Genomic DNA, 72,083 nt, shown 5'->3' with positions numbered 1-72,083 from the left:
AAGGCCTTCGGAGTGAAAGTGTGAGCCTTGCCAGGCGGTCAGCTTTGGGACAAGGATATGTCTTACTAATCTCCCGGTTACAATTCACCCAAATCTAGCTACGTTGCGTGTCTTTGAACATCTCCAACTCCATGACCAGGGAGAAAGGGGCACGCTCAGATCTTTTGGAGCTTGTTGTCTGGCAAGGCTGAGATTTGGCAAAGCTGAGAGGCGTTTATCACTCTGGCAGCGAGAAGGAGGAAATGACCTGAATTATATGGGAGCTGTCTGGAAAGTCAGGGCAGGGTTGAAAGATGGGGTTTTGAGAACTGGGACAAGAAGGATGAAGGAAATTTCCTGGGCCAGGGGGACTGGGACTGAGAAGAGAAAAAATTGAATGATTTTCAGCAAAGAAAGTGGGACCGGGGTCCGGACATGTAACTTTATATGATTTGTTGAACAGGGAGAGTCAGGCCAGAGAAAGTGTAAGCACTAAAGAGTGAAGTTTGGGGCAGGAACAGGAACATTAAGAAAATGGTCTGAACATCATGTAAATACAGTACACTCACCCCAGGGAGGGCTCTGAGAAAGGCTAATAAACTTTCTGTGAGGACATCTCCAATTTGAAACAGCCTCCCACAAATTAAATAACAATTTTGCATTTAATGCATCCAATATCTACCCTTTCTTATATTTTGTGAAGCCAGAGAATCTTTACAGTCTGACCTTTTGCTTTTATCAGCAAACACATACTGAGGCCACAGTCATTGTCAGCCTCGGTGTCTTGTCCATGCCTGTACATCTTTGCACAAGGTCGTCTGTCGAGAAGAGCAAGGCCAGGCAGGTTTGTGAAATCCGTTCTTCCTTTTGCATTGTATTTCAGCAACTCCAGCTGTTCTGCTTTGCTAAGGTGCAGGCGTCAGTGTGGAGCCAAATTCGTGGCCTTTTGATGGCTGTCAAAGGGCATAATAACAGCTTGAAGTTTCTGCCAGGCAGAAGACATCAGAATTAAAACTTAGCTTAACAAAAATGCGTTTAACTGAACTGCATTACTGCGTGCTCTTAAGCAGGCTAGATCAGTTTTCTCTGTAAAATAGCTGAGGGATGTTTGTTTTCATGCGCTCCTGCTGTACAGCTATACGCTTCAGAGCAGGTTTTCCCTCTATTTTTATCTTCCGTGATAACTGGGCAGAAACGTCAGGTCATTTTTCCCTTGTCCTCTGGATGATCATAGGGGTGCGTCAGAGATTTAAACTAGTTAATGGAAATCTTTTCCAAGTAGGCTCTGCTAATACAAATTTAGAAAAATATTATGAGTGCAACAATCCAGTTGGCCATAGATATGTCAAATTAAGCCATTATAAATATGAAAGTTACTAAACAGGCACCAGAAAGAGAACCGGAGGGACCAGAAGGGGGGATCTTTTTAATTTTTTTTTTTAAAAGAGCTTTTATAAATGACCCTGATACTTTTAATGCAGAACAGAAATCTCGACTGTTCCTTCTAACACTAAAGATACTGTATTCTTTGGGTTAGAATAGATTAGTATTCCTTTGTTTTTTAAAGAAACATTGCATGCTGTAGCCTCAAGCTCACATAAATGACAGCGATGGAAAAGTCATCTTAAAAAGATGAGAGAGAATGCAAAGAGGGATTTTTGTCGAAAGGAATGAATACTTTTAACAGTTTCATGTTGCGTTGTCTGCCTTTGATGCCTCCTAAAATATTTTTTTTTAATCAAATAAATGGCCATTCTTGATAAGTTTCTGTTTTTTCTTGAATAAACTCCATTCACACAATGGCCTTAGTAGATAAACATCAGAGCTTTAGAAAACCTGGATTTAGAATCACAGAATCATAGAACAGTTTGGGTTGGAAGGGACCTTCAAAGACCATCTAGTCCAACCCCCCTGCCATGAGCAGGGACACCTTCAACTAGATCAGGTTGCTCAGAGCCCCGTCCAGCCTGGCCTGGGATGTCTCCAGGGATGGGGCATCTACCACCTCTCTGGGCAACCTGGGCCAGTGTTTCACCACCCTCATGGTAAAAATTTCTTCCTCACGTCTAGCCTGAATTTCTAGATATAAAAATAAGAGTAGCTAACTTATCATTTATAACTTGCCTAATCAAGCATTTTCATATCTATATCACTTGTCATACAAAGGATATATCCTAAGCTTTTATCAGGACAACTGAAAAAAGTATTTCTATATATTTATAATAACAAAAGATATTTTTCTGATGAGACACAAATTTTGCTCTAGTTGTCTATTCCTAGTCTGTTGTATGCTGTGAAAATACTTTCAATAATACAGCTCGTTTCTGGTCTTCAATTACACTGTATTTATCATGTATCTCGTGAGGTATTACGGTTGTTGATGTGTCACGACACTGCAGAGTGGTTACCTGCATTTCAGCATGGGAATAGAATTGCCTCATGCATGATGTAGGTGACACACAACAGTTGTCGGAGCTCAGATGTCATGTGCAACCGGCTGCTGGGGGCCTGAAAACACCCATCCACAGTAGTCTCAGTACTTTCGTAGGGATCCATTCCTTAACTGCATGGAGCATCTTCTACTGTATTGGGCATAAATTAGAGCTTGTTCCCATAACTTCAACACCTGCTTTGGTAGAAGGTAGGAGAGTGACAACCTTTTCTCCTTACCGTCTTTTCCTTTTCTGCCCTCAGAGAGTTATTCAGGCTCGTGTGAGAGTCTGAGGTATTCTGCCCATGCAGTCATGGATAATACAAATAATGAACGGCTCAGTATTAACAGGACAGGTAAGACCATTTACTCGGCAGGCAGTCCAGGTGGGGTGATCACTGCAGGTCGCTTACCACTCAGTGGCCAAATCTTGCTCATGTTTCTCAGTGTAGGTGGGAAGCCCATGCATGAACACCAGTAAATACGATGCTTTCCAGTGCTTTTTCTTATAGTATAAAAAAGTCCCTTGGTTTGTTCAGCCTGGAGAGACTAAGAGGGGACCTCATGGTGGCTACAGCTTCCTCACAAGGGCAGGAGGAGGGGCAGGGCTGAGCTCTTCTCTCTGGTGACCAGTGACAGAACCCGAGGGAACGTTGGGAAGATGTGCCAGGGGAGGTTTAGGTTGGACATTAGGAAAAGGTTCTTCCCCCAGAGGGTGCTGGAGCACTGGAACAGGCTCCCCAGGGAGGTGTCCCGGCCCCAAGCCTGACAGTGTTCAAGAAGAGACTGGACAAGGCCTCAGACACATGGTGTGAACTGTGGGGTTGTCACATGCAGGGACAGGAGCTGGGCTCAATGATCCTTGTGGGTCCCTTCCAACTCAGGACATTCTATGGTTCAATGATTCTATAAGCAAAACTACAAGATGAATCAGCTCGGCGGGGGTCCACATAATCAAATAATAAAAAACTCTTCGTTACAGTAGCACACAGTAGAAAATCAGATATATGTTTATCATGAGCCCCAACGGTGTTCACTGGTTGGCAGTATACGGCTGAGCCGCTGGTGACTTTTCGCAACACAGCAGGTCGTCCCTCAGTGGCATGGCTTGGGCAGCGCCAGGTTGGGTGTTTTTCTGTCTGATGATGTGTTCCTGTACCCGCACCGCTGTGGTGGGACCTACTGCGCCTTCCAGAGCCCAGAAGGAAGGGGAAGCTCAGGCAAGCGAGGAAGCGGCTGGTGCGTGGCAGTGGCGGGAGCTGTGAGCTGGGGAAGCGGAGGAGTGGGGAGGCACTTCGGCTGTCAGGACAGAGAGGAAACACAGCTGCCTGACACGGCCTGGGATGGAAAACCTGGGAAGGGTTTTACAACATCGCGTTCTTGCTGCCGTGGCATCACAGACTCTGTGTGGTCGTGTGTGCAGGGGGACCTGAAGACTTAAAGCAAGGAGCCCACTGTCAACACGTCATCAAAGAGGGAGAATAAATGCTGTCTTTCCCAGTAGAGCTGGGTCTGAGAGGGAGAGAAGCTCTGGCCTGTTGGGACGCCCTGGGGCATGCCGGGCCTCATGTCAGGTGTTCGGCAGCTTGGGTAACTTTAATTTAAATGCCACTTGTTAGAAACTGGAGTCGCAAATGACTGGAACATCTGCTTGATGCAGCGCAGCCAGGTGAGGCGTCCGTGCTTCAGGGGCCGTTGGAGCCCTGTCCTAAGCCAAGGAGACGGGAGAAAGGGGGGCAGCGGCTCCTCTTAAAAATGTGAGGTTTGCTGCAGAGCCTCTCCAGGCATCAAGACAGGCCTGATTTTCTCCAAAGAGCTTGCACTGTGCAGGCACTCGTGGAGCTGTGAGAAGGCAGAGGTGATCATGGCCTGATAACCTGAGGAGAGGTTGTTGAAGATGCCACACAGGCACATGCTAAGAGACTCCGGGCACTCCAGCTTATTTTTGGAAAGATAAAAGGGTTGGATTTGTTGGGGTTTTGTGTTGGTTTGGGGTTTTTTTAAGCGACAGTCTTTTAGAGTTGCTTGGCGTTTACCATCTGTAGGGGAAGCTCATTCAGAACCACTGTGAGACTGGCTTATCTTCAGACCGGAGGGGTGTCTGGTTTCTGAACACTGCTGTACTTTTTTCATAAGGCAGATTGATGAGGGCACAAGAGAGCTTTGCAGCCTGAACTTTGGAGTTCATTGACCTCCAGCAGGTTAAATTTGAGAGCATGATAATGCAGCCTCCCCTTGCCCTGCCAAAAAATAAGAAAAAGCAAGGGAAAATTGCATCAAAATGCCCAATAAAGAGAGTAAAGGAATTCAGGGCTGAAAGCTGAACTGCAAATGGTAATATGCAATCTCTTGCTTAAAATATATTTTCTCCCTCAGGAGTCAAATGTGGTCACATGAAGCTAGAGGGTAAATTGAAAGTGATCATAAAGGTTACATGCAGTGACCACGTGGGTAAACATGGTAGTAGGGAAGAATTAACACAGCTTTGCTACAAGAAATCCTCCCATAGGGTCAAGAAATACATGGGGGCATCTGTCAGGCTGGGGTGCTGGTGGCACCAGGAAAGGTTCAAGGATGGCTTCTGTGTCTGGCACCACAGTGTGGGCTAGGATGCTTCTTCTGGAAAAGAGATAACTAAGATGGGATATGATGGTGCCGTGGCTTAACCCGAGCTAGCAGTATAACCGTGAAAGCTGCTTGCTCACTCCCCCTTCTCTCAACCCCGTATAGCGAAAAGAACTGAAAGGGAAGAGAGAAACTTGTGGAATGAGATAAACACGGTTTAATAAAAGAACAAAATAACATTAATATACTACTACTATATATAAAATGGAAAATAGAATCTAAAATAAAATATACCCAATGCAATTCCTCATGAACCCTATTCACACCGAGCGGCCAATCCCAGGCAGCAGCACCTGGTCCCAAACAGCCGGTCCCAGAGAGAGAAAAAGGCAGAAAGGCCCAGAGGACTCTGCAAAGTGGCAGGATGGCAAAAGGCTGAACTAGAACAGGTCTGTTCCTGTTCATCCCGACTCTGTCCCTGGCCAGAAGATCCCAACTCTCCTTAAATATGAAGCATGACATTAATGGGATGGAATACTCTTGTTGATCAGTCTGGATGTCAGTCAAGCTCTGCCCCATCCATGCCCCCCTTCCTCACTGCCTCACACCTGTGGGCTGAATGCTCTGAGACCTGGGCTTCTCAGACAACAACAGTTAGAAACTTTAACTCTGTCCCAGGGTGTTATCTTCTTGTTCTCGAACTAAATGCAAGCAATGGCCGTGCTAGCAATGAAAATACAAAGGTTTCTAACTGCATGAAGGAAAATTAACTCATTTTTAGCCAAACCAACACAGATGGTCACTGAATCATGGACAGCTTAAGAGATGGAGGGACTGACTACTAGTGGAAAAAAAAAAGTATGGGGGCACTAAGTGAAGCAAGCAAGTAATGGATCAATAGCAAATGAGTGATTTGTTTGCCTTGTGTTAAAGCCTTGGACTTTTGTAACAGGGTGATGCAGATGCTAAATGTTCAGCTCAGTTAAGAAGAGACTGTACAAGTTTGTGGAGGAGAAGCCTGTGTGCAGCTATTAAATACATCGGACAACCTCTGGCTCAGGAAATGCCTGAGGCACAAAGTGTTGGAGGCTGGCGGGCTATGCTGGGAAAATACGCTTGCTCTGTTCTTGTGCTTCTCTCTAGGCATCTGGGTTTTGGCTAATGTCAGACAGACTGTTCAGCTACATGGACCTTTTGTCAGCAGCTCTGTTCATATTTTGATATTTGTCTCAGCTGATCCCTGACATGAGCACACCCTCACTTTTTCCTTGCAATGCTGTTAGTCAGAGTTGCTCAAGGTCCTCCGAATTAAATATATTTTGGCACCCACTTTTCTAAAATACTTGTGTTCTGGTATGCAAAACCCAAACTTATTGGAAGCTAATATCCTCATTTACTGACTCTCATAGGAGTAGGCACTTGAAATTTTGCGAAGCGCTTGGTACTCTGCATATTTATGCCCTATTACTGCAGGCCTGCAACAAAAGCATCTCTGTATTCAGAAGAAAGACCAGGGGAAGGAGAGCATTTTGTGTGCCTTCAGACCCCTGCAAGTTGGTAAGCTAGTCCTGGAGACACACTGCTTTTTCAGGGCCCTCTCACTCCTCTCATCTACAGGAGGAATTTGGGAAATCGAGAAACATCTTGATTTCTTTAAGATGGCTGTGCTGCATCTCTGTAATCAACATCAGAATTTGCCTGTATCCTCTGCTCAGCCAAAGAAGTTCAAGCATCTCTGCTTGTCTTTATTAATTTTTATAAGGGCCTGCCACTTGTGACAATTTCAGACACAAGAGACTGTATAAGGGCAGTTCACTGCTCAGTCAAGTGATCAGCTGTATCTAAACAACTGGCTCTGATGCTTGACATCAAAATTTAATCTCATTTATATGCCTGGAAGCCAGAGCATAACCAGTGAACAAAGACTTGGTACAAAGTGTACAGTCACTAAGTGGCAGTGTGTGGGGGTGTGATTCCCAGGCTTGTCTGGAGGAGGCAGAAATGCTGTCCCAATCGGCCATGCGAGGTCCCTCCTCTGCTTCTTCAAACCCTTTGCCTGGTCTGGCCCTGGGCCCACGCAAATACCCAAACACAGGGAGGAATATAAACTCGCAAGGGTCTCAGCTTTCATAATATGACTAAGTTGTTTTGATTTAAAAGTGCTTGTCTTGCCAAGATTGGAAAAAATGAGTCCATTCTCTTCACGGCTGGATGTCAAAGTACACCCAGGTTTTCAGACAAATGCCCCATATGCTCTCACTTAAATGAATGACTGGACCAAGACTTGAGTGTTGCAGAACGTAACTCTTACTTGAATATTGTTTTTAGGGAAACCCGGAGAAAAATAGGAAAAGTAATACCATTATCAACCTAAGTTAAAGTAGAGCTAAAAAGATGCGGAATCATGTATTTTTTTACCATTCCCTTCTGAGGCCAGCAGACATGTTTGGTTGTTCAGGGTGTTGTTCTGTAGGGCCCAGAGCACAGCAATGCCCGGAAGCAAAGAGAGAGGAGAGAATGATGGAACTATGAGAGGGACAGGTCCTTGCTCTGCGCATGTCTGAAGTCACCTATGTTAAATCAAAAAATTGGAAAAAAATGGTGCATACAGGTGCTGACCTTGGAGTACTGAGACACTGTTTGAAATGCTCCTGGACTTTGCTTAATTTTTTCCACAGAATTTGTTCACAGAGCTGCAATACTTCATGCGTTCAAGAGCTTTGCTCGATTTCCCCTTTCATGCACAATACATGGATAAAAGGTAGAAACAACACTACCGATGTCTAAACATATTCTGGATCTTCTCTAGGGTCTTTGGTAGCTACTCCTTGCTGCATGATCTCAGCCTGTCTTTGTTTGGTTGTTTGTTTGTTTGTTTGTTTATAAGATGTTCTTCCTGGAATACACTTACAGCTTAATATAGACTAATATTGAGAAAAATCAGAGCAGTATAGATCAGCAGCTTGCAGGAAGACTTGTCACTGCAAAAGAATCCACACATTTGCGAATTTCTGGCACATTTGCAGGCCTACATTCATTCCTTGTCAGAGCCAGAGTTTCAGGAAAAGTGTTAGACCAAAGGATCAATTTAGTCGTCAAAACACAGGTATTGGCTGCCATTAGAGATTCACAAGGGTATCCGAGACAGGATGGCAGGAATGAGACAGTTCCCAAGGAAGACTTCTCCCCTTCTGTATCCACAGAGGGAAGCCAGGCAGATGCCACCAGGCATCTCAAACGACTTTTGCTGTCCTTACTTAGGCAAACATGCTTCCGAAAGTTATAGGGAAGATTTTAGTGGTTAAGGTCAGATAGGCTTTTCACTGGGCCACAAACACACAAAAAATAAACCACAAGTGATTGACTATGCAGGCAAGTACAGAAATGACTGTCATGTGAGGGTATGATCATATTGTAATGCTGGCTGCCGCAATTTTTATGCAAATATTTGTTCTTGGAGAAAGGACAATTCAGACTTCCTTTTAAAAACTGAAATGTTTCTAAAGTTAAAAAAAAAAAAAGAAAAAAAGTCAGACATCTTAGGTCTTGCTGCCTGGGCTTTGCTGAAGGTCTCTAGGCCCTTCTCAGGAATCTGAGGGATGAAGTCATCTCAAACTGCAGCACTGGCTCCATCCCCAGCTGAAGGGGAAGGGATGTTGGGTCACAGTCTAGGAATTGCAGAGGACATCCTAACACCTAAAACAGCTGTGAGGATGTGGCTCTGCTCTGCTTTCGGTTCTGCCATTTAGACGCTGAAGAAACAGCACCTCATGTTGGGCCGGGGTCATGGGACCTGGTTGCACTGTCCAAGGGCACTGCTAGGGATGGGGTGTCCAGCAAGACCTGTGGGGCTTGGCTGACTTCTGTCCTTGAGCCCCCGAGACAGAGAGTCCTAAGTCACCCCCGAACTGGGGACCTCTGCACGGCCAACTCCAGGAGGGCTGTGTCCCCGTCGTCCTCCCTGTCCTCCTCCACACATCCGAGGTGTGAGCACCAAGCAGAGGCAGGGAGGGATGAAGACTTGAAGCCCAGCCGAGCTTTTTGAAGCAGGCACCATGGCACAAACTCCAGGGCTGCCAGCAGCTGCACAACATCTGCTTGCAGAATACCTGGAAGCTTTCAGATGTTGCAAGTGTTGTCCTGGGTTTCTTTTCCTGCATTATGTTCTACAAGGTAATGACAATTCGCACTGCTGTGCATTTTTCAGCACTAAATAATTTGCTATTAAATAGTCTATTTGTTGTGGTTTTTTTGTTCTCTAGGTGTTTTTGCTTTGTTTCTTCCCTTTTTTTTTCCCCCTCATCTTTCCTGCTTCTGCAGTGACTTTCACACCTTATCTTCTTCTTTTTGATTTAAAATAAGCATATTTTCTCTCCACCTAGCAGATGCCCTGAAGGTCTCTCAGAAATCCTTCATTTTCTACTTTTCCTTCAGAAGGCCACGCTAGCAAGATTTTACCATAGATCATTAACTGCATGTAAAAAAGAGGAGCTAGAACTTTATTTGACATAATTTCAGACTATTAAAAGCTGAAAGCTATCCCCCAAATGTTTTGGGTTTGTTATTTTTCCAGTAGCTACAACAGTTGATAGATCCTTTGCAAATAAATGTTGGTTTGTGAGAAAAATCTGGCAACTGATGACAGCGTGAATTTAATTTATTTTTCTGTAAAACAGTCATCCTGGATCATTACCCAAGGTGAATGATTCATGTGAAAATGATAAATGTTTATGCTGGTGTTTGTAATACTCATTAAAGGCAATATCAGCTCTTGTTGCTAAGCAACAGTGCTATTTAAATAAAAAGTATGGATGCCTTTTCTATCCTTATAACATGCAGAAAAATTATCCTGTTTTATTTTGTAAGAAGAAGGTGTTAATGGGCTTATTCTGCAGAGAAAATTTCCCGTCTCTCTTTCTTCATCCTTTGTAATAAGATTAAATTCTCTTAAAGAACAAAGTGATCTAATTTCTGTTTCACTTAAGTAGTAGATATTGTCCTAGATAAAACCACGTATAATCACAACAGTGTTAGATTAAAAGCTATGGCTCCTATAACAGTCCATTCTCATATTGGGCAGTTTAAATCACTAGGAAAAACCATGTCAGCCATGACAAGATACCTTATATTTAAAATGTCAAATTATACAAGCGCCAAATACAATAAATACAAGAAGTATTCTGGGTGTACGGTTCCTAAGTGTTCCTGTCAATCTTGAAAATTAGATTCTACTGTTTATATGTCTCCTATCTCGCAAAGTCGGTCTGAGGGCCTTCTGGTGCCTGCATCTTGCTGAGAAAGCCAGAACCTCTAAGAGCAAGGGAGATTTCTTCCACAGACCTGCTGTCTGGAGACAGTGGACCTTGAGCAGGTCTTTGCAGTCTGAAGAACCTTTCCTTGGCTGAAGATGTGTTGACATGCAGTGGTTCATTTGATTTCTTCATTTCTTGAAGAAAAGGAGTGCGTGGGTTTTGTCAGATTCCTCAAGACAAGGTTCAGGTGAGAACCTGGGAGTTTCAGTTCCAAATCAAGGAGGAGTTTGTTTTTCTGTATGATGAATAACTTCATGTTTTTCTAGCATCACACAAAGTTTCACAATTGCGGGGGCTTGGACTTCATTGCTCACCCAGTGTGAAAGTTGTATATTCAGTACATGTATTTATCTTCATTGTATTTTCTGAGTAGTGACATTAGCTGATGTCACAGCTCTTGATTTTCCTGGAATGCTGTTGTGTTTCCTCATTGCCTGACCAGATTCAAAATACAGAGGACTCTCTCATACTGAGACATGTAGTTATTTCTTGGCCTAATATTATTGATAACATCTGTCTCAGTATTGTAATCGAGCTCTCTGCTGTGCTTGGCAGGCAAGATATGTGGTGCTTCGGGATCAAAAATATTGCTGGGTTTGTTCTTGAAAAAGATTTTTTTTTAGATGAAACTATTCAATTCCCAGTGAATTGTGAAATGAGATCAGTTTCACTGACACAGAACCAAAATATTTTCAAAACAACTCCAAAACTTTTTTTAAATGCTGGGTTTTTCATTTTATGTTGGATAAAACCTGGTTTACGTTCCTGTCCTACCCAGTCTGACCTCCCTCCTGACCAACCTGACCAGCCTCCTTCCAAAAATGTCTTCATTCACTGTTCGAACAAAAATATTTAAAAACAATTAAATGAAATGATAGCAGCTTCCAAATAAAACATTTGGAGTTCATAAACACGTATCATTTTACTAGGTTTAGCATGATTCATTTGGACGTATAGCTCTTCTCTGCAAACACTTTTAAAATTGTTTTCTCCTAGCTCAGGATAAAACAAAATTTGAAACCTGCAGTGTTCTAGGGGAAAATGGCATTTGCAGATTTGTGTTGACTCTTTCCAGGAGACATGGCTTTCTGTGCTCAATCACTCACCATTCTTTTTGTATGGATGGCAAACTATAACCCACACCTCACGCATTCAAGTACCGAGAGATTCATTAACGTGTCTTAAAGAAAGGTCAAGTGCTCATTGGCCTGATTAGTCAGAAGCAACAATAGGAAATGGGATCAAAACTCTGTAAGATTTTACAGGTTCCTGCAGAATGGGATCTCTTCCTGGTGAGGAGAAAAAAAAAAATCAACAAACAAAACCGCAGTTACTTGACAACTCTGCTTCCACACTTTTAATATCTTTTCAGCTTTCCCTGTGACCCTGATCCCCTGGTAGGCCAGCAGTGAGCTGCCAGTCTCACTTTACACTTCCTCACCATCCTGGCTTATCCTGGAATTTGCTAATATAACCAGCTCATTTAATATAAATGTCCCAGAATGAAAAAAAAAAAAAAAAAAAAAGACAATCTGATAAGACTGAGAGAATGAGCAGCTGAAACCCGACTCTCCGGCAGACGGACTTTCCTCCTGCGTGGGGTTCAGCCAACACGCGGGACAGCTGTGCTGCCGCTTGCTTGAGCACGGGCTCCATCTGCGGGAAAAGGACCAGCATCCTCGCTGAGGAGATGTTACGTTCTTGTATGCGGCAGAGGGGAAACCTCCAGGTTTCTCCTTCTCCAAATGTACTGTGAATCGCTGTTCTGCTGAAATGCATAGCCCGCAAAACCCACACAGAAAAATCAGGTTTCTGAATCCATGTTCCAGTAGCGAGCTGATGGGTGAGGGTTTGCTTTTTCTGATGTTAAGTTACTACAGATTTAGGGCTTGCCTGGAACCAGTGCTCATACAGGTTGTCTGAGCTTTTCACGTATGAGAGCAGACTGGGAACGCTCCTGTAAGTGGCTTTGGGTGTGCACGTGCATCTGTGAGTGTATGCACGCTGCTCCCCATCTGTCCGCATTCCCACCCTGTTTTGATTTTGGTTTTTGGGGGTTTTTTTTAAGTTTGCTGTTTCCATACATGCAAAGCACGGGCATTTGGCATTGTACCTGAGAGAAGGAACATGTCCCCTTGCCATGACCAAGTCTGTCCAATGTCACTCAGCAGCAGCAGCAGCTGGTGTTCCTGGATGATTTTACAGTGGGAGAGCAGCTGAATGTTGATGCTCCTGGAAATGCCTAACAGGGTGAACATTTTCTCACAGCTCTTGCTCATGACAATCCAGCAGGCAGTTCCATATTACTTTTTTCACCTCACGTAATTTGTCTGCGAGCTGTCATCTTCTTAGTTTATATATGGCTAAGTGCAATCCCTCTGTTCAGCAAGGGAGAAACGAGGCTCACTGATAGCTGGGGTCTGTTCTGCTGATACAAAAACAAAGGTGTTTTATTTCTGAAGGCACAGACCCCCCACTCCATAGCTGTGTTCTGTTATTTCTGACATCAGCTAGTGAAGAGTCCCATGCCTTATCATGGTGGATAGCCTTAATGGGATTTGTCTTTTTTCTTTACGAGATCCAAGCTCAGTTGCTTGTTAATAAAAGAGAGAGAAGGTTTTGTTCAAGGTCCCTGCACATGGACCTGCATTTTGCAATCTGGGCTTTGCAGGATAACCAACTGGCTTGCAAAAATTATTCTTTTGAGCCTTAGAGGCCCATACTAGTGATCTCTTCACATGGGAATCCTCCTATAGCTTGGCAAATAGCTTAGCATGAGCCCAAGGTCCAGCGACTCCAAGTGAAACATGAAACACTGGTGTAAATTTGCTCTGTCTCAGTCTGTGTGATTTTTTTGCAGAGGAACAGCACACCTATCAAGTCAGTAAATGTCCTTATACCCATAGGCAGCAAAATCCAGAGCTAGCATGGCTGAATACACACGCAGTGTTCAGTTTTTAAAACACATCTTCTCCTACCAGTGCTGTGCCAGCTGAGTAGAACAAGCCATTAAAAGCCCAGGTGGACTCCCTGCCCCTTTTCTAGGAGGCTTTGCTGCTCCTCCCCCTCATGCAGTTCTCTACTGAAGAGCTGGTGATGCTCTGTGTGGCCTCCTGCCAGCCGCTGGTTGGTCAGGGAGCAGGACGCCACATGTACATGGAGGAGCCAAGGTGGTCTTTGGCTTTGGAGAGCGTGCAAAGGGGTGCAGCAAGTGTTGCTTTTCCATCCAGATATTTCTCTAGGCATACTGGTGACTTGCCCAGGAGGCGTGTATCGAACTGAGGCTTCCCAGGCCTTTGTTTCAAGAGGATTTTTCTTCCTGTGAGTAGGTAATGTATTTCTACTAAAAATAAAAATCATAGAATCATAGAGTAGTTTGGGTTGGAAGAGACCTTCAAAGACCATCTAGTCGAACCCCCCTGCAATGAGCAGGGACACCTTCAACTAGATCAGGTTGCTCAGAGCCCCGTCCAGCCTGGCCTGGGATGTCTCCAGGGATGGGGCATCTACCACCGCTCTGGGCAACCTGGGCCAGTGTTTCACCACCATCATTGTAAAAAATTTCTCCCTCATGTCTGCCCTGAATCTCCCCTCCTTTAGTTTAAAACCATTACCCCTCATTCTATTGTAACAGGCCCTGATAAAAAGTCTGTCCCCATCTTTCTTAGAGGCCCCTTTTAAATCTGGTAAGTAACCACATTTAAGGCACAAAAGTAGTAGCTTTTTACCTGAAGTATTAGCAGGAAACTCTTGTGCTTTGGCAACAATCCTTTTAACTCCATGGGTTATTACAGCTGACCAAAAGGTGCTGCCTGATTATTAGCCATATGCAATTCCCTCTGACTTCAATAGGAAAGTCTTTCTTTGCTGTAGTAGGTCAGTTTCTGAATTATACTGTGCATTTTTTTCTGGTTCTTGTTTTCTTAAGAGACTCAGCGCAGAAGAGGTAGGAAATACTTTTAGTGCTGTCCCTCTGTAAAGATACCTGCTTGCTTACAGTTGTAAAACATCAAGGCAAGAACCACTAGCAGTGTCACTGCACCATTTCCCCCCTAGTGTTACCGAAGTAAACATTTCCATAATAGGCATCAGGAAAGCTCCCTAGGGAAGAAAAGCATGTACTGTAAAGCAGGAAGGTTTCCTTTGCTTGCTTGTAGCACTGTTAACATCATGTCCTTGCCCTGCTCTGATTAATTGCTCTGCTTTTATCATCATTAGCACATTTACCATTAGGCTGGCCAGCTGTCAAGCCAAGCTCAATCACAGTAGAGAAGTGCAAACTGCCTTTGTGATTTTACGTTTCTAACTGATCATCCCAAGAAGATAGAAGGCCCAAATCTCCCAGCTTTGTTTATTCTGGGCAGAAAAAAACTCCTTCCCGCACAACTAATGGTACTGGCTTAATTAACCTAACTTGCATAGGGTGTTGCACAACAGCAGAATTGAATCAATTTTTTTTTTTGAGAACAAATTTTATGCAATTTAGATAGCAGAATTGCTTATGCACCCAGTATTCAATTACATCTGGCTCTAGAGGAGAAAACGCCTATTGGACAAATTGGATGTCACTTTGCCTACTTCTGAAATGTGCCCATAGTTATTGATACGCAACAGGAGGTCGGGGTGCAGGGGAGAGGGGAGCTGGTTTTCTCAGAAGTCTTTTCATCACTACTTGTCACTGCATTCTTATGATGGAGAGAGCAGACACAACTGTCATTTGGGGAAAACAAACAAATGAACGAAAAAGAAAAAAACCTCCTCTTTTTTTGGTGGTCAGGAATGAAATCTGTGTCTTAATTGAGATGGTCATGCTGTGATTTGAGAAAGTCTAAATTTACAGCATTAAGTTCCCGACTCAGTACTGTGCAGCACCTTGGCAGGCATGTTCTTTCTTTTACCTTCTGGACCACCGTACCTGGTGCTGCTTCACTGTGTTGTTTCTATGACTTTTCTCACTGCCATTAATGACCTAATTCTTCTTTTCAGGCAAAATGACTGGACAATCCATAGGATATTGTGATATATTGAGGTTAGATTTTTTTTTCATATAAATAAACACGTGCATGTACACTGGGACCCCAGTCCGGATTTCATGAGGAACCCCTTGGTCATCAGGTAACCTGATCTGCTTGCAGACTGCAAAGCCTGAACTTTGATTTAGAAATAATATCAACGAAGGGTGCTTCTTTGTGGAAAATTACCTATTCCCCTATCATCTGTAGTGAAGCTCATATCTGAACTACCTAGCGTTCAAATGTCTGTTTAGAGCAGTGGGTTGATGGGGACAGGGAGGAAGGCCACAGCACATCTACTCTTACAACACTGCTGTCTTGCTGTCTGCTAGTTTCTCTCTTCCTCAACTAAAAGGTGAGCTCTATAGGGAAAAATCAGTTTCTGACCACTGTACACAAAAGAAGAATAGAAGTTCAATGCCAGAACAGCAATTACAGTCTAGGTCTAATCATTTTGACTTTTAGAGAATTAATGTAAGTAGATTGAAACAGCCTAAAAGGTGTAGTACTGTCGACGTAGCATTTCACTGTCCCAAAGTAGCTGGTATACAGGTGGCTGGATTTTTACAGTTGTTGAAAGGTGGTAAGATTTGCTGAGGTCATTGTAACAGGGACAACTGATGATCTCTCTGACACTTAGAGATGGCTGATATGGTTTTTACCAGGTAAGCCACACAGGAGCATTTTCTGGGTTAAATAAGCCAGAGTTGGTTGTGCCCAGCTTGTCACCACCAAAAGTCACTTTTTTTCCTTTTTGATACATGCCAGCGTTATGATCTTCTAGATTTGGGTATTTTAGTACTTTATCTTCCTCCAAAAACAATAGCCAAGCATTAGTGGTGGATTTGCGGTGTGCACATGGGGAAACTTGTATGAGATGCTTCTGTTTTTCTGTTCTCATGGTCAGAGTAAAAGCCTGGCTCGGAGCTCAGCTTCCTACCAGTGGATTACTGTACTCTGTGGTCCTCTTTAAATAAAACATTTAAATATATTGTGATTGCATAAATGCTCTCCAGAAATATCTAATCTCTCCTCTGTCATATTTCTCTCTTCTGCTCCAATTTCTCCTTTAAACAGCAGTATGCAATTCACTGGTATTAATCTGTGGACTTTACACTGCAGAAGAGGACAAAAGATGCGACTGCTCACAAGTGAATATAGTCATCCCCTTTCCCAGATACCACCTAAGTTAATTTATCTAACTTGCAGATGAAAACATGGAAAGGTTAGACCATAAGTGAGAATCAGTACTCTTTTATGAAGTGGAAAAAAACATTTAATTACAGCACACTTTTACTCTGTGGGTTGTAGCATTCTCAGGGCTTTGGGTTAAAATAACGTTATTGCTTGCTTTAGTACAACAGCAACATTGCCAGCTTTAGTTTTGCGGAGGAAATTTCTATGTCACTGTCGATGCTGAGATAGTAGGTACAGTCCAAGTCTAAGACTAATAGGCTAGAGCAAGTGTGACTGCAGGGAAAAAACATACTGAAGTAGAGGAGGAAAGGTTGCAGAGAGGAGCCAAAGTGCTAACGTTTCTATGATTAATAATCACCTGCTGCCTGTTCCACTTCACCAAATGCTACTGAACATAATGATGTACCTTCAGCATAATGAATTTCCCCTAGCTCATCTGAAAATCTCCTTATCTGGGTATTTTGGCTGTCCTCCACTTTGGCTGAGTAGAACTGTTTCGTCATTGCAAAACCACTTAGGAATTTGAGTTGAACAAGACAAAAGGAAAAAACAGAAATCTGAAAGAACAAATGGCAGCTCAGTTTGAAAGAGACTTCTTGTAAGAAAGGGGCCCAGGCTGGCAGAAGCTAAAATGCCACAAGGTCTTAAGTTTCTTTGTAAAATATTGACAATATTTTTTTTCAGAAATACACATTTTCTTTTGTAAAGAAATGCTCTATAAAAATGTTGGGGGGTTTCTCCTTAACAAATGTGGCCTCAAAATCTTAATCATTGGCTTTATATTTTCATTTTAAATTTCTCCCTTGATGAAAACAATCGCATTTGAATGTGTGCAGTAGAACCAGAACTTCAATAAACTCATGTGTTTCTGTAAATATTTTCCTGGAACCAGTAAGCCTGTCTTAGGAACCTGCGTATATTTTTCTACACTGTATCTTCACTTGTAAAATTAATTTTATACAAGCCCGCATCAAATACTGGATTCATATTTAGTACAAGTTTAATATTATCCTGGAGATTTAGAATGAGGATGATGTTGTATTACATTATGTTACATTTAGGTCAGCTTTAAAAGCCCTGCAAAGTCTCCTTGTGCCATGCTATGTATGCACAGCAAGAAAGCTGTATATTAAAATAAATAAATCTAAAAATCTAAAATGGTATCCGGGCACAGAGAAGCAAAGAGAGTAAAACTCACCAGCAGAACTGGGGTGAAAACCTAGGACACTGTTTGCCAGTGTCCCTTTCCATCTATAACTTTGTTTGTCCTGTACTAGCTTGGCCATCTACCGACTGAACTGAGGAGACTTCAGGCTTTATTTGTGATTTCTTCAACCAGTTAATGATTCGCACTGTCAACAAGCTTGAGCTTTTTGTTAACACGCAAATACCAACCTTACTAGAAAGTTAAAAATGGAATGATATTTTTTTTAAAAAAAGACTCATCAGATGATTGGCACCAAACGACTTTCAAATACGAATGGAAGTACATCCTAAACAAGTAGTAACCAAAGACAGTGAAAACCAGAAAAGACATCCTTGTGTTTTTTTCAGGAAAAGATAATACCCTCCACCCATTTATATCAACAATTTTCTGCTTTCTTTCAGCTGATACAAATTTGAAGTGAGAGAAATTTCTGAGTTTAAGGAGGATAGCCAAGAAGGTAGATAGCATCATGTATACCAGGGGCTTACGAGTTTTCACATGCTTTCTTGTGTCATATCCAGAAGGTATTGGATAAGCTGTATCACTGAACATGGTGAAAACTGTACACATGGCAAAAAGAAGCCGTGTTTATTTTGAATATGGTAATTTTAAATGGATGCAACGCTGAAACAGAGATACTGCCTCTGAAAACTGCCCAGCTCTTTATATGTAGTGAAGTATTCAAGAAGATGCACTATAGTAGACTTAAATATTAGTATTTCACTTCACCATAAAATACATTTTCTAAAACTGGGTGTGCTGATCATCCCAAGTGTCTATTTTAAATCACTGACTGTCAATGTATTTTTCATTCTGGCTCTACTTTTAGAAGTGGCTTCCAGCTCTGTGGTGTTGACATCTGGGAATCTTTATAACAATATCTATAAATACCCAGAATCAATAATGTGGTTCTTTTGGGTAATGTTCTTATCTAGAAAGATACGTAAGGAGTATTTTTCACAATGTGTTTAGTGCATGTTTCTCAGTTACAAACAAACTGTAGGTAAAGAGATCATTAGACAACAAAAACTAAGTTACAACTGATCCTAAAGATGAATCACCCTGCCTTCCAAAGAATTAATTTTATCATACATGAAGAGGAAACAAAGAAAATGAGAAGGGAAAAAAAAAGCAATGCAAAACTATAAAATGCAAATATAAAAGGACTGGGAATCCTGCAAGTTTGGAAGCTCCCATATTTGGGCTGCCTTATACCTATTCAAAAAAACTGATGTTCTGCTGATATGAAAAAGTCTGTGTTTTTCAGGTAGCTCTGTATTTTAGTACATACTACAGTTCAGAGAGCTAGGGCCACACAATAAATCAGGTTTGTAGTCTGGTAGTTCTCAGAAAACCTCACTTCAAAATCAATTTTCCTGTGTGTAAAACGATGTGATTTGGTATCTTCCATCTGTTTTCCATGCAAAAATCTTTTTATAATGGAATGCGTAACAGAGCTTCATTTCCTTGCTGAGAACTGAGTCAAAACCAGACAGCCTCTCTCATCTGCCTGGGAAGAGTTTTTTCTCTTTTTTATATCGTATTTTTATCCCCATAAAAATTGTTTAAATTTGATTTGAACTGTATCAGTTAAGATTTTTTTCATCCTAAAAGGTTTGCACTGTCAATATAAAACAGTGTCAGAGCTCGGACGTAAGGATCTGGCTGGTAGTGCCAAAATGTCGTATGTCCTTGCAAACATTGCCACCAGGGGTGGGAGAAGCTGCTGGAGCTTTCCCTCAGTTAAAGAGCTACCATGAGTGTTAGGAGAATGAATTTCTTGCACTCTGATGCCAGAGGAGGAGGATGGGAGCACCATAAACTCATGTGCCACAAGGGTAGTGGCATGGAGCTCCTTAGGAGAGCCTCCCCAGTCTCAGTGCAAGTAGGGAGGGAGCTGAGCCCGGGGTTAGGAGGCTGGGTGTCAAGCAGAGCTGTCTGCTAGGCTTATCAGGGTCCACCTCATTCAACCCTTTTCCTGGCAATCAAGAGGCCTCAAACAATGGGAGAATTCGTGTACTCCCACGGGTCACTGACAGAGGCTTGTTCCTGCCTTCTTACACGTTTTCCTTTCAATAAAGGAGTGGAAGATAAATAAAATTTTCGATTTTGGACAGCTGGAGGATGTCTTTTAAAGGAAGCAGTTCTGTATTTGAGAGCAACACCCCGCGATCAGCAATGCCTTTTGCTCTTGCCAGGATTATCTCCAAAGGATAAAATTTCCATAGAACTTGAGGGAGCTGGTTGGTGAACAGAAAAAGATCCCAGTGGCATGGCTGTGCTGAATAGCCAGAGGCCATCTCAGCCTGATGACTGGCAGCTCCATAAGTTTCGGCATTTTTGAGCCCTCAAAGCTGGCATGCCAATGAGGCATTGCGGGGGAGAAAGAAAATGTAACAGGGGTTAGCAGGACAGTCTTGGGCACAGACACTGTGCCAGCAGATTATAGATTATATTATATAGATATATATATCTATTTAGATATATAGGCTATAGATAGATTATATTATAATCTATAGCCAGAGCTATAGATTAGACATGATGCCAAAATTATATTTCCACATTATACCTCCTATAGTGAACGCTGGCCGTTGCTTTCTCCACCCAGAGGCAAAGGAAAGGGCAGGCAGCATCCAAGACCCACAAATGCAAGGTTCTCAGGAGATGGTTGTGACCCTTTGCAAACAGATTAAAGGAGAACAGCTAGTTAATACCATTATGCCACCTGTTTCTGCTCAGGACTAATCCCAACCTACTGCAGCCTTGTCTGAAGTAGCTTCTGCTAGAATGACTTTGTGTCCCTCCTGCTGTACCCCTGCCTGTGCCTGCCCAGATGTGCTCTCTCCTTCTCTGCATGTCGACTTGTTTCCAGGTGGGAGTTGGGTAAGTGCCGCCTGTGATTTCTCAAAAGTTGCAACAGAAGAGGACATGAAGTTCTTTCCCCTCCTGTTGGACAAAACCAGCTGAAGAGGCAGGCTCTGCCGGTCACTGTGACCCAGAGCAGGACAGTGAGGTGTGAGGGGGGTCCCAGGCAACACAGGGATGGCCAGCAGCAGAAGAGCTGGCCTGCGTGTGGAGGGAGGGAATATTTGGGCATCCTTGGGCTTGGAGTTGCTAACAAGGTAAGAAAGCAGTCTGTGCACTGCCAGGGAGCTCAGTTTGTCCTTCCCGGCAGGGCATGCCTGGCTCCAGCTGGTGGTGGTGGTGCAGTCAGATCCAGCAGTGTCCTGAGGGCTGGGATTTACATGCAGTCCCTGTCCTGAGGAGCATCATCCTCACAGCCTGTTTTTCAAGTTCACAGAGTACAGCAGCAAAAGGATGCAGCACCGCAGCCATCACAGCTCCTGCTTGCTGCTGTTGAACCGAAGGGCAGTACATGATGAAGGGCCTGGGCAGAGAAGGAAACAACTTCTACCTCGAAGAAATCTGGTTACAGGTAACTTTGCTTTTTCTTTCTTGTGGGGCTACTGCGTTTTTCCACTCAGGGGGCACGATGAACAAAGTGTATTGATGAGATAGGAAAGGCAGAATGGGGAGATGTAGCAAAAGAACAAAGGACTGTTCAGCTGAATTATGCAATAGGTGGTAATGTTTTCTGTGCACATAGCAGGACAGCTGCTGACCTCCAATGATTTTCATAGGGCACAATGTGTCTCAGCTCTTGAGGTTGCTGTGGCATGAGCAGGGTCCATGTCAGCTGGGGAAACGGGCAAATCTTGACATGCAGCTCCTGAACTACAGAATTTAGCCCATCTGGATGATGCCTGGGAAGAGACTGATCTCTGCCCTTTCCATCAACAGGGCGAAGGCTCAAGAGCTGAATGCTAGTTTGACCTAAACGGTGAGTTTAAAGCTGTCCTATCATGCAAAACATACACCTTTTAGTGTGTGAGGCATGGTGTGTCTGGGGCTTTTCTTGAGTCATGGGTTAAAAACTATCCCAAAATACATAAGAATCTGTAGAGAGGACAGGAAAACTAATTTAACCTCCTGAATGACTGGAAATAGTGGATTGGTCATCAGGGGTTCTCACTTACCATGAGGTTGTGTTTGCATTTTTTAAAAAGTGTTTGTATTATTAAACAACGTGAAGCACGCTTTTCTCCATTGGAGTAAATGGGTGTTTTATTTAATATATAAAATCCAAATTAATGTCCTATGAAGGTGATAAACTCTTGATGTGAGGATAAATATTGAACAGGTCTCTTAGAAACTCTTGTTTCATGGACAAATGCCAAATTGTCATTAGCGGCAAACTGGGATGTGAATAAATTACCTTAACATCCAGGAGTGAGTGATAACCCAGATGTGTTTAGCGGGAACGAACAAATGCCCCACCCCAGTGTACACTGAATGTGAGGCACTAGCTTGAAATGTCTTGCTAATATCTGTCCATGTACAGAAAAATTTCCATTTCAAAGTGTAAAAGCTTATATAGATTCTTTTCTAAAGTTCGCTAATACCAGCTGAAGCTGCACAGGCCCAGAAACAGAAAAATCAAACAAGAAATGCTACCCAGACAGAGCCAGTTTGTACCTGAATGATGGATTTTCTTGTCTTGTTAGATCAGTAGGTCAGGGACCTACTGCACAGTATGGGAAGCTATATCTGAGGGAACGAAGCAAATTCTAGTAAAATTATTTGTGCCCTTTCTGGATTTAATTGCTTGCTTTATAAGAGAGATGAAAGTTTTATATTCAGGGATCCTCCTTGACAGGAGAAATGCAGGCGGCACTGAATTCCTGTCCCTACAGCGGACTCTAGCTACTATTTATTTTGACGGGCTGCATTAGAGAAAAAAAAAAAAAAAGCCAGGTGTGTCTGTGCACCTATGCAGGAGGAGTTTGTATGTTTGTGGCCGATGGTATAACTGTTTTGCTTACTGAGGTTAGGGTGCGGCGTATAGGTTGTGGTGGGCAGAAGGGAGGAAGGGACGACAGCTGCCTGCTCCTCAAGCCCTGGGGGCAGCACCCTGGGGCTGAGACCCGCTGCAGACGAGGACTTGCCAGGGGTCCCTGCCTGCAGCAGAGGGCAGAGCCAAAGCCAACCCGGAGGTGACAGAGCCGGCTGAGGTTTGCGAAGGAGCGAGTCGGTCCTCAGGCAGCTGGCAGACAGGGCGGCGTTAGGTGAAGCCTTACTGCGGGGATGCGGGGACAGGGGAACATCGCTCATGTTCAATTGGTCTCCTACAGCAGAGTTCAGTTTTCCTGTCTTTGCAGGTTTAGCCTCTCCAGGTCAGTATCTTGAACTCTAGCAAAATCTGGGTGCGAAGAATGTGGAGACTTTTATATGATCCCTTATTAAAAACAAGTCCCTTGGTTTTGGCTGCGTTCCCACCCCCCTGCCCCTTTTTCAAAACTGGTGGGGCAAAAGTCAAAAATAAGGGAGGGGAGAAGTACTTTTTCCTCAAGAATAAGTGGTGGTCAGGCCTAGAAAATGGGACCTGTGGACTAACTATTCAACATAACTTTTCACAAACTTGGCAGTTCCTCTTCCAGCCTCATTTGTAGGACAAAGAGATGTTTTGGGCCAGGAAGGAACTCTGGAAGCTGAAGAAAGTTCTCCAGGTAACCAAGTCACTGCTGTCTGAGCCCCTTTCATTCACCTTAACTCTTGCTCTCACAAGGGCCTCGGTGACAGTTCTGGTCGCTGCCCATGGCTGATCCTAAATTCCGGCACTCATATGAACTCACCAGCATGGACCTGATTCAACAGATTGCTTGGACTGGTGTTAAAACAAGTTCTGTGGTTGGCTTTAGCCAGATGCCTCACACTGAAAATGTCGTTTTATGAGGCTTTTACAAATTTTCAACCAGCTGGTATGTCTTTTATCCTCCAGGGGATAAAATCCCCTCAAGGCCACCTCCAGGGGGAAGGATAGTTTCAACCTCTCAGGAAAGAACTCGTTAAGCAGGAGGATGATCATGGGTTTCTACACGCTTGCAGGTTATTTGACTGGCCACAGCAGGAGAAAATTATGCTGCTGATTGATAGCTATTTTTCTGCTATCTGCGGGTGATCATTGAAAGGTGTTCATGCTTCTGAGGGGTTCATCTCCTTGTGTTTCCTTTTTATTTTTTGCTATGCAATTGGTTTTAATGTATGCATCACCTTTAATTCAGACTGTGATTGCACTCTGCAGTGCATTATAAATATCTCTCCTTAAATCCAGGAGAAAGGTCACTGTCTGTCTGACAGATTTCTGGAGGGTGTGTATAGGGCCTGGTTGGGCCAGCCCAAGGGGTCGCACTGTTGGATCTGCTGTCTCTACCAAGAAGGTACCAGTGGAGGAGGTGGTGAACTATGGCAGTATTGGCCATGGTGAGTATGAGAGAGTGGAGATGAAGATCCCAACGGGAGGGAGGAGCATCACAGAGCCCAGACTTGGGCCACCAGGCCAGCAGCCTGTGGCTTGTCCAGGGAGCAAGGTAGATGGGATCATGAGGGAGCAGCTCTGCAGGGTGAAGGAGATGTGAAGAACTGCCAGATCTGTATGGACTGCATCCTCTGTGTACAAGAATGGTCCATCTCAATACCTGGGAAAACAAACAGGTGTATCAGCAGCCCAACTCAACTAAGCTGGGAACTCACGGCACAGCTCAATCCAAAATGGGCATATACAGGAGGTGGGCCAGGCTACAAAGGAGGGCTTTAGAAATATTGCCCAGGCATGCAGGAACAGGGTTAGGAAAGCCAAAACTTGGCTGGAACTGGCAGAGACATCAAGGACAAGATTAACAACTTCAGCATCTACATGAGCAGTAAAAGGCCAAACAAGGAAATCTGGGCTTACTGCTTGGTGGGGTGAGTGATTTTGTGACACTGGAGACAGAGAAGGCCAGTGTCCCTAATGCCTTCTTTGTCTCCATCTTCACCACCAAGTTCTCACAGCCTTTGGTGCTTAGTGAAAGGGCTCAAGGAGGACAGCAACAATGATCAGTGGGTAAAGACTCAGTCTGTTGACTGCAGAGAGCAGCAAATGTCACACCTATCTTCAATAAAAGCCCAAAGGACAACCTAGGCTTCTACAGGCTGGTTGGCTTCACTTTGATCCCTGGGGAAATTATGGAGCAAGGGCCGCTGGAGCCGTTTTCTGGGCACATGGAAGGTTCCTGGGAATACTGAGCCTGACTTTACTGAAGGTGAATCATACCTGGCTGGACGGGGCTCTGAGCAACCTGATCGAGTTGAAGATGTCCCTGCTCATTGCAGGGGGCTTGGACTAGATGACCTTTGAAGGTCCCATATGACCCAAACTATTCTATGATTCTGTGCTTCTCTGATTCTATACCTGGCCCACCTGATTGCCTTCTTTGTTCGAAGGGCTGCATTTGTGGCTGAGGGCAGAGCAGTGGAAATCATCCACCTTGATCCCAGCAAGGCTTTCCACACTGTCTGCCACAATAGTCTTGTTTCAAAGTCAGGACATAGAGGTCTGAATGGTTTGATTGCAAAAAAGCTGGTTGGATAGTCGTGTCAAGAAAGTGGTGGTTAATGGGACCTACACTGCCTGTAGACCAGTAACAAATGGAGTAATACAAGGGTCTGTGCTGGGCCCTGTCTCATTTGATATCTTTGTCAGTGATCTGCTGGAGATGACAGACAGTTCTGGTCTCAAGTTTGCAGATGATGCCAGATTGCAGGCACACACAATCAAGTCAGGGCTGGCACCCAGAGGGACCTAGGCAGGCAAGAGGAATAGACCAGCAGCAACCTCATGAAATTCATCAGAGACACATGTCAAGTGCTGCCCCTGGGCAGGAGGCACAAGTGCAAGGGCACAGGCTGGTCCCTGCCCAGCTGGGAGCAGCTTTGCAGGAAAGGACCTGGGAACCTTTGCAGACACAAAGTGAGGCTGAGCCAGGGGTGTGCCCTGGCTGCAGGGACAGCCAGCAGCGCCCTGGGCAACCCAGTGCAGGAAAGACATGGAGTAACTGGAGCAAGTTCATCAGGAGGCCCCCAAGCTGGCTGAAGGCCAGAGCGCTTGCCCTGTGAGGGCAGGCTGAGGGATCAAGTCTTGCTCAGCCTGGAGAACAGATGGCTTCAGGGGAGGCCTGATAGCAGCCTGACAGCACCTGCGAGGACGTTGTCGAGAAGACAGAGCCAACCACTTCACAGTGGGGCATCATGGGAAGATGAGAGACAGCAGGCATAAGTTGGAACAAGAGAAGAGGTAGGATAGAAGGAAATAGTTTTTCATTCTGGGGACAGTCAAGAACTGGAGCTGGTTGCCCAGAAATGTTGTTCAATTTCCATCCTTGGAGAATTTTAAGACCTGGCTGCTTAAAGCCCTGAGCAACCAGGTCTGACCTTAGAGTTGACCCTGGATCTTGGACTACGTGTCCTTCCACAGGCCCTTCCAACTTGAATTGTTGTCTGTGATTCATTATATGAATATTTTAAAACTACCTTGAACTTCCAGCCAAATTTATTTCTGATCTATTTGTGTCCTTGAGTTCTTTTGCTTCTAAGGCTTGTTCTTTGCCTAAAATAAATTTTATTCTGCAACGTATTAGCAGACAACAATAACATTCGCTCTCAACTTTTGTTAAGCAGAGCAAGCTATGCTTTTGTAATTTCCTCATGTGAAATAGAGTGCCTGCTCCTTTATCATCTTAATATCCCCTCTCTGCACCTATTCTAATTTGAATTTGCCTATCTTGCTTGTAGGTGATCACAGCACTGCAGTACGGTACAAATCTAAATGCAAGGTCAATGAAAAAATATTCAGATTCTGCACTAAGCACGCTTGCTACTGCAAAGCATTCTGCAGGACAACATAGGCGTAGAGTTCATTATTTCTTCACAACTGCAACCTGCCTATACTCATCCTGTCACTGTTTATTGTTTCTTGAGTTTGCTTCCTACATATAGAAATACGTAAGTGCAGACATATGCAAAATTATTAATGATGACTAATCCTACAATTAAAAAGGCTTTTCTGATATTTTCCCTGAACATTTCTCTCATTACTAATTTTCATTACCCTTAATTGGACCATTTTTTTCCCTCAAAAGCTGCTAAGTGTTCTAGACCCAGGTGTCTTTCAAATATTTGTACACAGAAATCTTGTCCTCATTTAGATTGCATCTACTGATCTTTTCTGGTGAGTCATTTTAGCCCAGCACCCTAATTATTTGGATGTGAATGGAAAAGACTTCTTTACAACAAAATGTTTTCATATAGTTCTCAATTTTGTGTTTAGGATGCTGTAAAAAGACCACTGAAATATTCTTTAAATCCCAGAGATCACAAGTACCTAAAAGGTGTGAGACATAACCTTTTAATATATTGACCACACATTGCCTTATTCTCCTTGTATTACAAGTGCTTTTTGAGATATTAACTCTGATTACAATTTGGTCATGTGGAATTGTGGTCCTTCTGGGAAAGGAGGCTTTATTTAAGCAGTAATTAAGAACGAGTAATTCCCAGGGATACAGCAGGTTTCCCCAGTCATAGTTTTTCTCATCTTCTCTTTCTCCACAAATGCCTCCTTTGGGAAATTGTTTAAAGATAATCTATAAGTGAATTCTCGCAGTTTCTCAATGAGATTGCCTGTTGTGTGTTGGTAATTTGCCACACAGGAGATAAATTCACTTTTTTTGAGATAACATTTTGTTGTTCATGGCTTATGTACTTCTTTTCACATTGGTTGTTTAAAGAGCAGTAAGTCATCCGTAGATTTAGTAAGTGCAAATTTGAGCTTGTGAGACTGCAAGGCAGAATGCTGGGCCCTGTGTAGAGTTCATTGGCTAAATGTTTATGAATATATAAGGAGCTCTTAGCTCCAATGCTTAAATTATTTCTATCTCCCTTCCAAGTGTACTTACAGAAGCCTCCTGTGTCTGATCTTGGCATGGGATCTTCTTATAAAGGGAAGGCACACACTGATTCCAGCACCATCCTGATGAGCCTGAAAGGGAATTTTCCAGCCGCAGTACAAAAGAACTAAATTTTTTTAGCTATTGGTTACAACTTTGAAAGAGAAGAACGTTTAACTGTGTAGTGTGTGCAGTGCCCAGGTGCTGGCAGCGGGGCAGAGACTGGGCTGCAGGTGCAGCCCCTGTGAGGAGAGGCTGAAGCCACCCCATGCCGGGGACAGCTGTTCCTAAGCAGAGATTCCCCTGCAACCCCTGGAGAGATCCTGCTGGAGCAGGTATTGCCTGCAGCCATGCAGAGACCACGCTGGAGCCCCAGGAGGACCCCACACCACAGCAGGTGGACGTGCTCTGAAGGAACCGCAGCGCCTGGGACAGCCCCATACTGGAGCAGGAAAATCGCTTCCAGAAGTGATTGGACAACACTCTCAGACACATGGTGTGAATTTTGGGGTTGTCTGATGCAGGGACAGGAGTTGGACTCGATGATCTTTGTGGGTCCCTTCCAACTCAGGACATTCCATGATTCTATGATTCTAAGTGTGAGGAGACAGGAGTGGCAGAGAGGAGCTGTGATGGGCTGACTGGAGCCCCCACTCCGCCTCCCTCTGCACCTCTCAGGGGGAAGGGGTAGAGGAGTTGGGAGTGAAGGGGTGAAGCCGAGCCTGGGAAGAAGGGCGATGGGTGGGAGAAGGTGTTTTAGGTTTTGTCTTTGCTTCTTACCGTCGAAATCTATTCTAACTCGCAATAAATTAATTTTCCCCAAGTTGTGTCTGCTTTGCCCATGATGGTAATTGGTAAGTGACATCCTTGTCTTTGTCTTGACCCATGACATCTTTCATCTTATTTTCTGCCCCTGTCCTACTGAGAAGGGGAAGAGAGCAACCAGGTGGGGGATCTGACAGCCAGCCAAGGTCAACCCACCCCAAACTCTTTTAAGCAAGCTACCATTCCCAGAGTCCTTTCAGCTCCACTTTTTCATCTTGATCTTTAACAGACTTAATAATTAACTTGGAAATCATTTCCATTTTCATTTGATTAAATGATATTAGCATTTTTGCAATGAGTCAAAAGCAGAGTAGCAAACTTCACAGCATTGATTAGCTACCATGATAAAGATGAACACTGGCTCATTTTTAATGTGGTGATTCATCACCTGGCAAAATTAAGGCTCTGCATTATTTCTACTTCAGTTTCCATCAGGATTTATTATTATTCCATAAGCTGTAACGTGCATTTTTTCTTTTTCAGAAAAATAAAAGGGATGTCAATGTCCTACAGTTAGAATGGTACCAGGAATTCACAGACTGCTAAATTCAGCACCGCAGCGCAGAAGGTAATGTCATTTTAATGTCATTTCTGGGCACGGGCACAGCACCAGTACTCTGCAGGTCTTAGAGACTCAAGAGGAACTGCAAGACCCTTCCTGTGCCTGTGTCATTCTTGTGTCTGACATCTTGCGCATCCATGTGGGAGAGCTAAAAGAGTTGGCATCTTCCCTCATGTTTTGTAGAACACCCATTGGACTTCTGCTTAAAGATAAGTGACAATATAGCCCTTACTTTCATATACCTGAACTGTGCTGCGAACAACAATAAAATACAGACAGAAAAAGAAGAATACTTGAATTGTGTAAAAATTCTTTTTCTTTTTGGAAGAAGGTTGTTCAGTTTAATCCTCATGAAAGTGGGAAAAATAACAGTAGTGGATGAAAGCCAGAGTTTAAGAAAATACATTTAAATATATTTTTTTACTTAAAAATGAGTTTCCTTATCATTCAAAGACCTAAGAGTTAAACTATTTTGTGTACACCTCAGGTACAAATTATCAAAAGTTCTAATAAACCAGACTATATAAAAAGGAAGAGACTTTTTTTCCCAGAAAAAATGTATTTGTGTTTTAGCTGATCATATAAAAAGCATTAATTTTTTTAAAAAATGTGTATATATTTTTTCAAGTGTTAATGGTTTCACCACTAGTTTTAACTACATTCCAAAGTCCTGTAACATCAGGGCACGTTCCCCTTATCTGTGTAGCACAGTGAGCATAATCTTTACACTGAGGTGACTCTCATCACTACCTCCCCAGAGCCGTTGTCTTCTGACGGATCTTCTTGAGGTCTCATGCGGTTGAACAGATGCAACAATACGTAGCCACACTGAAATCTTGGTGAGGTTAACTGTGTCGGATGAACTAAACTTCTGTTTCTAAATGCAGTCAGCGGTAACCACAATGTCCTTCCTGCTGAGGGTTCTCCTCGATTGCTCTCTTCTATGTCTGTGGCTTTATCGTAATTTAACACATCCCAGTGTAGATTCACAGCCCTCCAGCGCTTAAACACTCGATAAACAGATGCACCTTCATGTACTATCAGTCCTGAAATTAAGAAAAAAAGAAATGAGCCTATTCAAAATGTCACTGGATACCATTTTGAGAGCAAATACAGATGTAATACATTATAATGAATCTGGCAATTGCCAGAGGCTCTTAAATTATTTGTAACTCTGATAATTCAAATAAATTGTACATATGCAATATAACTGGTTATTCATGTGTTTGAGAGGTGGGAATATGTAGAGGAAATAAAATTGTTCTGAATGAAAGCTCAACATAACCAATGCTGCATGCCTAACTAAAGTATTTAGGTTTAAGTAAACCAATATAGAAGAACTCTACTGGCCAGTTTATAAATTGACCGTTTATGCTAGTGTAACCCTTGCTCATAGTAACTAATATTTACTGAGATTTGTACTGGTTTAAGTCGACCTTTCAGTACGTTAGACCTTCTGAAATGAACAGGATGGTCTCAAATTTGTTTGAGAGTGTTTTGTAGAATTCAATACAGATACAAACAAATAGTGTTTTCACATTCTTAGTTCAACTTGGGAGCACAGAAGATTTATGAGAAGCTGAAACAGCTGTAAGTATAATGATTTTCCTGTCTTGCTTCAGTAGAGCAAGAAGAAATTAAATGTTAATATTAACTATGATGAGCATGACAAGGATGATAGGCTTTCTTCTTTCTCTTTATAATTCAGTAGATAGAAGTTGAGAAACATCTTTTTTGTTGAGACCCAGGAAATCTTATAAAAGGTCCCTTAAGGAGACTGGAGTCCTCAACAGACCGATCTGCTTATGAGCTTCCATATAGCTAATATTTATGATTATTGTATGCATGCAAACAATTTATTTACTTAATAATTACTCACATTTTTGTATGTATGTATATGTATTTATACACACACCATTTACGTGTAAGTATTTCAAATATGGATTTACTGGGCAGGCACATGGAGCTTCAGCCTTCTTCTCAGGTTTCTCCTCTGTTCCTCAGTCAGCCTAGTAACTCGTATGGTGTTGAGCAATGTCATGTGTTTCCTCTTACTCTCTGCTTTGGGAGGAGAGCAATCTGCCTAGCCAAACACATTTCTACATTTTTTGTCCCGTGTGTTTCTTGCCTAAAATTTTCCTGTATGTGGGCACATCTATAATATGATCTGCAGTGTCACAGGCTACAGTCCTTTATCCCAAGAGATTGTATATCACCTGTTCCTACACAACGAAATTGTGATTTAAGTGTCTGAGGTCTCTCAGTGAGTTTAACTGATACATGAAAGGAGACATTCAAAGAAAGATGACACAAGCAGAACGGTTGATAAAAACATTTACATTAACAGGAAACCTCAGATTCAAGTGCAATGATTTGCAGATAGCAACGCCTACTCTAACACGTTTTAAGATCATTACACTGAAAGATGGAGACACAAAGATTGCTTTCAGAAGGACATGATAGCAAATGTAGCATCTCTGTAAGTCTTTCACAGAATCACAGAATGGTCTGGGTTGGAAGGGACCTTAAAGATCATCTAGTTCCAAAGTTGCCTAGAATTCATTGGAGCATCCGATACAGCAAAACTAATACAACAGAAACTTAATTAGATGTTAAAAATTCTAAATGTATTTTGTATCAGCATTGCATTTTAGTGGAACGTTTTCTTGATTGCAAGATGTCTATCTTCATTTTCTCATATATATAAAGCAACCTGTCTTAAAAATTTAGCAGCCATGTTAGTACATAAATGCACCTTCAAGACTGGCTATACTGTCTTAAAAAAGAATAAATGTTTTTGATCACATACAAAATCTACAAGCCACATAAGCCATGGTTTTATTGCTGTGACAAAGATCATGCGCCCTTTTTTTTTTGTCTGTTGGATTTCCCCTACAATGATAAGGGAGATTAGCATAATTTTCCCTCAAGACTGTGATGAAACAAAAGTTGAGAGAAAGTATTTACTGCAGCGTAAAGATTTTTGATACCTGCCTGCTCTCCATTGAAACCTGAACAACATATTTTAGAATAGAGGAGGAGGCAGTTGAGGAAGGACCATTGAGGTACATGAAGTACATTTAAACAGTCAAAAGTAGCCTCCCAAAATTCGGACAGAAGTCATCATAGGACTTCTTATTTTAAGGAGCTCTTTTTTACTATTTTTGAGCTTTCAGGATTTAGCGAAATTATGTTTTCAAAGTTTTCTCCACAATGGCAAGGAAGAGAAATTTTCCTTAAAATGAAAGCTATTATTCACATAGGCTCTAAAAGAGCTAAGGAACAAAGGATCAAATATCACAAGGCTTTAAATAAAGTTGCCACATTTGGCAATGCTGAAGCACTACTTTCGTAACTCCTCCCATAAAAAGATTTAGTACCCATCTGATAAAATGACACATTGAAAAGGACCTATGTAGAAGAGGCAAAAGAATTCCAATAGATCTTTTGTCTCTTGAAAGATATTTTCTAGGGTCTGGGAGAATAAAAGTTCTCAGCACCTAACAGTTCCAAGACCACAAACAAGGGAAAGTCTGGGTAAGGTTAAAAGGCTGGAGATTTTCCAGTTCCAGAGGATTTCTGATGCTCAAAATATAAATGTTTAGTTACTAAAGTGAAGCTGTAAGAAAATGACAAAGAATCTTCTTTTTCTTAAAAGTTCCACAGCAATGAATGAGGATGTAAGAGAGAAAATGGGGATAAATCTATGAATAATATTGACTTGTTCCAAATACTGTGATTTCAACAGCACAGAGGATATAGTCCTAAGGAAAAAAAAAAATTACTTGTTTGATCGAGATGATCCCAAGAGGAAATGTTAGAATTCACTACTGTTAGCTGTTTTGTCATTCTGTCCAATTAATATCTACAAGGAAAAGAGTTTTGGGATGATGGACTTGGCAAAATGTCCTAAAGGTTCTAAGAAGACTTTACCTCCAGGATTTATTTTAAGATGTAGCAATTGTAGTGGAATCCAGACAACAGGATTATGGGGAGATCATAATTTTATTTTCCTTTATTGCTGAGTAGTATGAGATAGTTTCACTCTATCCAAAGGATTTCTTACCCTGAGTCACAAGAACACTTGAAATTTTTCATACTGGATGTCTTTACAAGAAGGCAACTCTGCTTAGTTCTGATGTGGTATTAGATTGCAATGTTGTCTTATTTATCACACTAATCTTGGATATAATAATTTAGGAATGGTCCTCCCAGGAACACCACAGACTTTTACCAGGGAATAAAAGACCCTTCTCAGAAACAGACTTTACAACTGGACAAAATACTATCTCTTTATTCAGGGGTTCACAGATACAGAAAAAAAAAAAAAAAGCAATGAAGTGCTTAAAGTATTGAAGTGAAACACATCCACTCTAAAAATAGCAATAAAACTCTCTCTGAACTATTTAAAATTAGTGAAAGACTGGCATTCTGAGTAAAGAAACAATAAGTGCAGCTAGATGCGTTCATTACACGTAACTTCAGCCTGTACATTTTTAAAACTAGGGGAGTTACATGAATGTTGCTGGGCATCCAGTTCCTTGGTGGGGAAGAAAGAGGCTTTCAGAGGGCTACTCACACCTCACGTTGGCTCCCATTGCTTACTGGCAATAGTACTGGCACCACTCATGTTTCTAGTGCAATATTACAGTCACTTTTCATGCTCTAAAGGAGCTGCGCTGTTGTTCTGGGATGGCAAGTAAGCTGTTATTATTTGTGAGAGGTTTTGCTCATGGTAGAGAGCTATTCATGGCTAGTAGTTACTGTTGTATTCCGATGAAAATATATAACATCATATGATGTCACTGTCACGAGAAATAATTGCTAGGTCTACAATGCAGAATGCCAAAGACTTTGTGTACTGTCCTTCAGTGGCTAAATAAGGGTTTTATTAATTCTTTCCTTTCATATCATCGCACGAACTCATTCCCTTTGGTAATTCTCACATAAATAGTCCGACATGAGCACTGTCACTGCAGTAGCTCTGGGTCTCCCAGGCAGTAGTTCTATTTGATTAAAGTGTTCAAGGTTTGCCTTGGGAAAACTTCCACTATCAGCAAGTTTCAGAGACAACAGGTTTATGCCCAGCTTAGATGCAGAAATGTGCAAACTAGTGACTTGTAGGATTGAAATTAACACTGATAAGTAAAAAAGATGATCCTGTTAGGAAGAAATTAGAATTCTAGAAAAATTTAGAGTGGAAGAAGAAAAAAATGGATGCCAATAAAATACGTACACTGGAATTAATAGAAGATATTATATTGGTGATCTGTAATCTTTGGGGTGTTTCTTTTAGTGAAAAGATAATCAAGACCAAGAATTAAAATACAAGTTCATGTGATTTACTTGATAAGAAAGTGGGTGGTGTGCTGACTCCAGTATGTAAGTCAGTCATTGGCAAAACGAACTATTATAATATGTGTGAGTTTTCAAAGATGTCATATAAATATGTCATTACCTTTGGGAAAGTTGCTTTTAAAAATGATGACAACAAAACATTTCAAAAAGTACAGATATTCACACTTCACAAATGACAAAAAAAAATCATATTGTTTATGCAAAACTATAGGTAGGCATGACTGAAGGCAGTTGGAATGAGTCTTGGTCATTCCACCAGTAACTCAAGCACTTGTCTTCAAATATGTGGTGCACAGGAAAACTCATGTCTGCATAGACTTCTCCTTGAAATAGAGATTTCAGAGGGAGTACAGGTATTCACTCACTGTAAATCCTGTTGGAAACTAAGAAAATGCCATGGATGACTAAACACAAATGAGAGGAGATACTAAGTGAGAACTGTGGCTGGCTGTAAGCATTACAAGCTTTTGTCATAATTAGATTATATATATTATCCAATGGTAAAATCATAGGTCAATGCCTTTGGGAAGTCATCAGCATAATGGACAGTGTTGGGTTTTTTTTAATCATTCATGAGTAATAATTACATCCATCTATTAGAGAACAAATCTAAAATACTTCACTCTGTGATGAAAGAAAAAGATAAAATTGAAAAAAGTTGAATATATTAATAAATATTTTCAAGAGTTACAGGAACTCCTGGTTTTACAAACTTACAGAATGCAGATTACTTGAAATTATATGCAAAATAAGTGGGCTGAATGAATCTGGATCATCAGAATTCTACAGTTACCAAAGTTCCTTTATACAGCTTTCTGAATTTCCAGATATAGTTAAATCACATCTGCACTGAACTTCGTAATTACAAAACAGTGTCCAAATATGTTTAATTATAGTCAGTTGTACATAAAAATTTCCATGTGTTATTTATGGTCAGACTACAAAACTTGCATTTATGTAATTACAGGCAAGTCAGTTTGTCTGCACCTGCCCTTTGCTCCTGCATGGTGCCGGTTAGGCCAGAAGCTCCCAAGCCACGTGAGGCACATGTTAGTTCAGTAGCTTCTAGCCAGAGGTGGCTTCAGCCTGGCTGGCTCCAAAGGCAGCTACATAACTGCATGTACCAACTTAGTGAAGGCTCATCTTACAATAGTTTACTTTTATAGCTAAATAAAGCTAGTATTTCTGATTACCCACAGATGTTCTCGATTGATTTTGAGATTAACTTGGTTTAGATGTTTTAACAGTCAAGCAAATGGAAAGAAATGGAAATAGTTTGAGATAACTGATTATTTCAACTAGTTGATGCATACCAAAGTAAAGTTGATGTTACCAAAGTAAAGTTTTTACAATTGTAATCTTTGTGAAAATACAGAATTCCATACAAATGAAAAGTTTAGAATGCTTGAAGCACATTTTGTTTTCACTTTTTAAAAAAAAAAAACAAAAGCAAAATCCCCAATATGGAGTGTTAAGCCAGAAAAAGTGGTATTCAGGAATGAGCATGTAAGAGGACATGTAGCTGAGTCCTTTTTTTCATTTAAAAGCTGAGCACTTAGAGAGCAAGATTCTGTCCATTCTTCTGTCTGAGAAGATTTGGGTTCACAGAAGAAAGTCTGTGTTCTAAAACATTTCAGAGTGGGCTTCTCTCAGAAAAATTACAAAATAAACAGAACTGCTGATCCAGCTGAAATATAAATACTCTTACAATAATGAGATGGTTTCAATAAAAGATGATATGGCCTTATGTTTGGAGCAAAAGCCTTGATATTAGGAATCACTCTGTTTCTTTGCACCTTATTGAGCAGAATTCAGCACTGTCCTTCTGAATTCCCATATATGAGACTGGATAACACCAACATTTATCACTCAGAAATCTCAAAGCAAACATCAGATAGCATTTGACTTCTGGATTTTCTTCGAATTGCAATTCTAAGAATGTGGTTTAATGTTTACTGCAATTATTAAATTTTCTCTCTAAATAATTGTAGCTATTCTAACCATCAATTCAAGGTTCTTTTATCAAACAATAAAGGGATTTCTATTTATTATTTCTGTGTCCAGTATATTTTCAGAAATTTCAAAACTGATCAGTATTTTCTTTTATTCAGCATTTTCTATTATAAGATTTCAGAGAGAGTTAAATGACTTGAGACTTTTTAATACTATAGTAATTTACTATAGTTAGCACTATTAGAGTGTTTCATAACTGTTTATGATGTACAAAAAACACAAGCCTGTCTTCTCCATTCTTTTCTGCTACTAGCACAGTGACCTATATAAATCTGTGCAGCTTAATTTTGGATACATAGTTTGACAACATCCTCAAGGGCTGCTTCTGTGCTTCATGATGGTACAATCTAATGTAAAGTGGCATCAGTAGACTTGGCAGCACATAATTTTGCAAATTATTTTAATAATGTCTTTGTTATTTTCATCTATTTAACTTCCTGAGCTTTGCTAGCCATCTATTCCTCTTCTCATCACTAAGACCTTGGGGAGACACTGTGATGAATCTTAAAGTTTCTTTGATTCTTTTCTTTTTTCAGTACTTGTAACACTGTATAAATCAGTATTTGCCAAAGGTACCAGCTGAGAATAAATCTGCAAAGAACTGGAGTGATCAATTAGAGTGACCAATTAGAAAAAAATAGATATAGTCACAGTCTTAAACCACAGTCTGTGCTGTTTAAAGATTTTGAGCTTACCTATGCATACTAGATCCATAAAACCATACATTCCATAGCAGATTTGAAAAAGGATGTCCTTTCTTTGCCATACTGCATAAGGGCTGAAGGCTGACCATAGAAGCCAAGTCACACTTGCTACTAAGAACAGAGATCCTAGGATTACAGCAACCATCTGCACTTTCTCAACCAGTGTTATAGTAATGCTTTGCCACTAAAAGAGAAACAAAGTTGTATAAGATAAAAATGTTATTTTCTGTGATTGTACATTCAACTCCACTTTTTCCTGAAATAAGAAATTATTTTAATATTTATACATATCTTCATAGATCTTTACTAATATCCTCAATACTGACATTTTATATATATTTTTTAATCTATTTCACTTTTAGGTAAACTAATAGTTGCTTCCCCGTCCCCTCCAGCATCACTATAATCACCATCTAGCTGTGAACTTCAGAAGACTTAGTTTTATTTTTGTTTTGAATACATAGGCAAAAAAATGTTTAGTCTTAAGAATGGAACACAGCCTTTCATGTTTGTTGGGAAGACAGTCTTAAGTATATTTTATGTTCATGTGACAAGTTGAAAGCAACAGCTTTCCTTTCCATCCCACCACCCTCAAGTCTGAAACCATTTTCCACTTTCCTGCTGCTCATCAAAGAAGTTCCAGGCTCTCTCCAGATGTACCAAGGCAGTTGGGTTAACCAGTGTTAATGTTACAAAGACACACCTGCAGTCTAGTATGGACGCAACCTCAAGGCTCAGTAGGATCCCTGAATATAGGGAGCACGAACCTTTCTTTTCAGTGCATCCCAATTACATCTGCCTTTCCAGGAAAGGCTGCATTCTCTATATGAGAGGTGATTCAGATTTATGGTGTGTCAAGATGTAAATATAAAAGAGTATGCTTACTGAATTCCGTCAAGGTAAGAACAGAAATGAAATTTTGTTAAAACAAAGAGTCACAGAAGCAAAACATTGCATAAGGGAAAAACCATTCTAGACTACCTTTGACATGTATGGTCTTTCTTGCCTGTAATAGTCTAAATTAGCTTGGCAGACTCCCCACTTCAGCCCCATCCCCTATTCCAGAGCTAGTATGCAGTCACTGGAGACTGCCATCTTTCCTGTTCCTAGCTTGGAACATACCTGCCCCCTTACATGGTTGGGATAAGTGGAGAAAGAGCTACTGAAGTAAGGGCTCTATTAGGTCTTTTCCCATCTGGCAATCATTTTTCATTTTTACTGTTACTTTACGAAAGCTTTATCTTTTAATCAGCAGTTGGGTACCCAGTACTGTAGGATGCTAGAATAATTTATGTGGCAAGCGGCTGTGGGAGGTCTGTAGCTCAACTTCCTGCCCAGAGCAAGGTCAGTGATGCAATCAGACCAGATTGCTCAGGACCTTACTCACTAGTAACACCTTGAAAACCTCCAAGCATGAAGACTGTTCAGACTTTCTGGGCAATCTGTTCCACTTTTTACTGTCTTCCAGTTGAAAAATGTTTTTCTTAAAACCTGTTTTTTCCTTTATCCAGGCTGATCCTCTTTTGTTCCAACTTATGCTCTCTTCCTCCCATCAAGTACCACTGTGAAGAGCTGGGGTGAGCAATGGGGGTCCTCTGCCCCTTTCTTCTCTTTCCACTTTTTTCATCAGCTTTTCTGCTGTTGACTAATTTGCACAGCTGGTGCTGCATGCCTTCTCTTGTTGCAGCTTTATGAATGTAAGAGTACAAAAGCTGTATAACAATTTGTAAATTGTCCATCTTGAAATATTATCCTTTTACAATGAACTTATTAAATTCATACTAGCTATTTCATTGAAATTCAGGGTTTGGAATGGGGCTAATCATATTAAATAATACCTTTTCTATGGTAAAGCAACTACAGATACTCAATTCATTTGTTAGAAAAAAAATTATAAGGTCAAGGAAGGTCATTAACAAGTGATGCATGACAGAATGATGTGAGCTTCTCATGACTCAGATATTACTTGTATACAGAATTTAAATGTCAGGACTGAAATTCATAGAACTCTATTTAGACTCCATAGGGATAGGTTCAATAAAATTATTTTTCATTTCTCAGCTGAAGCCACATAGTGTGACTTGGCAGAAAACTGTCAAAAATGCTATTGGTTATGTACCTCTTTTTATATTCTTTCATTATCACTGTGAGACAGACCTGTAATAAATTTGTTTGGAATGCCTGAAATTGAAGTACATTTACATGAAGTAAAGCTTTAACAATCACAAAATATTAAACTGTCAAATTCATGGAAGAAGCTGGCAATAAAATGAAAAAACTGTTACATCACTGAAGTAAACAGCAGATCTTTCACAGTGCAATTTCAGCAATGCAGCGGTTCCTAAAGTCACTTCAGTTTGTTTTGATTTTCATGTTTTTTTAACTTAGATTACTCATAATTATTCTGCAAAGAGAGCACTTTGGATAGATAGGAAAAGTAGTCCAAACATTAGGAATAAGCAATGTAGATTGCAGTCTAGATATAAAGCCCATCCCTTATTCTGGTGTTGTCTAACAACAAACTTCTATTCCTATCTCTCACTAAGAACCCAAATCAAACACTCCTACCACCTTTTTCAATCTCATGAGGGCTTTTGTTGGCTTACTCAAACTTCTTCTTTCTAGAAAAGCTTGAGCTTGAAAAGTCCTGAGAAATTGATATGATCCTCTTCTCAGTATCTTCTCAAGAATGTATTCTAATCATGTTGCTATTCTCCTGATGAGATTATCTGTCAAGAATTCAAGCAATTGAATCTCTTAACCTCAATAAATTCAGTAATTCCAAAGATTCAGCATATTAGTATGCTACCAACCAGGAAGGGGAGCCACCTCAATTACTGAGAAAATGCCCAAGCGTTCCACAGGTTGTAGTTCCTAACTCCTTTGCCTTTAAAAATCAAAGAATGGTTACACAAGAAAACAAAAAATAACAAAACAAAATGCGTTTGGACGTTTTCTTCTGTTACTCATCTACTTCATGGTATTTACTACCTTTCTTCTACAAAAGAAACTGCAGTCCTCCACCTTCCTCAATACGAAGCTCAGGAATAACCAAGTAATTTAAACCCATTAGGAAAGTTACCTCCCTATTAGTGTAATCTGTAAGTTAAACTAATTGATGAGATCTCACAGTAAATAGAGGAGGAAGGACTATATGCATAAGATGGAAGGCATTCAAAAGGCCCGGAAAGTTTTATGCGAAACTGCTGACTTGCCCCCTAGTGCTAGGTGGTCTGCCATGAGAACCCCAACACCACCAGAGTGATGGGGTGGGATGGTTTGGTATTAAACTCTAACACGGGATCAGTTTGGGGACCTTGGTTTCTGCTTATGTTCCTCTGTGCTAATGGCAAGAAGACAGTGGATGTACAAATGATAAAAAGCAAACAGATCTTACTGTGACAGGCATACTTTTCACATAATGAAGGTTTTCTGTAGTTATGACATCATTCACATGTAAATAAGTTTGGAAAGTTTGGTCTTTTACTTACTCGCAGACAGTATGAGCCATCAGGCAACAAGAGGAACTACATTGGACTGAATTGTTTGATGGCATTGTATTTCATAACAAGGCCTGTGAAGAGGAACTGGAGTTGTGGTCGCACTTTTCTTCTATCTGAAGTGTCACAGCATAGCTAATGTATGTGAGTACACACTCTGACAGACAGCCAGGAACAGAAGACTCCCTTTCTAAGACCAAGATTATTTTTATAGTATCAAAAGCCAGTTAAAATTTATTTGATTTCTCACCATCATTTACCTTATTGTGTGCCCCGTTGCATGTTGTTATGATTGTTTCACCTTTTCATGTCAAATTAACAGCTTATGATAAATAGGTCACAAAAATAATGCAGTAAAAATAATTCAGCAATAATTGATGTTGAGAAATTGCACTGAGAATTTAACAGACTAAATTATTTAACATTCCAAATTGAATGATCTCATTATGAGTGTGTCATAATTTAAATCCATTATTTCCATAGAAGTGTTTCTCATTTTCTTCATGTAACCTGTCTCACAACTCTTAATTGCTCATGTTTATAAATTATAGTACAACTTCCTAATTTGATTTTGTCATGTGCTGACTATACATTCCATAATCAGTAACAGTTCTTTTAGCTAAGTGTCTTGACAAGTTAGAAAATATATATACAGCCTTTTAGTGTCAGCTTCTGTGAAGTACATGACCCTAAAAAATAAGTATTATGAGAAAGATTATAATTTTTGCTTAAAAACATAAACTGAAAGAAAATGTTAATTGTTTTGTATATACATAACTGTAATAATATTGTAATTTTTCAATGACAGATTCATTTAAAAATTCTCATTTAAAAATTCTCATTTAAATTTCTATGAAATAGGATCCTGTTTTTTATTCCTTCCCATCACATCTGTAGTGTTATGATGTGCCATGCTGTCCCCTTTGCCCATGAAAAGAATACATTTTACTTCAATATACAATGATGAAATCTTCCTTTGAAAATGGTGCCTTCAGAAACAAAACATAATTCATGCTTCTGATTTTAATGTAATACTGTCTGCCCCTTGAAAACTTCCTACACTTTTATTTCTACTGACACTTCATTATGTTTGGCTCTTTTAATCTTTTATTTACCACTGGTCTTCCTTTCATGAATCATTTAGGAGTCTAGTACCTTAATGGTACACTGTTGTTCCAATGCTGACCCCAGAAACACTGCCTCTCTTTTCTTCTAAGAGCTCTGTCAAACAGAAATACTGCATAATTTCTTATTTTTTGAGGTTGACACTTCCAGAAGTTGAAAGAAACATATTACTTTGATGGAAGAATAAAGTTAATACAGCTATATGCATGTCCTTACTAACATACAGACAGATAGAGTATTCAAAGATTTGTCATCTTTGAGATAAAGTGATATAAACTTGGCTTTCTTTTTTAATGAGCTGCCTCATAAAAGCCCATTGATTATTGTAAAATACATGGCAGAGAAGTAATTTTAAAAGTACTGACTGAGATCGTGCTTGTACTTCAAATGCATTACATGAAAAATGTCTGCAATGAAGATACAGGTTTTCCTACATCCTTAATAAAGAACATATGAAACTTCCTTATGGCTCCCCGAACATGTACCTGCCTCAGCTGTCCCAGTTTGTATCCGCCAAAATTCAGCAAACTGAAGAGCTGTTGGGGGTTCCTCCACTCTGTTCTCTCAGAAACACAGCTTATTATGGACACTGATGACTGAAGCCTCTCATTCCCTCTACTCATTCTGCAACACTTATTTTACATAAAAATAACTAAAAATCACTGGCAGTGACCTATTGTAACAGAACATGATTAACCTGAAGACGTATTGATTATATGACTTCAAAAAGTTTTTGTTAGATTGCTCTAATTGCTCTGATTGCTAGAATCAGACAGCTCTGACAAGAAAAAGTTCTTTCCTGCTATCATTCATTAAGTATAACAGGATTTGCAATCTGTGCAAAAATAATAAAACTGTTACAGAAGGGAAAGAACACAATGACTTAGGTCTAACCAACCATTTTTGAAACATCTGTTCCTTTTCCTTGTTAGCAGTCTAGATGATGAGATAATAAAGTTTTCTAACATCTTTTGCAGTAAGCACACATTGACTACATTATCTGATATGCAGTGATATTGTTAACTTAATGATCAGCCTGGACAGAAAATACATAGTTTTCAGTAAACACACAAACATTTGAAATGTTACTTTTCACTATAAGCTTCTATTTTTATGTCTTTTTCTTAAAAAAAATTAAAAAAAGCCACAAAAAATGCAGCTCACCATTAATGCTTACCTATTGTGATAAATTATTAACACATAAAGTGCCCGTAGTCATAATGCCCATTCTCTTTTCATGTATCAGAGAGCACACGAATATAGATAGTTTGGCTTGTATGTAAATTCTCAGTCTGCTTGGAAGACTGTACCAATATTTCACTTGGGACATTCTGAAAGCATAGCATTTACTGTGGCGATACTGTCCACCCACGAACGACATAAGCAATTTAGCTGATAGTTCCTGGAAGTGCTGGCTTACTGCATGTACACAACTGAGCAGAACATCTACACGTACAGTAGATGCAGAAACCTGGACATTCTGAGCAATGTACAAAATCTTCAAATTCTATTATGTCTACCTTTCAAAGTCTTACTATTTGTTGCATGTTCACTGTTAAGTAGAATAGTTCAACATTTTATCTTATGATTTTTTTTTGTTATGTCAGAATTAAGATCTGAGACCATAAACAGAGCTGTGATGAAAACTGTATTAGTGTTACGTTGATTTTTCTCTGAAAAATTATTCGTTATCTTTCGCTGCTGGCCAAAAAACAAGAGAAATGAGGCAAGACTGCAGGATTTTGTGACCATTTTCACTCTCTTAGAGACAGAAAGTGGGTAGTTAGTTTTTAGCAGTACATGGAGGTGAATTCCGTCTCCACTTTGAGGCATTCAGAGCTTCTGGAAACATCAACTCCTGTTAATTAAAATAAGGATACTAATCCTGTCTGATACTCCTTCTGTCTATCAAAATAAGAATTGTAATTTTATACAGTCTCAAAAGAAAGGCTGGCCCTTTAATAAGGAGCATACTTGAACCAGGAATCATTCCACAGTAACTAATATTCTTAACACCTAAAAGCATATGAAGCCTGCTAAATGTCCTATTTGTACCTAGTGGTATTTTTTCTGTTCTTGGTTTCCACTTTTCATTAAGAATTGCCTGTCAATATAACAGGATCAAATTCTGCCCAAAATATATACACAGAGTACTTAAAAGTCATGGTGTGTTGTAGAGATGTATCTGTGAGAAATATGTGAGGTTAAAGTGAATTATTCTCAAGTCAGCTTTTAACTCATATGACACTCTAACTAATTAAGTTTAGCTTAGTGGCTTAGTTCAGCAGTATTTTGAACATTACATGAACAGGTGTATATCTGGTGAAAACCAGTGGATGCAAATCACCACTCTATGTGAACAAATACTCTTCCTACTGTAAAGCAGGAACTGTTCAATTTCTGTTGCAGCTTTATTGGAAATAATGAGTTTTGTTGCAATCTAGCTGTACTCTTTATAGCATTATCTGAAAATTAAATATGAATGAAGGGAGGAAATTAAAGCCTGCCATGGTTGTTGCATTCTCTGCAACCTAAAGTTGCTCTGCAAAATTAAACTGAAAACAGCCCAAGCATAGACTGTCATGTTATGCATAGGTGAGAAATAAAACAAAAAACATTTATTCTAATTCTAACATGTATTCCAATTACTGAGAGGAGGTCTCAGCAAGATGATAAACCAGTTGTGTGAAGGAGGTATTAACAATTTTCATGCTGTCTGATCGTTTAAGAGCGTTAACCATGTTTTGCCTATACAACTCTCTACTTCTCTTTGGACACAAACAGACAATATCAAAAAGGTTTCTGGAGTTGCTTTTTCCTTCTCTCCTAGGAAAGGAATAGTTTTTAAATGGTAGCTAAATCTATGGAATACTTTTAGCTGAAAAAATGCTGAGCATGAGGTTAAGATTGTGCAGCTTATTATGATATTAATGCACTCACAAAGGCGTGTAAAAAATTGCTCAGTAAATGAACTGCAATTAAAACTTGAACACTTTCAATAAGATAGATGAGAAGACATCAAGAACATATGATCCCTCTGTATACTGACGGTCAGGGCATTTTTGTGCAAGAAGCTTGTTCTCTCCCACCATTCTGAGCAATGAGTAATGACCCTAGTCTACTGAAACTCATGTTCCATCTGATAGCTGGACTTTCTGAAGTGCTGGCTACTCTTTCTCCATTTTTTTTTTACTCTATGCACTTTCAGAACATAGAGGATTTACCTGAGAATATTCTGCACCCTAATGGTTGGTGCAGTCCCTTGTGAGACACCTCAACTCATATCCGTTGTTCACTGGAATTAAAGCAAAGTTTTAAACTTCCACCTCTAATGATACTATTTTAATAACAGATTTGTTTGGTATTCAGGATATTCAATAGTAGACCTCTTTGAAGGTAATTTATTGGAACACTTCCAATTCCCATACAATAGAGAGATGTTCACTGAACCAAATAGAAAGCAAAGGAGATTGATTCCTCTATTCACATCACCTCCTGAGTATGGAGACGATTTTAACATGGTACAAAGCATCAGGACCTATTTCTGACACTGGCCTATTTCAGTGGGTTCTGCACACTGAAAAAGAGGCTATGGAAATGTCTTTCCTGGAAAGGAACCATACAAATTATGTGAAGGTATGTCAAGTAATGCCATATGATTGGAATTTTAGAATTCGAAGTTCCCAGTTTACTGAAAGACGACTCTTCTAAAGCATTTAAATATGGTAAAAGGGGTAGAAAATGCTAGGTTATTAGTGTGTTTTTCCAATCCAGGCACAACACAAAATGATGGTTAGATGACAGAGCCAAGGAATGTAAATGTATAAACAAATTCAATTGGATAAGAACAGTTAAGGAGTTGTAAAGCCACAATTAATCAGCATTTTGTTTAAAGTACACAGTACTTACTGCTTTCTACTATCTGCTTCTAGGCAGCCTGTGAATCCAAAGACACGAAATCAATTAGTGCATCACCATCTGTTGCAACTGGATTTCTCTGCATTCTGCAGCAACTTTATTCACAGCTGAGAATTAGGGACTTCACAATAGTTTTGGCACAAAACCACTCTGTCCCCTTGGTTAGGCACAAAGAAGCACCTTCACTGTCCAGTATTCTTTCTGTTGCTATATGGCAATTACGTGTTTCAGCAGTGAAGGGTACACCCTCACCAGAAAATAATGGAGTACAAATACTGGCCTGTGGCCTTTCTGGCCCTGAACAAAAACTAATTCACAGAATGGGATTGGAATTTTCATGTGAAAACATGGAAGACACACAACATGAGGAAAAAGACAATCCTGATTTCATGTGCTTCTTTGTAAGATATAAAACAAAGAAAACTTCAGATTTTGAGGGCAAGAAGACTAAAGAAACATATCCTGAGTTCAGAGGTAAGGCTGTTGTCTAATCTCTAAGCAAGATTACATGTATCTTGGGTGACAGTTAAAAGGCAGGATAAGTGTACCAAGGTATTATCTACTAGCATGTAATCATGAAGAAGACAATCCTGGGTTCTGGCTTGTACAAAATTTGACAGACTCTACTCTAAAAGTCAATTAGAATGTAATTTATTAGATTAGCAAATCAATTACATTGAATCTGCAATCAATCAAATTAGCAATAAATCTTCACTTGAAGATAATTTAATCATAATTATAAAATTCTAGACTGTGCAAATGAATATGGTAAATAACACACTGCTTGCAAATCTGACCTAATGGAAGAATTAACTTATTTATTTATTATAATTTTTTTATATATTACATATTATGTATAGTAATTAAAACTTGATATAAAAATATGCACAATGCATTTATAATTATAGGTACAAATTTATGTGTACAATGATTGTTAATAATAATTATTTTAATTATTAAGTTTTCGATTACAAATCTAATGAGCAGCAAAATTTAAAGTCAATTGCCTTAGGTTTTTTCAGGTACTGCTACATAATCACAACTACAAACTACTAGGTACTGTTGTTTGAATCAGTAATCACATTTTTTCTAATAGTTTGGGGTAGCCATGGTTTTGGTCACCCAGTTACTTATAAGACTCCGTTTTTGAGGTCTGAAAATGTATAAGATGTAGTGCTTAGTTACAGAGAGTAGCAATTTAGATACTAAGTGTCATCAAATAAGATAGCTCTATCTGTAAAAAAAAAGTTGCCTTTATAGTATACGCTACACCAGAAACTCTATATATCTCTCTAACCAGATCATGAATATGTCTGAAATTCCTTGGAGCAATTACATTAAATTGCATAATATAACTGATGCCTTTGAACACTAAAAATATCCAGTTTTCTGACTTGTTATTTTGTGCATCAGCATTCATAGTACTGCAAGAAGCAATGGTTATAATATCAAAAACTGTAATATCCATTCATACCATTGGGTTTGAAAGTCTCTAAACTATAAATTGATCTTAGCTTAATGGTGCTTATATGACTTATACATAACCCATGTGCCATCTCTTGCAGTACAAATACGGATATAAAAATAAAAATATTCTCAGTTTTCCTCAAATATAAGCACCTAAGAGAATGAAAGGTAAGTACATGCTGTCCATATGGAAAATGCTCTTATCAAAGAACCACTTACTTTTCTGTAAATTGTCACTTTTCAAGTTTATGTCTGTAAACACAGTCACATTTTGTTGTCTCTAGATAATAGTCCCCTCTTTACATTCACTAGTTAGGTATGACAGAGGTATTGGTTTCTTTTCAGAAGAGCAGCCCTCAGATTGCTCTGTCCTACAGTCAGCACTATTTCTGGATTCCTTAATGATATTAACAATAACATGTGAGCTCTGATGAAACTAGTTTAGGGCATTCTTGGAAAAACACCCTAGTGGTCCCATAGGATATGTCCTGAAACAACTTGTTACCCACTTGGAAATATTTTTCACATAGACTGCTGCTCTTTTTGACCCCTCTGGAATGGATAGGAACAGGCAAGTTGATCTTCAAATGGCCCTGTTTCTGCCATTTTTAGTAAGACAAAAAATTCTTGATATCCAAAGTTTGTGAGCAACTCAATCTTACAAGGAGGATGCCTAATGAAGTAAGCAGGGAAGGTTTCTCCACCTCAGGTGGAACTAGTTGCCTAGAGAAGCTGTGATTGCCTCATCCCTGGAAGTGTTCCAGGCCAGGGTGAACGGGGCTCTGAGCAACCTGTTCTAGCGGGAGGTGTCCCTGCCCATGGCAGGGAGGTTGGAACTAGATGATATTTAAGCCCCCTATCAACCCAAACCATTCTACAATTCTATGATTCCCCTAAAGTGAATGGAATTAGTCATGATTACCAGAATAAAAAAAAAAAGGACAGTGTAATTCCTGCTGAAGCAGGTATCTATTATCCCAAGAATGTTCCTGACTTCTGTAAAAATATTGGAAAATGAGTAGTCAGCATAGTTACTGAGGGGAGTAGAGAAAGTCACAAATTTAATGTCATAACCAAAGGTCACATTCTTAGGGATTCATATGTCAGAGGTAACAATGGTTCAGTACTTAAATAACTTTAATCAGTAAAGTTATGGAAAGATGAAAAAGAAGGAGAGAGTGACATCGCAACAAAGACATGACTTCTTATTCACACTCCAGATATGCTAATGCAGGGTCAGAGGAAATAGCACTGTGGAAATGCTAGGCAATTTTAAAGTAAACAGACTTGAAGCCTGTACCCCTGAAGCCAAACAAGGAAGAAAGGAACCTTCTGGAGGTTATCACAAGGACCTGGTGCATGAAAGCTGTACAATGAAAACAAAGATTCACTTGTGTCATGTGATAAACACCAAGACATCTGAGGGTAGCTTTGAACTACTGAAACTGCTTTCTCTTCTGAAAGAGTCTAGTCTAGAAGACTGAAGTCCTTAGATCTCATAGGCCCTAATTGCTGTGGCTAGGTTCATAACAATTATATCGGTGACATGTACAAAAGAATGACGGAAAGGCCCAAAGGAAAGATAAGCTTCTAAAATCCCCACAGCCATAAACTCTTCCAAGTGAATGTACAGTAGATTTTCCACAAATTTCTAAACAGAATTAAGTACGTAGTAACCATATCAACTCTCAGTGGAAAAGTTCCGAACTAGACACACTTCCCTAGAATAAACAATTTCACTTATTTTCTAGGTCTTTTACCCAAGGCTACAGAAAGGAAAAAACAGGCTGCAGGAGAGGATTTTGAAATCTGCAAGACGCACTTGATGGTCTCTCTCCTTATACCAAGTAGTGGATGATACAAAGATCTTTCCCTTAAGTTCAAAAAATATCAGAAGGCATCGGTAATTAATCAAAGTACTATTAGGTGCAAGCATCCAGAAAACAATTAGATGATATGCAATACTCTGTAGACGCTGCCTGAAGAGGAAGTGACTCTCTTTATTAAGTCTCAGGAGGATTTTAAGTCATGATTGTAGATTTAAATATGAGCAAAGTGTCCTTTTTGGAAGGTGACATTGAGTGACTGGAGCTTCTGGTGATTCTTGCAGCCACTAAAGAAGGAGGTTATGTGGAGGACAGTGTTGCAAGTGCAGGAAAAGGTTGCAAGTGTAAGATTCCTATATTCTATTTGTGTTATTCTGATGTGAGCCAGCAAGCTCACATCAGCTGTTACACCAATTCCTTCAAGTAAAATATGTCATATTGCTTTCCTTCTATGAAACAGCAGCCCTGAAACTGAGATGCAGAATTTAGTCATCCAAGGAGGAACACAATGTGCTGGAATTAACCACAAGTTATAGTAGATTGTAAATTGCAGATTGTTCAGACAACAGCAATGAGAGATACATAAAATATTCCATTAAGTACATTCTCCGTCTGTTCTGGCCCAGGGAGCAGAGGGATCTTCCTTAGCATGATAGAAGAGAGGGAATACTGAAGTTTACTCTCATCTTCTCCAGATAGTTTCCTGGATGCCAGTTTTATGGAATTTGCCTTTTTCAAGATCCTTGTAGTGCTTGGAATAATCCTCTTCCAGTGTTAGCTGGGTGGCTAAATACACATGAAGCTAGCAAGTATTTAATCTTGATAGTAAGGTTCATGACATTCTGAAACTACTAAGGAAGCATTTTTTTTAAATTATTGTTGTTGTTTTGGCATAAAAGACCAGGAAAAAAAAAAAAAAGAGCCTTAGCCTTCATCCGATTATATAGTTTTTGTTGGTATCAATACAGTGTATTCCTATACTGGGAATATTCTTGTCACAGATAAGGCAAAGTTTAATACTGGTGTGGAGAGAAGACACTGCCAGAAAAAATATGCAAAAAGCAGAGCACGGGAGGGGGGCGGGGGAAGGGAAAACGAAATAGCATGTGGCTAAAACTGGAATACTTATTCACCATCGGCTTCACTGAAGTGTAAACATACAAACATGAATCCACATAGGGGACAAAAATTCAAAAAAAATGTACGTGCTGAAAAGCTGTCTCCCCAGTTTAAGAATTTAAGAAAGAAGTAAGTTAGCAGGACTGGCAGTCGTCTGGATGAACCACTGAAGATTTCAGTGCAAGCTGACCAACATTCAAAACCAAGAAACTTTAAAAAAAAATTCAAAATTAATTTAATAAACAAATAATTCAGGAGGTTCTGACAGTATTTGGTACCCAAGGCAGGCTACTTAGATTGCCAAATAAGCATAAGCTAAGAAATAATAGACAAGAGGTATAAAAGCAGTACACTATCATTTATTAACAAGTTTTCATATCAAGAAATAAAAGAAGCATGCTTAAACAACCAGTACTTAAGTTTCAGTGTTTTTCACTAATCTCTTTTGACAATAATTAAAGACTTGAATAGTCAGGATTTTGGACATAACACAAAAAGACAAAAATTTGTATTTGTAAAACTCACTGATCTTTCAACACTATATAAATTAAATCAATTTTAGGCTACAAGATCAGGCTATTGGAAAATATCCAACTAAACAGACAAAAAAATGGCAAAGAACAGTAAAGGTTCCCAAATGCAGGTCCCACACCATATCTTAAGCCTTGCATTGTTTACTTAGCCTAAGTATTTAAAACAGTAGTAACTACATATATGTAGCAACCTTGATTCCCATTCACACTGCCTGTAACTTTTGGATGTGTTTTTCTAATGGGATTTGTTGTAAACATATAATTTATACTCATAATTCCAGTAATAACTTTTATCCAACATATTTCCTCTGAAAAATAACCTGGCACCATGTCTTACGCTAGTCATTCGCCCCATGAAAATCTTAGGCTCAAAGGAATCTACTTTTTTTCTCTGAAGTAGTTAACCTACTATTTAATACACCAAGATAATGATACTCTTTAAATCTATTTCTATATATCTTACCACTAGATCAGGATGACACTGTAATTAAAACTTACTTTCCAAGTACAGTTCACGGTTCACATTGCGCATTGCACTGTTGGGTCACACCACTCAAGCAATCAAACTGCCCTGAGCACAACTTGCACATTTCACAAAATAAAACGAGAAAACAGACACTTTTTAAATAAGCTACAGGAAATAAAACAGTAACATATGAAGCGCACACACCTATGTACCTTTAATGCTATTCTTTTTTTTTAAACATGCTGTTCTTTTTATTTTGTGTAGTTACTTGATTACCTTAGAATACACTTTAGAAGTCCAACCGAACTGCCTAAGTGAACACATGAGAACTAGTTTAAAATCACTAATCATGTGTTAGTACAAAATTGTTCTCTATGCTATCATCACCATTTCTTTGCCTAATCTATCTTAAATAGACAGATGTGAGCACCAGAGTGGCTTGTCTAGCTCCCTGCATGCTGTAGCTGATGCTCTGACAAGAATAACAGATTCCCTGAGTTCTATCAGTTGAGATGCCAACTTGGACCAAATGTTCCATCTAGCAAAGTGTGAGCACACAGAGAATCAGGAAAGCAGACCTCAGGTGTCTGCTGGTGACACTCCGACCATTGTAGAAAAATCCCAAATATTACCTACACCTTCTAGATCTCTGCTTCAATCATCATTGATTCCAACCAGCAAGAAAGCATAATTTTTGCCATACAACATTAAAATCCTGACTAGCCTAGGAATATCCAAGTTTCTGGACTGAATCACAGGCTTCAACGTTTGGTCTCCAATTTTTGGCAGTTCTGACCCACAACTACCCCCACTTCCTCACTCTCAGTTCTTTCATGGGACACTCTAAAACAAAATCAATGTCCTTCCTCTCTTTCAAGCTTCCATTTTCTGTGAACTTAACTCCTTTCTACTTGATCCTCCTAATCACAGTTCTTGACTCTGTAATCTGCCGTGTTCCTTCCTGATGGCTCCAGTTCCCATGCTGATGACCACTCTGACCTCTTATAGTATATGAATATAATCTCTTCTCACTGGACTTAAAAATATGGTTTAGTGTTTGTAGTCAACAAAATGGCCATTCATGGCTTTAATTAGCTTTTCACTTAGGTCTATATATAGGCTTTTGTTGTTAGTTCTTCTTTATCCCTACACAGCTACCACTGTGACATCACCGTGATAGAATCAGTTCATTTGTTCAGCCGTTATTCTTCGTTACGTCATGACTTCCACATCATTGGTACTGATGATTCTTCCATCCCCTGTTGCCTCTTACCCATCATTAATTACCAATTCTCTCCACCCTTCTAAAGTTCTACAGTTCTACAGCTTTGTTCCTCCTTCCCACTGTTATGTCCATCTTGCTCTCCTTCAGCTCTGTATAACAGACACATAACTTGCACCTAGGATGCTAGTAGTGCACCAGTGGCCTGCTCACTTGCTCCATGACAAATTTGTTCTCTCATAGAAATGGCTAACTGAATGTATTTCTCAAGCTTAACTGACTTTTGTCTCCACACCTTTTTGCTGCCTTTATTTTCCTTATCTTTTCCTTTTATCTGAGTCATGCATTAATTACAAGAAAACAAAGAAAACATATACAACATAAAATTCGCTATCCCTCTAGCATTTTCTCTCTGATACTTCTATTTTTGCACTTCTGTCCTCTCCATCAGTGGCAAAATTTTTACTGTCCTCTCTTCTTCTACAATGTCTCTACTTTGCACCAGTAACATCATTGCATCCTTCCTCCTGTTCCACTCACTTACCCCAGTTCCCTTTTTCAGTCTCTCATTTATCTTCAGATCTTTCTGAAAAAGTACACAAGGAAATAGACTTTGCCTTTCTCACCACAGAAAAAACCCACAACTTCGACACCACCAGCCTCTTCAACAGCCCTGCTATCCTTTTGTTTCTAAACTCATTACACAGGCTATGTAAAACTGATCATAATCACCAGCATCTGCCTAGTGCGTGTCACTGAAATGACTCAGAGTACATAAAATCAAAAGGTCTTTCTAGTCCACCAATTCCTCCCTAGAAGCAGTCAAACATAGATGCTTAGAAAGAGTGTGAGAAGTACAACTACTGTATCTTTGCTGATGGCTGACAGTTCTACTTTTCTACTTCAGGCTTCTCTCTCTTGTCAAGAATAAAATATTCAACTGTTTCTACCACCTTTTGTACAGATCTTACCACACATTTCAGCTCATTGAAATCTCTAGGATTTTCATATCCCAGCCTTCCTCAAGCAGTACAGATTCATCCTCCAATTCATGAATTTGTTCTGTAACCCAGGAATTCTCTTACATTTAAATATGTATTTGGATCTTCCTTTTCACAATATTTCTAAAACCTGTGGGTGCTTTCTATGTAACATACGTAAGACTCTTCATATATAAAAATTTAATTTCTCATTATCACTTTCATCTTACTTCTCAATTACTGTATCACAGCTTTTAAGCTCATAAAAAATGCGGTTTTCTCAATGATCACAAGACTGCTTCAAATATGACTTTTTTTTTAGTCCACTACTTTGACCACGTTACTGCCCTTCTTTCTCCACTATATTGGTTCCTCTTTTCCCCATCACATCAAAGACTTGATTTTTAAAGTCCTTCCAGGCTTTTATTGACATATTAATTACCTTTTAATGACTACTCAGACATTGAATCTCATCTCTGCTCAGTTCATGATACCTATCTCAGTCCAGTATTTTATTTTCTAACAGTCCTTCCATACTGCCTTTGCATTCGCAGGTGCCTGCAAAGCTTCATTATTTTCTTTTTAAGAAGCATCTTAAAACTCATCCCATTTGAGATGCCAAATACTCCATGATAATTAAAAACAGTTAGTGTACAGAAACCGCCGGTTTTGTATATCCCCATAGACTTGTCCCTTATCTCTTGTTCAAACTTTTTTTAAGCTGTCCAAGAAGACTGGGACAATCCTTTTTGTTGTTCGTGTGCACTGGCACAGTGAATAGCACCATGTATCCTCCTGGATCTTCATTACAGGCAATATAACAGCAGCTTGTAATGTAGATTGTTGTTAGTACACAGTATAGTTTAAAAAGCACAACCAGAGATTTGAGCCTTCTCTCTTTCCCCTTCCTAGTTATACCTACAGCAAGTAAATGCTTTCATCCAGATGAGCATAGTCATTAGCAATAACTTTTACTAAACATTTTCTCAATTTTTCTCTGGACACTGGACTCTATTTGAAGCATCTGAAGAATGTTACTTTTCCACTTTTTAATTTAACATGCACATACATACATGCAGTCTGCTACAAAGTCTTGCTCATGCTTATCTAATTGATGCTAGTAAATGCGCGAGGACTACTCACATTAACAAGACGTGAAAAATCAAAGCTAATTCGCAAAAACTGTTTGATGTAGTAAGTTTTATGCTGAGTATCTCAAATGTTAATAATCAAAATTTAGGCAACTGAAAACCACTGAACTCATGAGGTACATTCCACCTCCAGTAACTACATACTTGCTTAAAAAATACTAAGTACAACCTCAGTTTTTGCATCTATATTAAGAAATCAGACCCAAAAATTAAGAATTTGCTTTTTTAAATACCTGTTTGTTTTGTGATTTTCCTGATGTCAGAAAAGGTGTTGAATTGCCTTGCTTTTAAATTAGCCCACTAGCCTACTCTATCACTTTTGGAATAGGTCCAGTTCACCTAAAGTACCAGAATATAACAGTTTAATGAACAGAAACACAGTATATTAAACATCTAACATAATATTATTTTATGACAGACCACAGTAACAGTCTATAAAAGGCTATTCTCTAAATACATGTATTGCTTGTTTCTATAGAAATGATGGTTTTTTAGCACCAAAGTATATTTTCTCAACCTTTGCAAGCTATATTCCACTTTTAAACATGATTTCTGAATCTTACAAAAGAATCGACATTCTTTAATGTATATTCATGTTTAACTGCAAGTCTAGTGAACTAATTTGCTAACAGCTTAGTAATTAAATAGCACAAAAAATAACTGTTTGTATTTCCTTTAGGAAGGAAATATGTACAAATTATAAAGCTTAGCAAACTAATATGAAAAATATTCCTGCTTGCACTTCTTTCCTCTTTATTCACCTAAAATGAAATTTTAAGTGGGTTTAGTTTCCCAGTCAGACATTTAAAGTTTCTTCCTCCTTTTTAAGTTGTTTCAAAAACCTTTCAAAACTCCCTGCCCAAACCAATATTTGTTCCATCGCCCCGCATTATCGTTTGAGTTTTTTCTAGTTATTAATATAACCTTGCCTATTATTTGATCACATTCTACTCTTTCATAAGGAGCAAATCCAGCAACATGAACATGTGCTTTCATTAATGGACTAGTGTGAGGTTAAATATGTCTTCCTGATATGATCCTGAGAAGGATACCGAAAAAAACCTCCAAATTTGCATTTCTCTGTGTAGCAACATATCATAGAATTATAGAATTGTTGAATCATTTTGGTTGGAAGAGACCCTCAAGATCATCAAGTCCAACCATTAGCCCAACAGTGGCACTAAACCATGTCCCTAAGACCCTCATCTATGCATTTTTAAACACCTCCAGGGGTGGTGACTCCACCACTTCCCTGGGCAGCCTGTTCCAATGCCTGACAACCCTTTCTGTGAAGAAATTTTTCCTAATATCCAATCTGAACCTCCCCTGGAGCAACTTGAAGCCATTTCCTCTCATCCTATTGCTCAAACATCATCAATTTGCTTGTGTGTTCATCTTCCACGGTTAGTGCATTGGTTAATTTGTTATTTTTTATGTCTTAAGAGCTATTCCTGTTTTAAAAGTCTATGTGTTTCCAGAATTGGGCTCTTAGAAGTGAATTAAGTAGTAGTTGCTGAAATATACAAAGTGACACTGGAAAAATTTCTATTGGAATAGTCACTTACCATAGTAAATTTTGTTCCTTGAATGTACTGCCTCCAAAGAGGCCCCCCTTTGGGATTACTTTCCCTGCCATGAAGCAACAGAAACCATAGAAAATGTTAGATATTAAATGGAATATTCACATCTATTCCAGTGTTCTGGACGAAAACATAGAAAAATCTCCTACTTCTTAATTCCCTGACCATTGTGACATTCCATAAATACATGAGGTAAAAGTAAACCTGAGGAGCTGGTGTAAATCTGCATAGACAATTCACTTGAGAAAAAGTTCTTCTGGTAAACAGTATCCTTTTTCTCTTATGACTCTGACCACACAGATCTAAAAAGCGAAAGATCAGTAGAGACAATTCTGAGAACATGGATTGAGGCAGACTACTAGTTGTAGAGACAGTGAACTACTCCCATCCAAATACTTTATTTCATGTAATGCAAGAACTCTTGCTTGGGAATGTTTAAGTACATTAGCTACCTCAATAAATTCTTCTATATTGAAACAGTCCAGCCCTGGACTTTTTCCCAAACCTGTCTGAAAAATTACCTTTAAAAGGCTTTTGTGTAGTCCAGAAAATGATTCAGAACCTATCCAAAAGCTTAAATCAAGACAACTGTTAAAAATGGCCAGTACTACTATAGTCAAGAATATGGAACTGGAGGAAGGGCATTTTAAGAGTGATCACCCTTATAAAAATACACAGACAACTGTAGCTTTGGGAGTTCCTTTTAGATTCTGTAACTGCAAGAGGAAGATTCAATGCAGAAGAATAAGAAAGGTACTACTGCATCCCTCCAAAGAAATGTGTGGTCTTTTGGGTGTCAGGAGCATGACCCTAGTAATGTATGTCTAACTTATTATTTGAGTATACAACTCAACGAAATGTTTTTCTATGCTACTTTGTCAACAATAAAAAAAGGACAGACTTAAATAATTTACAGAAAAAATGAAAGACAGAGTTGAGAATAAACCAAGTATATTTTAAGCTATCAAAGGAGAAACATGAATCTAGTTCCCCCTCCCTCCAAAAAATGTACCATAACTCATGAAGAGAATGGCGTTTAACTTCTTAACTTTCTTTCTGCTTCACTAGTAGCTTCGCCAAATGTTGTCTACTGTGTCATCTACTGACACTTTCTTCTTTTCTTCTGTTTTCCACAGAAATTGACTATTTGTTCTTCAAACTGGGGCTTGATTCTGTTGTCGACAGAAATGTCTAATGACATTTCAGATGTCCTTCCATGTTCCACTTGGCTTCCGGCTGTAGTTCCAAAGTCTCTCATAATTTCTGTTACATCTGCTAACCTGTGCAGATATTTTGGCTACCTTGGGACATCTCAAATAGTACTAGATGTCTCTTTGCTGGCAACTGTGTCATGTCCTTGCTGTCAGACAACTATTTTCAAATACTATAACTGCAAACAGTTGATAATGATATAACCTTTGCTAGGAAAAGGATCAGATTGCCGTGGATATACAGGATATAAAGATTTTTAAAAGGTTAAAAAAAGCCAAAAGGATCAAACAGAATCCCATTCCAAACCACCAGGTAAAGTCTGTGCAGAAACAGAATCTACCACCTTCATTTTCTGGAGTGTTTTTACAAAGCCATGACTTTTTTACATCATAAAGGTTGTATCCAGGAAAGCTTATAAAAAAGTCTCATTTGTGGATTCATAAAGAAAAAAAACTTGAAGTCACAACTGGCTCTGAAAGTACTTGCACCTAATCTGAACAGCTGTAAGCAAATACTCCAGATATCCTCCATCCAAGGAATGCTTATCATGCTCACACAACTGCCATTACCATCCAAGCGTGTCTTTTCTGCAAAACTCCAATCAAACTCAGGCAGAGAAAAATGACCTGAGTGCTCTGGCCTTTGAGAGCTCCATCATCTCTGAGCTCATAAGATCAAAACTAAAAAAAGATACAATTATCTTACTAAATGAGTTCCTCTGATGTATGAAATAACATTTCTAGGATGGAATTTTAAGTCTCTAAAGAGTTCTGATATGCAAAGTGGTATTAAGGCTTCCCTAATAGATCTGCTAAAGCTTTGAGTGTCCCCTCCCATCTCCCTGAACATGCTACCACTATAATATTCTAACTCCCAGCTGCATGTTGTGATGCTGATAAAAGGGAGCTGTGAAAAATATTACTGCACATTTCAGCTTCAGTTATGGGTGGACAAGACAAGTGTTGTGCTACTCTGGATTGTGCCACAACTTAAAAGTCACCTCCTTTTACTTTTTTACAGTAGGTGAATACACAGGCAACATAAGCTTTCTTTGCCTCTCTCTGCTGGACCCGAAGCTTGAAGAATGAATGAAATCAACCTTTGACTGAGTCTTTGACAAACTATAAAGACATGTTTAAAGTTTAGAAAGTGAATCAGGGAGATAAAAGTTCTGACATGTCTCAGTATTACTTATCTAATTACAGAATTTAACAATTTCTGAAAACCATCTCTATGGCAAGCCAAAAGATAGAGAAATGTAACAGAATCAAATGACTACATGTTTTAGTATGTAACTGCTCTTAAAAACTAATTTCAAGTGGGTGCAAGTGCTAACTGGTAAAGCATATAAACTCTTCCACCATATTTTCCAAAACTCTTGACATAAACATAAGTACCATTTTGTTTTCAAAATGGAAAGAATTTTTTTTAACAAACAAATTACCTGGCAAGGCTTCTTCATTTTAATTGCTATAACATTGTATCTGTAACAGCAGAGCTCACAGGTCCATGACCCTCTTTCACTTATCCACTTTAACAGGCAAAGCTGATGCGTGTACCGTACTGACCCATCACAGCGGCAAGGATTTAACAATTCACCCTGAAAAGGCAGCACAGAAACATTAATTTTAAAGGTATCTTTTATGTACATGTATACTCAATACCAAAATATTTACAGGTTTGTAACAATGAAGTGGTCTCAATTTCAATACATGAAAAAGCATGTATTTTTGGTTATAAAAATTCTCAAAAAATAAACTGTCTTTAAAACATCTAAGTGCTTCTAATGAGTCAAAGACAGATAACTGTAACCGTCCATGCATGTGTATGTACATATGCGAAATAAGTGAATGATTACTATGTATCAAACAACAATAGCATTAGCCATTACAAATACCTCAAATGGTACCAAAAGTGGTTGGATGCATTTCTCCAACACTCATTTGCCGTCATCACTAGGAAAGAAATGGGTGACGTTGCAGAGCACAGTGCTCTTGGAGCAGGGCTCTGCACTGTCCAGCTAGCCAGCTGTCAGGCAGGACTTCAAATAATGTGACCAAACACTTCCTCCAGTAGTTCACATGTTTCTATATTATATAAATCAGCCATTCTCTTCTTTCCTTTAGAAGACTTTTTTTAGCTAAAATACAAGACAAGCTATACAATGCTACTTATGGATCCATTACTGATATTGTGCCCAGCAATGTAGTGGCAGAGAAGATCCTTGGAGGTCTTCTCAACATTACCTGTAAGCTAACACTCTCATTTTAAAGTCTAATAGAAACCTGAGAAATTCGTACTGTTCAAAGTCCCTAAGGGAAGAGCCAGCGAGCCTGATGGCACGAAGACCTACGGCATGCAAGCCAGCCATGGCAAACCTCCGAATTTTCCTAAAGCTCTGCACCGAGTCAGAATTGCCCCAAGCGTTTCTCACAACCACCGCGTACCGCAGCTGAGGATCGCTGCACCCACGTCGCCGCCGATACAGAGAAAGGCTGTTCCTATGTGCGAGGGGCCGCGGGGCCTCCCCCGGCAGCGGGCAGCGGCACTCGGGCCGCTTTCCCTCCCCGGGGCCGGCGGCCGGGGGAGCGGCGGCGGGAGCCGGTCCGGCGGCGGAGAGCTCTGTCCCTGGTGCTGATCGCTCCCCGCCGCCGGCCCGCCCGGGCGCGGGGTGCGTGTGTGAGGGGTCGCTCGGTCGGCGCTGAGTGCGGGGAGCTGCCCGCCCGCTCCGCTCTCCTCACCTGCTCGGGGCCCTGGAAGCAGATCTTGCAGATGGGGCCGGCCCCGCCGGGGTGGCTGCCGCTGCCGCTCTCGCTGCTGCACACCGAGCGGGTCTCGGGTTTGTCGCCGCCGGCGGCCCCCGCCTCGGCACGGCCGCTCTCCGAGCCGCCCCTCCGGCCCTCGCCGGAGCTGGGGCCGCCGCTCTCTCCCTCCTCCGGGGTGTCCCCGCTCTCCTCCCCCGCTCCGGCCGGCAGCTCCAGAGGGGCGGCGGGGTCTCGCTGCTGCTCCGCGGGAGGGAGAACGACGCTCCCCCCGGCGCAGCTCATGCCCGCGCCGGCCCGGGGCACCCCCTCACCCGGGGCGGGGACGGCCCAGAGGGGCGGACGGCGGCGGGGAAAGAGAGCGGCGAGGGCGCCCTTCTCGCTGCCAGCGGCCGGGAAGGTGACCCGGCGTGGGCGCCTCCCTCCCTCCCTCCGCCGCGCTCCGCCAGCCGGGTCCGGAGCCGCCCCGGCGGCGTGTGCGTGTGAGTGAGCGTGTGTGGGCGAGGGCGTGTGCGGCTGCCCGTGTGTGCGCGCCCGGCGGGGCGGAGCGGGGGCAGGTCCGGCTCTGCCCGGGTCGGGTCCAGCCGCCAACCGCCGCCCCCGAACGCCCGGCACTGCGCGAGGGAAGGACCGTTACCCGGCGCGAGCCGCGGCAGAGGCGGAGGCGGGGGCCGCGCGAGGCCGGCACCGCAACCGCCGCGGGCCCGCAGCCGCCCGGGCGCCTCCCCCGCCCCGCCGCGTTCAGCCCCGCTCCGGGGAAACCGCCACCCGCGCCCGCACGCCGGCGCCTGCCCGGCCCGGAGAAAATCCTTCCCCGCCCCCGGACGCCAGAGCCGCACCTGCCCTCCCGCCCGCTGCCCGGCGTCCCTCCCCTCAGCACCGCCTCCCCACACACCCCGAAGGCTGGGGCCCCGGGCCCGCCGCCGCGGCCACCGCCGCCCCCGGCGGGACGGCTCGGCCCTTCCCTGCGCGGCCACCACGGCGGGCTGTTTTCCTCTCCTTGCCCCTGCACAAACCCGCTCACAGGGCTCCTCGGCCCTGGCGCCCCAGTGCCGGACCGTTTAAAAAGAGACATTTACAGATCTTTTTACTTCATCGGGCTTTTTGTTGCAAAACATTGCACTTGTGAAAGCTGAATAGAACCAATGTTCAACAGTTGTTCTTCAAGTGTGAAACAGTAGTCCTCCTAGTCTCTTGCGGCTTTGGTTTGGTTTGGGTTTTGGTTTTTTGTTTTTTACTTTTTAAAAAATTCATTACATCACCTCATTTTCAAAATTAAATCTGCTAAAAGCATCATGATCAAAGATGTTCTAAATAAAACCCAAAAAAAACCAAACAAAAAAACCCCAACCCACGGTGGTTAGAAATTCTTTAAAGTTTGGCTGAGGCTGCTAGAGGAAAATATGTGTGAATTTCAACATCAAGTGTAACACCAGTGCACATTTCATCTCGTGAAAATGACAGCAACCTTCTGCGCAGGGAAAGAGAAAGAAAAAAAAATCCTCAAGAAACGATTGTGAAGCCATATGCTCTTCCATAGCCACATTTAGATTCCAAGTGTGATGAAATCACCCATCTTCTTCGTTGACTGCTTCATATGTAGTCTCAAGATCAGGGTGTACCTGGATGAGCTCAGCCGCTGCCTTCACCCAATGTGTGTTGACAGCAGTGACTTTCTTGGTGTGGACGTTTTCTTAGAAGACCAAAGAGGTACACAGAAACAAAACAGGACTCCTTGGCCTGTGATCACATGGCTCTCCAGAGAGGTTTGCTCAGTGTACACCAGCAACCTGCTCTGACCTTTCGGCCTGGCTGGAGCCCAGCTCAGGCAATATGATATCTGCAGAAAAGCAGCAGTCCCTTATTGCAGGAGAGTGACAACCAAACTGATTGGGGCAAGGTGCAGATAAAGCCCTTTTGGTCCTACAGCCTGCATCTATTACGGAGGCCATGCGATAGATACATTAAAGACAATGGACAACACTGCAGTTTACAGCATTGCTCTGAAAAAGGTGCATATTCAGAGCTTGTCTTCCTACAGTGGAAGAAGAGGTATGTATCATTATACCTTTTATCATCATCCACTAGTGCCCATTCTCATGAAAAATCTTTATTCTGACAGCTCTGCATTAGCTAAGCCAGCACTGGCCATTTAGCTTGGCGCTAGGACAAGATGTTCTTACTCTAAAATTACTTTTGTTACCAAGGTGGTTGTTAAGTAGGTAAGTAACATGGATTCATCCAGATTGGGTAATGCAAACCAAAAAATGTCACATTGATAGTGACATTTTGATGAACTACAGACACTGTGGAGTTAAGAAATTCTACATATATTTTTTCATAGCAAAGTAATACCTGAAAGGGTTGCCAGAGAGACTAAACAGAACTGGAGACAGAATTAATCAGACTAATTCTAAGGAAAGAAGGGGCAATTGCAGACAATGAAAAAACAGGAAATTTCAGAACAAACAGATGAGTCCAAAATACTGGGTAGAAGAGCACTAAAGCAGAACCAGAAGGAAAAGACAGTGGAACTGAAGTAGTGAAATGAGAAATGAATGCTAAAAAGTTACTCATCTGCATCAGAGGGACATAGCACGCCCCTGCCATTTGCTGTATGTGAGGTTTTATGCCGTTTTTGTTTCTCATCCTTTTGTTTGTCAGCAAAAATTCAATAAGTAACATGGTTTTTGGAAAGGATATAAAGAGAAGACAAAAATATCAACACAGAAATGTAATGACTTCTCAATGTCAAGAAAAGAAAGATGTGACTATAGAGAATAATAAAGTATGTTAAGAAAGTCAATCTTTTCTACTTAATCTTGCCCAAAATATTTATGTAACATGGCTCTTAAAAGGGAACACGTCTAATATGAATTAGAAGAATGTTTCTTTCACACATATGTCATTAATTTGGAGAGCTGATTGCAAGTGGGTATTTAATAAAGATGAGTTTTTTAACACATCACCTGCCTGCATGTCTACCAGCAGCTACTGGCACACTAGCTAAGATAAAACTGCAAATGCAATTGATCCCTGTGTTTTGGAGCACATCAGTGTTGTTCAGCATGCTGGAGATGGGAAGGAGATGCCAACAAAAGAGTAGAAGGGGTGGAGAACATTATATCACAAGGTCCCCAATAGAAGTAGCATTCAGCCTTCTGCTGAGCAAGAGAGGAGGACAGGAGCCAAAACTAAAGATCGAAACAGAAAGAAGAAAAAAATTAAAGCAGGAAAGGATATTCTGCTTCATAACAGCAGTAGTGTAGATGTAGAGAGAAACAAAAGAAGCTGAAAAGGGAAGGAATTAATTTATCATTAAGGCAGTGAACTGGACCTCATGGGCTTTATGTTCAAACACAGCTTTGCTTCGTACTTCTGGAGCAACCTTGAGCAAGTGACTTTGAGCGGGCTGAACACGGACATCTGGTTACCCAAAGAAGGCAGCCAGCCGTGCTCCCAGCTGGGCATCCAGCGGCCTCCCCAGGACTGTGGTTATCACATCTGCCATCTCTTTTGGCAACAGTGGGACATCCAAACTGGCACTGGACTCCCAAATGTAGGCACACCTCCCTTTGTCTGTCTCTGTCTTGTTCTCTACGTGAAACTGTAGCTATGTTTGCTTTCTCTGTTCTTATTCCTGCTTCTTCTATTAGAATTTATGGTATTTTACTGGCAGATTCAGGCCATATTTGTACAGTCTTGATCTTGGCTGAGGTGTCTAGGCATCATTACAAAACAAATAATAAGGAACAGTGATACAGATAAAAATAACACCAAGGTAATTAGACTACGCAACAGTGAAATGAATTGCATTTTCAGCAGGAAATGGAAAAGGCAGAAGAAGTACAACCCCTGAGGGAATGGAAGTTGTGTTTCCTCTGTGTTCTTCTCAGTTCTGCTCCAGGTATATTCTTTTTACCACTATGCCAGCTCAGAACTGTGTAATTCTTTCCTCCAAATAAACTAATGGAAACTTAAGCCCAAGTTTTTTACTTGAGGACTATCAGCTGTTGGTAGAACACCCAGGAAGAAAAGGGTATTTGAAGGAAGGGGAAATGTTTGAGGAATGGACAGAACAGGGTTTTTAAAAAACTATTAGTTATTAAGATAAACCACTGTAAGAAAAGTTTTATGTGCAGAAGATGTTGCACAGGAATAATGTACGCAGGTAACAAACTACTTGGGAGGATACTATAAGAATGGAAGCACTGTGTTACTGCACGTTTAGAAACCAACTCCTGCTCTTCTCTCAAAAGTTTCTGTAATGCACCAGCCTGTACCATAAATACAGTAACAGAACAGCTCAGTGATCTGTTAATTCTATTTTGCTGCTTCCTGTATCTCTGAGGAAAACAAGATACAGTTTTAAAATATTAATAAAGGAGTAAGGAGAGTAATTGCCAGTATATTACATTCAAACCAAAATACTAATGAGATGGTAGAAAGTGAAACCTACTTAAATAATAATACAGGAACTTTATTATCATATTTACTGAATAGCATGTATATGACTCTTTCAGAGTAAAACTGATGGAGATCACCTGTGAACAAAAATAAGGCATTTTGGCTGTAAGCAACTGCTTCAGTTTAATTTGAAATACACTTTACATGTTTAATGCAATATAAAATGTGCTTCTGAGTAATATCCTCATCTGTTAAATTTCCGTGTTCAGCTTTATCACACTGAAAGATCTGCGCAGATGGTTAATAGCCATGCTAGTGACTGTGTATTATTTGCCGGTTCACTGAACATGCCTGATTTTTGCTATGAGCACACACTCATCCTGCAGTCGAAGCTTTTACAGTTATGTCAACCAATTAAAAGCCCAGGCAGACAGAAACCTCTTGTCTAACGAAAATCTTTATTTTCACATTGCTCTCTTGCTTTCTTTGGAAATGCGTACCTGAGTTCCTATCCAACCAGCATTGCCCAACACTGCTAGATCTCTACATTGCAAAAGCATTGAGTCTTAGCAGCTATTGGCATTTGTCCATCAAACCTTTACAGGGATTTCCCGTTCACATTGGGGCCCTTACCTGGACGGTTGGCTCCCGGGGCTCAGGAGTGGCTCAGGGACAGGGCAGCTGAAGGCTGTCTCTTTCTCTTTCCCCTTCCCTTCCCTTCCCTTCCCTTCCCTTCCCTTCCCTTCCCAGGGAGCCACAGCCAGGGCTGACCCCTGCCCGTGGGAGCTGCATTTAAGCTGAGCCTATGCATTTGGCCCCTGCCTGAGCTACAGCTCCCGCCATGTCGCAGACCATGCCTGGTTACAGCCACACCAATCCAGGCCCACCCACGGGACCATGACCCATCCTGGCCTCATCCCTGACCCCAGGGAAGTGCCCAGTGCTGGGGCTGGGGCTGCCCCAGTGCCCCCAGCTGCCCTGCTCCTGGCTGCGGGGTAGGACAGGCCCTGGCTGCCAGGCCTGGGCATCACTCACCTGGGTAGCCCCCGGCACCCCTGGCACAGGAGGCCACGGTGCCCTGGCAGTTCACCGTAGTTCCTTTTCTTATATATTGTCCAAGAAATGGCGATTGGCATCCTTTTCCTTTTAAAGGTGACTTACAAAAACATCCATCCACTAGTTATTTTAATGTGCTTTCAGATGCTTACATGGATGATGATATAAACATTTCTTTTTTTTAAATTTTAATGTAATTTTTCATCTTGGAATATTACCATACGAGTCATAATTACAGTGTTTTACCTACTGAATTCCCATCTTGTTTGCCAGTATGCTGTTTTTCCTCAGAGCTGCTGATTTATTTTTAAAACATCTGAAACTACCTATGATTAATTTTTCTCCACCGTGAAATAATGCTTCCTGTGAAATATAGTCCCCCTTTTGATCTTTAACTGTTTGGAAGTATTTTTTTACAGGTACCAGTTGTTGAGGGGAGAAAAAAGGCTTAGCATGGCTTCCAGAATGAGGTAATCCTCGTTTGCAAATAAATTTAGTTCCTTAGTTTATTTTAGAAATAGGTCAGCTGTCATGGATTCTAGAGGGTGGCACCACTGAGTTCAGTTTATTGAAACAGAAATGACAGAATGTCAATTAGCTTTTCCATTACATGTTATATGAACGAAAACCACTGTGCAAGGCCAAAGTGAATTTATTTTAGTATCAGCTATACAGATGCCCTTTTATTTGTCTATGAAGAAAACAAAAAAGAACCTTTTAAAAAAAAGCTTTTTCCTTGGATTTCCTTGTTCATAAACATCAGAATGACTGTAATATGCAGTTCAGGCAACCTCAAACCTTGAAAAGCAGTGATAAGACATCAAGAATAATGTAACATCTCAAATCTTATGCACTAGCTTTTAGTCCATTCTGTACACCTCCAATGTATGTCTGACAACTTAAAAAGCTGCAAGCTCTCCGATGTTTCTAGCAAGGCAGTGAAATGTGATCTCTACTACTGAAACGCCTTCTAGGGGGTTCCACCATGATCTGGACCCCAGTGTGGTCAGCACTTCAGTACACACAAGACAAGAGAGAGAACTCCTCCTGAGTAGTTGCAGGCAAGAAGGAAACACAACACTGAGTTTGTGATGGTGGGAACTGGAGCTTGTCATACTTACATCATGGTGTCAAAACTCACATCAGATACCCATTAAAAGAGAATGAATATTTTTCTTTATAAGCCAAACCACAAAAGGCAACAAAATATGTATTTTGCTGAAATATTTTACTGCTATTTAAGTGATAAAAGGAAAAGGGCATGCATCCAGATTCAAAATGTTCACTCCTGGCTGAGGAAGCATTGGTTTGATTGTTTCTCACATCATAGACAGTTCTTGGTTGTTTTGTCTCCAAGGACTTAATTTCATTCCGGAAGCAAAAATATGGGTCCCTGTTATTTGGACTAAAGACCAGGTCTTCCACCCTTGGTGCACAAGCAGTCGTAAACATTTGTGTGTGGTCTAAGCCATAGAAGGTGTCATGACTATGATGTATCAGTGTAATTTACAGAATTACCCAACCTAGTAAGTATTTTCTGAGAAACCGTGTGGCAAAAACAAAACTGCCAGGTTAGCCCCTGGCTGGACTGAGAGTTTTGCAGCTCTACCAGTTATCAGTTACACAGCTGCTAAGAAAAGAGACCAACTCCTGCAGATGTGAAACTTTGCCTCCTAAGAGGTGCCAAAACATTAATGTCAGCTGATAGAAGAGCTGGAAACAGAATTTATAATCTCAAGTCTGAAGCCGGAATGTGCTTTTCTGTGAAATAATCTCTTGTTCTCTTTTTCTTGCTACCCACCCACCTTCTCAAAAAACAACAACAAAACCACGAACAAAAGAATCCACACCACTGTGTCATGAGATTGCTCCTGTGTATCAGGAGCCAAAATTCTGCTTCTTGTGATAAATTTGAAAGAAAATATATAATAGCCACAGTAGGCCACACTGGATTAGATTACGACGGTGTTACATCACTGAAGAGGGTCTTCTAGTTCTTACAAAATCCACTGTATTTTCCAGTTAAATAATCTTATTTCAGAAAGGCAGTTATATAAACCAGAATAAGTGACAACTTTTATGCTTCTTAAAGGGGAAACAGTAATTGCTCCATTCTCACTGATCCCACATTCCTGCCAGATGACTACCTTACCAAACCGAGATGTTAGCTAAATCTTCTATTTTTGCTTTTTTGTCTTCATTTTTTTTTTCTCTGAAGACACTTGCAGAAAATACATGCAGGGGTACATCATCCAGTGTAGGAAAGAAAAACGAAATGGCTGGTTTTGGTGGAAGCTCATGAGTGTTTAATCAAGGTGTGTGGCCTGAGATCTATAGTAAGGGAAATGCAGGATTTCCCATACATTGGTGATCAGCTCTAGAGTTGAGTGTTGAGCGGAGGTTTGTGCCCAGAAGTGAAGGATAGTTTTTAGGAAGGTTTCTTTATTTATAGCTTTGTAATACATTGCAAGCAAGGTAGGACATGGCAAGGACAGAAAAGGGAACCACGGACATACCTACAGCACAGTAACACCTGGAGCTGCTGTGTGGCAAGAGTCACCATCTTTCACTGAACTTTTTTCATGCATGTACTCCCAACACACCAAGTACACAAAGGGTAGAGCACAAATCTGTTGGTTGCCTGTTTTCTTCACTGCACACTTTTTGCTTTGCCTACAGGAAGGTATGCTAGGGATAAGTGTTCTCACTAGCAGATATAGCTTCATACTCAGAGTCTGCAAGGCTACTGAGGTTACCACAAGGATTAATTGTCCAAAATATGCTAAAGAGCTGCAGAACCAGTGGTTCATTAACTGTCTCTCTCTGGTGAACTGTGTGTTGTCCAGCCTGAACCTGAACACTGAACAGAATAAAATCCGCAGCGATGAAGGCATGTGTTAACCACATGTATGACCCTTTTGAGCCGCAGCTGCAGGAAAAGGATAGACTGCGGGTTAGTCCTGCAAACAGTTGGAACATTCTGACTGCTGAAACTGCAAAATGAAACATGCCTGAGTGATACTGGACATTGTGGAGACACTGGGACAGGAGTGGCTTCAGATCCAGTGGCAGACACTTCAGCAAAAATTTTAAGTGTGCTCATCTGAAATCTGTGTCCTCTGAACACAAGCTGTTATTGCATTCCTCCAAGACATTCATGTAGAGCTTGCAGACATGCCACAGGACCCATAAGAAACCTGTGCCCTTCTGGGACAACATCTGGTGGCCTGGAGATCACACAGGTTACCTAACAGCATTCAAAATGGCACCAAATATTGATACCTATATGCATGCAGCTAATTAAAACCTGAATCAGTTACCTCTAGAGAAACAGGAGTGGGGCAAAGTCAAACTGCACTTAAGTGCATCTCGGCATCTCACAATTTCTCTAGATTTCTTGTCAACTGAAGCATTACCACTCCCACTTCTACTTTGGCACAGTTTCTTTTCTCTCTGTCATTTGGGGTGGTGATGGTTGAGAAAGAGATACATGGGTAATGCTAAACTGGATGAATAGATCCTGGATACAACTTTAAAATGTTCCTAGATTAAGCCTATAGCTAATCATGAACGTACAATTAGTGATTTTGACAATTGTTCTCCTGGTAAAAAACACTTCTCTCTGGAACAATTGCTTCCAACAGCAAGCAATTACCTTCTTCTGTATGTTTGACTACTAATTTCTTACCAGAACAACAAAAAAAATCCAAGAATTTTCTCTTCCAGTCGTCATATTATAATTTCATTTCTACTGCCAAAGCGTGCCTGGCTTCTGCTTTGTATATTTGATGTGCAGCTGTGGTAGGAAGCCACAAATAGCAGCACAGCATCTCTGAGAGCTGTGCTGCCAAGGGTAAAAGGACCCTGCAGGGCAGCTCTTCTGAGGGGGCCATCCTAACTGCTTGGAAAGTAGCAAATCATGTTGTGATGAGAAAGGTGCGGAATTAACTAGGAAAGTGTTCTTTTTCCAACTTTTCCCATTGCAAGAAAGCAAGTGGCTTTTGGCCAACATACACAAAATAAATTGGTACCCTTTCTTGCTAGTTTGAAAGGCAGCCATAGCCTGCTCTAGCTGCGTTATATATGTATGGATGCATGACATAGTATGGAAGTATTACACCATATATTTCTGCTTAGTTTTTTACCTAGATGAGGGATACTTACAAATCAATCAATTTGTAGGATGCCTTAGGATTAACTAAAAGGCTTTTTTCATCATTTACAATAAGGATGGATATGTGGCATTTGTTTAACTGAAGAACCTTATACACTCACAAGAGGAAGGGAAGCATCCTTATGCTGTGCATGCTACAAACTAGTTGCTATCCCTTATTGAATTAGAATGCATGAATATGCATGGACGGCAGTGTCTGTCTTCAGGTGAAATAGGGCATCCTTTTTAAAGCTTACAGGACCGGCTGTGAGCTTTTCAAATTCCACATGTCCCAGAGCCTCCTGTATCTTTTCAGCCAAGTGTTTGAAGCACAGCACTACTTGAAAGATAAGCCTAGGTGTTTAATTAAAACCTGAAGAAAGATGTTTGAGTACGTTGCCTTAAATTTCAGCCCTGTATCTATTACCTTCTCATAGATACTTCTCCTGACAGCATCAGCTCTTTTGAAATTGGTCTGTTACTGTTTATTTGTAATAAGCATTCCCAGCTCTCTCTTGATAATATTGCAATGAATCATTCAGAGAGCAGAGTGAGTTGGACGATTTGGTCCAGAGCAAATTGTAATACCCAGTGATTTTTACCTTTTTATGTGTGGGTCATGTTCACCCGAATCACAGGGAAAATAAGTTTTTGCTTCTTTAATAAAAAACAGCCCCTTGGGAAGTACACCCAATTTGCAATGATTGTCAGTTGCAACAGCTGATACAGATAGGAGGAGCTACCAGCTCACCTTAATTACTGTAGATCCTGGTAATTAAGTTCACTAGACAATTAACCGATCTTTCTGCCTATTTATGGACCTTATCTTCTCATGCCCATATACATTCACTAGTAACTTAGATATCAAACAAAAAACACTGTGAGTTCTTTCTTATCCAATTGCACACCATCTTTGACTTTTTATCAAATTTGATATTGCATTCTGAATAAACATGAAACTGCAGCATAAAAACCCCTAAGGGATTCCAGGGCAAGTACGCGAACAGAAGCCTGCAGTAACTTCAAATATTCATAGGAACGTAGGTTTCAACAAGCCAGAAAAGATCAGGAGTTAAAATGCTGAAATGTCCTGCCTCTGGCAATGGTCTTTAATTATCTTTCAAAGAAAGTTTGTGTGGCGTATTTCCACACTGGGTCAAGCCTATCTGGGTAAAAATATATGTTCAAATGCTAGTCATATAGGTGATCTGCTTGTGCCCTAAAGCACTAGGTTTGCATTCCTAAGTCATTCTAATAGAAGTTTGCTCTTCTTATTGCTCTCTACCACATTCCTTTAATCTCATCTTTGATACTCAGGAGAAAAGTCAATCCAGAAAATGAGATTCCTTTAGCTAAGTGTTTCTGCATGGTTTCCTTCTATTTATTTATTTATTTTCCATTAATATACTAGCTTCATTATAGGACGAAAAAAATTCTAGCGACATAGAGTTTAATTACTGTTCTTTTTCTCAGGGCATCTTCATTGTAACTTGTATCGCTACTATTACTGTCTTAACCAATAACTCAAAGAGGTCATGTTCTAGGTTAATAGCCTGCAGTTGCAATGTAGAGAAATCTGCAGTACTAGACACTGCTATCTAAATAACTGAGACAGAGCTAATAGTGGTATCCAGTGATGGTGAGTATTTGCACACAGATGTTGACATTAATCTCAAGTGCCAATTCATTTCACTCTGCTTGAGTTGATTGTATTTGTACCTACACTGAAAAACAAATCAGGTCTGGAAACAGCATGTTGGTCAAATAATTATTTCAAGCTGAGGAATTCTTGAAGGTGCTCAGCTAGAGAGAAAGGTGTCCAAACCAGAGAAATACAGGTGTTCTCAGCCATCTCGACAGTCTTAATTTTAGATACTTTTACACTCGCTGTCAAAATAGACTTTGTGAAGATGTCTTCATCTGTCTATTCAAAGGAAAATAAATCACAACACCCAGTTTGACTTCAATAATACTTTCAAATTTTTAACAGAGGCACTGACAGTGTCCAAAATTATGCTATACTCAGAACTCAGAACAGCATAGTTACTCTGCATTTCTATTCCTGTCAAACCTAATAGCCAAATATCTGTATATATCTGCTCAGCTATCAGGAGAGGGCTTGCAGTGAGAACTTCATGGATTAAAAGAATTATCCTCCTACATCTAACATGCCTTTCTTGCTTAGTCAAAACAGTGCTCACAGTCCTTTGCTTGTGCCGTTATAATTTGTTATTGTACAAACAAATGGGGTCTTTGTTGTATAAACTGTACGGCATGGCCACACTAATAGAGGTGATAAAGCTACTAAATGTCTCTTGCATTTACATGTCATACATGAGAAATGGATGTAGGAAAGTGCAAGAAACTGAATGGAAATTTCAAATTAAAACTACTCCCATTAGAGTTACCCTTTAAGGTGTTTTGGTTTTTGATTTTTCTTTCTGTTTGGTTTTGTTTGTTTTTAGCTAGAAGAGTTATAGGATTTTTGGTTTGCATATTTTACTGTCTTCTGAGGAAGAACTGCCACCATTTATTTGTTTGTGTGGCAATTTTGCAACCCAGAATGCCAGCCATTCTACCTAGTGGTGCATCCAGAGAAACTATTACTGAGCTGAAA

At 40.5% G+C, this 72,083-nt stretch overlaps 1 protein-coding gene across 1 annotated transcript; it reads right to left on the bottom strand.

Annotated features, from left to right (window-relative positions):
• Positions 1–29,637: 29,637 nt before the first annotated feature.
• Positions 29,638–60,135, bottom strand: MARCHF11 (membrane associated ring-CH-type finger 11). The gene is made up of 4 exons (XM_065629782.1): positions 59,830–60,135; positions 58,533–58,688; positions 36,981–37,173; positions 29,638–29,960 (listed from the first exon to the last, which is right to left on the bottom strand). Exons 1-4 carry the CDS (start codon positions 60,133–60,135, stop codon positions 29,638–29,640), a joined length of 978 nt encoding a protein of 325 aa, XP_065485854.1.
• Between the last annotated feature and the right edge of the window lie 11,948 nt (positions 60,136–72,083).

Source organism: Caloenas nicobarica, chromosome 2 (assembly GCF_036013445.1).
Source record: "Caloenas nicobarica isolate bCalNic1 chromosome 2, bCalNic1.hap1, whole genome shotgun sequence".
In the NCBI taxonomy this organism is placed as follows: domain Eukaryota; kingdom Metazoa; phylum Chordata; class Aves; order Columbiformes; family Columbidae; genus Caloenas; species Caloenas nicobarica.
The sequence above is the reverse complement of the archived record's forward strand: the minus strand, read 5'-3'. Positions and strand labels throughout refer to the sequence as shown.

What these genes read in the sequence shown, in the direction of transcription:
- MARCHF11 (XM_065629782.1), bottom strand. Translation starts at nt 60,135, where the DNA reads ATGAGCTGCGCCGGGGGGAGCGTCGTTCTCCCTCCCGCGGAGCAGCAG. An exon ending in AAATGAAGAAGCCTTGCCAG is followed by an intron (nt 37,174 to 58,532) that starts GTAATTTGTTTG and finishes TTTCTCTTTTAG; the next exon opens with TGGCAAAGCATTACTATAAC. An exon ending in TATGGATCTAGTATGCATAG is followed by an intron (nt 29,961 to 36,980) that starts GTAAGCTCAAAA and finishes TCTTAATTTCAG; the next exon opens with GACTGATAGTACATGAAGGT.